Below are 72,089 nucleotides of genomic sequence, written 5' to 3' on the forward strand. Positions count from 1 at the left end.
TGAGTATAAGTGTTTATTTTTTGTGTGTGCAGTGATGGGGCCACACATACCAGGATTGGGGGGTGAGGAGGCCATACATAACAGGATTGGGGGATGAGGGGGCCATGCATACCAGGATTGGAGGATTAGGGGGCCATACATACCAGGATTGGGGGATGAAAAGGCCACACATACCATTATTGACCCCATTTCTGGCGATTGGATATTTCCCTGGATCTCGTGTATCCTGGGCTGCATATTGCTGTATTGCATAGGCTTACGTTATGTGAACAATGGCCAAATAGCTGTTGGCTGAGAACTCATCCTAAAAGATAAAATATGCAATGGAGGTTTCTAATACGGCTTCCAACGAAGATGTGACATCATCCAAATGTGTATAAGAACTAGCGAGTGATAAAGGAGACAATGGCTGGTAGGTAATAAGTCATTACCTGTCTGCCAATATCTTGTTCTGGAAGACTTCAAGATATCATGTATTACATATTACATATTATTCTGAAAGAGCACCATGTAATACCACATGTGTCCTGGAGAGGCCACTACGTCCAGCAAAAAACAGCTGATTGCTGAGGGTGTTCACTGCCAGACCCCCGACTATCAACTGATCGCCTGCAAGTCCTCATTTGGGGACAGGAATTGTTCACACTTGGCATATTTTGTGATTCATGAGGGGAGGACAGTAGCCGGATATAGACATTTTCTATAAAGTCAGATTAAAGGTGTTTTCAGTAATGTTTTTATCTATAATATAAGGCGGCATGCGTGTCTCTGTCCGAAGCCTCGATAGACTGCGCATGCGTGACGCGCAGTCTGGCTCCAGACAGAATCACGCATCCAGCCGTTACAGGTAAGAGGAGTGTATGGCGCTGGAGATCTCCGGCGCCATACTTACATACTTACCTGACTGGGAGAAGCGTTGCTGCGGCGCCTCTCTTCGCTGGAGACCGGGGGCGGAGTGAAGGCGTCGGACCGGGGCGTGCGCATTGCGCTATCCGGCGCCATTTTACTGAAGACACATATACAGTGTGTCTTCAGCAAAATGGCGCTGGACAGCGCGTTGCCCCAGCGCCGCACTCCTCCCCCGGCCTCCGGCAGAAGAGGACGCAGCAGCACTGGAGCACAGAGAAGAAAAGTCAGTATAACACGTAACAGGATTGTGGGGTGAGGGCACCATGCATATATCAGGATAGGGGGGTGAGGGGTACCACACATACCAGGATTGGGGGGTGAGGGGTACCACACATACCAGGATTGGGGGAGAGGGGTACCACACATACTAGGATTGGGGGTGAGGGGTACCACGCATACCAGGATTGGGGGTGAGGGGTACCACGCATACCAGGATTGGGGGGTGAGGGGTACCACGCATACCAGGATTGGGGGGTGAGGGGTACCACGCATACCACGATTGGGGGTGAGGGGTAACACACATACCAGGAGGGGGTGAGGGGTAACACGCATACCAGGATTGCGGGGTGAGGGGACCATGCATACCAGGATTGAGGGTTAGGGGTGCCACGCATACCGGGATTGGGGATGAGGGGTGCCACGCATACCAGGATTGGGGATGAGGAGTGCCACGCATACCGGGATTGGGGATGAGGGGTGCCACGCATACCGGGATTGGGGATGAGGGGTGCCACGCATACCGGGATTAGGGGGTGAGGGGTGCCACGCATACCGGATTGGGGATGAGGGGTGCCACGCATACCAGGATTGGGGGATGAGGGGTGCCACGCATACCAGGATTGGGGGATGAGGGGTGCCACGCATGCCAGGATTGGGGGATGAGGGGTGCCACGCATGCCAGGATTGGGGGATGAGGGGTGCCACGCATACCAGGATTGGGGGATGAGGGGTGCCACACATACCAGGATTGGGGGGTGAGGGGACCACGCACACCAGGATTGAGAGTGAGGGGTTCCATGCATACCGGAATTGGGGATGAGGGGTGCCACGCATACTGGGATTGGGGGGTGAGGGGACCATGCATACCAGGATTGAGGGTGAGGGGTGCCACGCATACCGGGATTGGGGATGAGGGTTGCCACGCATACCGGGATTGGGGATGAGGGGTGCCACGCATACCGGAATTGGGGATGAGGGGTGCCATGCATACCAGGATTGGGGGATGAAGGGTGCCATGCATACCAGGATTGGGGGATGAGGGGTGCCATGCATACCAGGATTGGGGGATGAGGGGTGCCATGCATACCAGGATTGGGGGGTGAGGGGACCATGCATACCAGGATTGAGGGTGAGGGGTGCCACGCATACCGGGATTGGGGATGAGGGGTGCCACGCATACCGGGATGAGGGATGGGGTACCATGCATACCAGGATGAGGGATACCATACACACCAGGATAGTGATGAGGGGTGCCACGCCTACCAGGATAGGGATGAGGGGTGCCACGTATACCAGGAGTGGGGGTGAGGGGTGCCACGCATATCAGGATTGGGGGTGAGGGGTGCCACGCATACCAGGATTGGGGGTGAGGGGTGCCACGCATACCAGGATTGGGGGTGAGGGGTGCCACGCATACCAGGATTGGATGATGGGGACAGGATGGGGGCAGCACAAATACAAGGAGGGGGCAGCACATACCAGCATGGGAGACCATATACTAATGAAAATGCTCGCCACCCGGGCGTAGAACGGCTTCAATAGCTAGTTTAATATATAGGAGGTTACCAATGGTAGAGAAAACACACAGAGCTTTACTTTCTCCTGCTGCTCCAGCTCTGGATCTTCAGCGCTTCCTGTGGTCTATTTTGACAGGCTGCAGGGGTGATGGCTCAACTTCAGCTCACATCATTGCTGCTGCCAATCACTGAGCTTAGAAGCTCTGTCAGCATGGGCCACTGAGCCAAGTGATTGGCTGCAGAGCTGCAGTCATGATGTCACCCTTGAAGCCAGTGACTAAAGATCAGCGGCAGCAGTGAAGTGCTGGAACTGGAGCAGAAGGTAGTAAAGCTTCATCTGTTCTACTTAAGTGACGATTTATAGGATTTATATTTAAGTGATGAAAAAAAATTCAGAAATTTGTAAAAAAAAAATTGCTTATGTCGCCACTTTCCGAGATCCAAAAGCCGTGGCGTTTCCATTTTTCAGGAATGGGGCTGCGTGAAGGCTAATTTTTTGCACTACAAACTGATGGTTATATTGATATCATTTTGGGGTACACTGTGTTCCAAATTATTATGCAAATAATATTTTCTCAGATTTTCCCAAATTACCTATTTGAATTGCAGTCATTGTAATTTTCCAGTCAAATAACTATTAGAGTACAATTGAAAGGTTTTTGTACAAACTGCCTATGATAACAGTATATTTTTAAAAAATAAAACACTCAAACTGCACTCAAAATGCATGTTCCAAATTATTATGCACAGCAGAGTTTTCTACCTTTTAATTTTAATAAATAACAAAAAAATGGTCATTTTTGAAATTATATTAAATGATCATCCAAAACTTGACAAATTCAATGGACGAGAGAGTTCAGAAGCTCCTTTCGAACAAGCGGTCCTATGTGCAAATGTAACATCACCTAGAATAAAGTTTTGAGTTGAAAACTGTTTGATTTCAGTTTGTAATAACCTGCTAATGCTTATAATTTCAAAAATGACCATTTTTTTGTTCTTTATTAAAACGAAAAGGTTGAAAACTCTGCTGTGCATAATAATTTGGAACATGCATTTTGAGTGTTTTATTTTTTTTTAAATATACTGTTATCATAGGCAGTTTGTACAAAAACCTTTCAATTGTACTCTAATAGTTATTTGACTGGAAAATTACAATGACTGCAATTCATATAGGTAATTTGGGAAAATCTGAGAAAATATTATTTGCATAATAATTTGGAACACAGTGTATTTAACATGCTAGTTCTTTAATAGCAACATAATAGGACGGATAGAATGTTGTGCAATTCATGATACATTTGGTATTTGTACGTCAAGGAGGGATGATAGTCTTATGCAAAATCAGATGGGTAAGGGTTGAAAAGGGGGGGTTCTGGTGGGGAGGGTTGGGGGTGTTTTTTTAAATCCTGTAAATATGATATTTTATTATATGTTATATTTTCTGTATCAAACAGTCTGTAAGATTTGTATCAAACCTCTGATGCCGGCACCATTCCAGCGGTATCGGCACGTGCGTTCCCGGGGCTCATGTGAGATTGTTATGTCGTGTGAGCCCAGTAAGTGCCAGAATCACTGTCTCCATGTTCAGAAAAATCGAACATCATGAGGAAATCTGAGAGCAGCTGCAGCCCTGGCTTCCAGTTGATGTTCAATATGTCCGAAGGTGGTGGCAGTGAAGTCAGCACTGACTGGGCGCAAGGCTCATGTGATGTAACAACCCCAGGAATGTGAGTCCCGGCTCCGCTGGAACGGCGCTGGCATGGGAGCTGAGTATGAGTGTTTTTATTTTAGCTAGGCCAAACATGAGGAATGACACGGGTTGTCCTAGTAGTGAACAACCTCTTTAAGATGATACAATTTTTAGTTAAAACATTTTCAACATTCTGGACATGAAAAAGGCTTCTCCCTTGTGTTACTTTTCTAAACTTTATTAAGAGTTTATTTTCAAGGAAAACATTTCCCACATTAAGAATATAACAAAGGCTTCTATCCTGTGTGACTGCCCTGGTGACTAAGAAGAGATGATTTCTTCACAAAACATTTCCCACATTGTGAACATGAAAAAGGCTTCTCCACTGTGTGAGCTCTCTGGTGTATAACAACAGCTGATTTCTGGTTAAAACATTTCCCACATTGTGAACATGAAAAAGGTTTCTCCCCTGTGTGAGTTCTCTGGTGTATAACGACAGCTGATTTCTGGTTAAAACATTTCCCACATTCTGAACATGAAAAAGGCTTCTCCCCTGTGTGAGTTCTCTGATGTCTGATAAAAGTTGATAACTGTGTAAAACATTTTCCACATTCTGAACAAGAAAAAGGCTTCTGCCTTGTGTGAGTTCTCTGGTGTATAACAACAGATGACTTCTGGTTAAAATATTTCCCACATTCTGAACATGAAAAAGGCTTCTCCCCTGTGTGAATTCTCTGATGTCTGATAAAATTAGTCATGTGTGGAAAACATTTCCCACATTCTGAACATGAAAAAGGCTTCTCCCCTGTGTGAATTCTCTGATGTTTGATAAAACTAGTCATGTGTGTAAAACATTTTCCACATTCTGAGCATGAGAAAGGCTTCTCCCCTGTGTGAGTTCTCTGATGTCTGATAAAAGTTGACATCTGTGTAAAACATTTTCCACATTCTGAACATGAAAAAGGCTTCTCCCCTGTGTGAATTCTCTGATGTTTGATAAAACTAGTCATATGTGGAAAACATTTTCCACATTCTGAACATAAAAAAGGCTTCTCCCCTGTGTGAATTCTCTGATGTCTGATAAAACTAGTCATATGTGGAAAACATTTCCCACATTCTGAACAGGAAAAAGGCTTCTCCCCTGTGTGAGTTCTCTGGTGTATAACAACAGCTGATTTCTGGTTAAAACATTTCCCACATTCTGAACAGGAAAAAGGCTTCTCTCCTGTGTGAGTTCTCTGGTGAATAACAAGATTTGATTTCCTGCTAAAATATTTGCCACATTTGGAACAAGAAAATCTATTCTCTATCGTATGAGTTTTTTGATGTATAGGAAAAGACTTTTCGTGGGGAAAACTATTACCACATTCTGTACGTGAAAATGGCGTGTTTGCTTTAGGAGCAGTTTGTTTTTTAGTGCTTATTTTGTGACTATGATTTTCCTTAGTAGTCCGTGATGAATCAGAAGATAGGACCTGTTTCAAAGGATCAGATGACAGATCTTTGCTGTGAAGGGATGATGATATATCTAGAGTAATGGTGTTCCCTTCAATTGTATCCTGTGGAATCTCACGATCGTCTGATTTAAAAATTGAAGATGTCAGCTGTCCCTCTGATCTCCTGGTACAGTCATCTGCTATGATAAAAATAAATTATTATTTTTTAATAAAATATCCTTGAATTTTATATTTTTTAATATTTCTACTTAAACTCTCTGAAAAAATATGAATTATTCAGCAAGACAATGACAGTTCACAGTCTAATAGAAAACCTCATAGGATGAACCTGTTATGTTGGGGAAAATAATACCAATAAAAACTTCCACTCATCCCGCAAAGAACAAGCCCCCACTCAGGCCCATCATCTGTCAGTGGAAAAACTGAGGTTTCCACATCATTAGTGTCTCAAAGGCTCTTGAAGAGCAACATGACTTCCATAAACTAATCCAGCAATATCCCCTCTCCCAAAGTCAAATCTCCCCCTCGCTTCAGAGCCTTTAGGTGTGTCCAAACCACATTTAGCATCCATGTATTTGGCATTACTATAGTGAGAAGAACCCACTTAATTTACAGAGTGTGTCTCCTGGAGCACAATCTGGGCACTATGTGTTGGGTAACAAAATGGCAAATGCACAATTTTCACTCTATAACATCCACTGCGTGCTAATTACTGAAAAGTACCTGTAGAGTCAAAATATTCCCTACTTCTAAAGATTAATTCATTCAGGGTTATAATTTCCAAAATGGAGTCACTTTATGGGGATTTCTACAGCTCTAGTTTTCTGCCTTTTGTCATATTAAGGGCTTCTGCAAATGGTGTGTCCCATCTCCTCTGGGATCTGCTCCTACGACGTCTGCTTCTCTCACCAGGAGCCTTATTCATTCTTCAGGCGGCGCTGGTGATGGAGGAGACGTCAGAAGCTCTGGGCGGCGCAGGCTCTGTCCAGCCACTAAGATTAGGGTGCCTGGGACCTTTAGTACCATCCAGTCTGGCAGCATGGGTGTGTGTGTTGTCCAGCTGGAGTAATCTGCTCCCTGCTTCAGCCAACTGGAAATCACCACACCCTACTAAAGCTGGAAGCATATTGCCGGAAGCTGCCAGATACAGCCTTGTTCTCCTCTGGTTCAGTCCTCTGTGCTCAGCTCCCGGCTTGTGTATTTGTTTCCTGTTGTGACCTCGGCCCGTTTACTGACTACTCTTGTGTCTTCTGATTTTGTATTTTCTCTGCTTTCCAGGTTCTGACCCGGCTACCTGACTATTCTTCTTCACATCTCACACCACAGAACATCAGGTAACACCATGGCTCAAGCCTAGGGGGTCTCTGTGTAAGTCCAGGTACAGAAAAAACGGAGTAGATAGTGCCAAGCCTGTTCATGGTGACCATCTTTTGAGCTGCCAGGTGATCATGAACAGTGCCACCAATACATTGTGTCTGCAAACACAGCAAGATCTGCATTCAAATAGCTAAAGGTCGTTCCTTCCCTTCTTAACTCTGCCATATGCCCAGATAGTAGGATACAACCGTATATAGGGGATTGTTGGATTCAAGAAAAGGTGGAAAATAATTTGAAAGGTCCATTTGTTTCCTATTATCCTTTGTGAAGAATTCCAAAGTTATCACCACATAAAGTGACACACGTCAGATTTAAAAAATGGGGCCTTATTAGGAACACAAAACTGGCTGCAGGAAGGGGTTAAATCAGAGTATTTTGGGAACTAACCACTGTAGTCAAAAACTGACTATAGATAATAACACATCTACTGAAATGATCAAACTCAACAGTCTTCATCAGTAAGTAGTGAGTAACTAGTGGTGAAACCTCTCTGGGGTAATTAGAGTATGGGGCTCGGTGGCTCTTGGGAATCTAAACTATCGTAAGGGCCAATATTTTCTGTCAGATGAGTTTCAAAAAGAAATATTAGACGTTCAAAGAGAACTTTTTATATTAGTGCAGAGTTGAGGTGTCTTAAATTTAGCTTAGATATATCATGTCACAGGTATAATGTTTGTTTTTATGTAGGTTATCGCAATACTAGTCGGTTTTAAAATAAATTGAAAAGTCAGGATAAAGGGAAACTCTGTTGTTATTGTACAGAAATTCACACTTGGCCCTCACTGCACATTTAATGTTGTCGATTCTAAAAGCAAAGTTTGGTCAGAAAGACTGGACCTGGTCTTGTAGGAACCATATGAGGACATTCAGCAGCACAAAAAGGACTTTCAATGCCCAAAGTCATTTGAACAGTTTTGTTTTTGGAAGAGGAGAATGTTTTGATCTAGAGGCAAAATGATGATCACACGATTGTGATATGACCGGACTACACCACCGATAAAGCAGCCACAGCCGGTGACTGAGAAGAATCTGTGACTTCGCTGCATTTAGTGGTCACTACTCACCTGGGTAGTCATATGTAGGAATCTCCTCTTTACACCGCTCATCACCCCTCACATATGTCTCTGTAGTATTAATATGGGTCAGATCTTCACCCTGAAACAAATATTGTAAAAGTCACAGACAGATGGAGAAATCCCATCTATGATCGGCTCTAATCCTGCCATCTCCACCGTTCTCATTACACAAATATAAAACATATAATACTGGTGGATAAAACAAGACTGAGCACAAGACCTTCACAGCCGTCTACACATCATAGGGGAGATCTCATGACACCTTCTCTCCATCTACCTGATGATCCTGAGGAACATTGGGGTCTTCTTGTTTACAGTCCTGGGGAAGAAGAGGACGGGGACATCTCTCTGGTGTTGTCCTCTTACTAGATAGATCTGGAGGAAACATACAGGGACTGAATTCATGGTAACATAGAACACATTTTTTGTAAACCAACCTTAAAATAACGACACGCAACACCAGTTGGAAGAAAATGGCCGTGATGTGTATTTAGGGTAACCAAATGAATTAAATAACTTGAATAATTTATTCACCAATAAAAACTCAATAAAAATTACCAACACATTAATCCAATTCACCCAGAAACTGGGCAATTTTCCCACAAATAAACAACACGACAAAGGGAAATTTTTATTGATACAAGGGAGGGAGGGTGGGGTCTTCGTTCTTTTGACAGGATAATGAGGTAACCACAGAACAGCTGTTCTATTTATACAATAGAAATTCCCGCACTTTCTTAAAACAACCAATCAATGGGTCACAAAAGAGCGCCAAGAATAACTGGCTCAAACTGGATATAACCTGCTCGTGGACACCAGAGACCACAGCATAACCTTTTGACCCCAAAACGCCATACACAGGCGATAATTAAACTGTATTCAAACCATGTACTCATAGAATAAATTCATCCAGTGTCCATGTTCCCATGAGACCCCCCTTTTATTTGGGTATAGGTGGGGCTACCAATCTTTACATACAGATAATTATAGGCAGTGTGTCTGTCTATTACCTGGTGATGTGAGGGGCTGGGGAACCTCCATCATGACATCCTTGTACAGATCTTTGTGTCCTCCTAAATACTCCCACTCCTCCATGGAGAAATAGACAGTGACATCCTGACATCTTATAGGAACCTGACACATACAATGATATCGTCATCCCACCGATCCCTTCATAGTGTTACTGTATAATGTCCCAGCATTCCCAGCAGTGTCACCTCTCCAGTCAGCAGCTCAATCATCTTGTAGGTGAGATCTAGGATCTTCTGGTCATTGATGTCCTCATGTATCAGGAGGTGAGGTGGAGGCCATGTGATTGGGCTCAGGGGTCTTCCCCATCCCTCAGACACAGGGTCCTGACAGCGCTCACTAGAGGTCTTCTTCACTACTGTGTAATCCTGGTTATGGAGAGACACATTAATAAATCTCACTACAGACATTTCCAGAGTCCTCTCCTCTCCAGTTCTGTCCATCTGTTATTCCCATAGATAAGAATGATGTAATGTGACGTCATCAGAATCTCTCACCTCTCCAGTAAGCCGGAAGAGGATCTCTAGGGTGAGGTGCATTATCCTCTTCGCCACCTTGTCTCTGTCCATATCCATCTTTGATGGATCAATAAGGAAAATTCTCTTATATAGAAGATCTTCACTGAGAGGATCCGATATTGTAGGGACCTGAATGAGAAGATGATGAGCTGATGTAACATCATAAAAATCCTGTGTAATAATACAATTACTGGAGATAATAAGGGGAAACATATGAGGAGATTTATTATTTTACAGTATTTAGTTTTCTTCTTTACATCTAGTAATAAAACCTATATATTTTAGGCCACATACAACTAGCAGTTTCTTCCTCGGAGTCTGCAGCTGAATACCTTTCTCACGAGATGGGTATCTGATGGTTTTATGAGATGGCTGTTTGTTCTCGGCCCCGACCCTTTCACAACTCCTGTCTCCTGGTTTAATCGTTAGAGAAACACATAACGAGAACCTGGCTTACACCTCTGGGTTGTCACAGATGCGGCATTGATAAATGTCCACCATGTAAATATGCCGAACACAAGAAATAGATTTAATCACATTAAATAAAACATTTCATTACACAATGTATCACCTGCCGCAGAGAATTTGTAGTATATTGTATTCAGTGTCTGGGATGTAATGTCAGATATGTCGGCTGCTCCTCCTGTAAATAAGGCAGAGAATTAATGAGCACATAGGAGACCCCACTAATCCCGCGGCCATTAACCCTTCCAATCTTTCCACACATTTCCTAAGAGAACACAATGGTGACTGAAAGACATTTCAGTTTTGTGGCATTGAAAGGGTAAATAGTTCAGGTGGAGGGGAGATGGCGGAGGGGCATTGCTGAACCGTGAAGCTTCCTGGACACTGAGGGTAAATCCATCGCACCGGAGGGTATAAAGAGAATATGTAGACGGTTATCACTACTATCTACATTACTGCGCTGGAGCTAGGAGAGGAATAATGGCGTTGTGTGAGGACTTCTCTGGGCTTCTGTCCTTCATCCTGCAGTCGTCTGAATGGATCTAATGTGGACGGGAACCAGCTAAGCCGCATTCTGTCCACAGCTGTTACCTCACTGTTCACACCACACAGAGACCCCAAAAGAGTCTCCGTGCTGAAGGGGTTAATGCCCCCTGCACCCAGTAATGGGGGATCTCCACATACCTCCACCTGCAGAGCCGCCACCACATATATGGCTGTTCTGTGCACACAGGAGCTGTGATGAGGTCACAGGAGGGGAGGAGTCAGGGGTCACATGATCAGGGGCCTCAGTGGATGCACAGTGTGAACTGTGCGGCTCCTGTACAGTGATATCCGGAGTGAAGACGCTACATGGAGACGTCTCCGCAGTCAGTGACATTTCCGGCATTATTTGCCCCTCACTACGGGCACAATTACCCCGCGCCGCCTTTTCTACAGTTTTATGTGTGAATGTAACGTGGGATTTTCCTGCTTGGAGACAAATAGACGACACATGAGGTGATTATCACCAGTTACCAGACGTCTACTATATGGCGGCATATGATTGTGCTATCCACTCCATACCAGGAGCTAAAAGGCCAAAATCTCATATGTTTAACCCCTTCCAGGGAGGGCGGCTTTGAAAGACTATGTTCAGAAGAGTTCGGCTGAGGGTTCGTTCACATCAGCGGATTATAAATCGCTCCGATGTTCATCCCGAATTATTGGACGAGTGTCATGCGAGTGTGAGATCTTTTTCTCGCCTGCATCCATATACAATGCGTTATTAACATCGTCTTTTACTGACTATAATCCTCTATGTAACTTAAAACTGATTACAAAACAAAGAAAACAATCTTATATACAGAGATAGATAGAAGATAGAAAGAAGTTAGAGATATGATAGATAATAGATAGATAGATGTCCTGCAGGTATATAATTTCACAACCCCCTATATGTTATAAATCTGCATCCTTTGGAGCCTTTCATGTGGAACTAAAGGGTGTTTAGCCTTGTTTAACCTAATAAATAATAATAAAAAAAAACGACATGGGGTCCCCCTATATGTTTGTAACCAGCAAAGGTAAAGCAGACAGCTGATATTATCAAGTTGGGAAGGTTTCTGTTTATTGGGCCCTCCCCAGCCTAAAAATACCAGCTCATAGCCACCCTAGAAGTGGCACATCACATAAGATGCACCAATTATGGCTTTTGCCTTTGCTCTTCCCAACTGCCCAGATGCATTGACAATTGGTGTAAAGTATCTTGGGGTTAATGTCAGCTGTGGTTTGTCAAAACTCACAGCTGGCATCAAACCCTGGTGATAGTAATGGAGAGGTGTCTATCAGACAACCCATTACTGACCCAGTAATAAAAAATAAAAAGACCCACGAAAAAATACTTAATTTGAATAAACACTCCCCGACACTTTTTTTTTATTAAACCACCCCCCCCCCACACACACACACAAAAAAAAAGCATTCAGGTCCAACGTAGTCCACCGAATCCGACGATGATGGGCATTTCCACCATATATGTAATACAGACCCGTCTGCACCACCACACCGCCAGCACATACTTAGCATAGTGTAACAATGTTACCATCTGGATAAAATCTTATCGTTTTTCTCATGAGCACGGCCTTTGTGGGAGAGTATGAATGTTTTTTGCCTATATTTCTCTGAAATTAGACTACCCAATTCCTTCTCCCAACCCCAGTAAAGGGTAGAGGGTCATTGCTGGTGTCCATTTGTGTTGCTTTGTGTATGCAAATAGAAGTTTAGTACAAGGACCTACTTGAGTGATTAAGGGTTCAAACGGAGTAAGTTCATCCTTTATACTAGAAATATGTAAGAATTTATAAATGACCTGAGCTGGAAATAAGCCAGGCAGGATAGACTCCTAATTGGAAAGGAGCCACGAAGTTCTATAAAGGAAGGAAAAGAGCCTGATCCCATGAGAACGTGTCTCAATCTAACCCCATCAGATCAGTCCCAGATTAGAAATGAGTTCGTACCTGAAGCAGAGGGAAAATCTGGGTTGCCAAACAAGGGCGTTAATGGACCCAACCTACGTGGTATAGATGAAGAGATTAAGACTTGATCCCATGTTTTCAAAAAGTGTTGATTAGGTATTGGTAATTGTTTAGTTTGTACATGTATTTAGTCAATCCAAGGTAGAGATGTGAGTATCCACGGATAGAAGTCCCCTTCCAGTTTCACCCATTGCTTATGTTCCACAGATGTGAACCAGTCCACTACTCTCATAAGAATTAGTGTTCAGCGAGTATGTTCTATTAACCCTTTCGCCGAGTATGCTCGGGCCGAGCTCCGAGTATTTACAGCTGCTCGGTGATATGTTTAAATCGCTCCCATGTGCATGATTTGCAACTGTTTGACAGTTTTAATACATGTGAGGAATGTCTATTTCTTACACATTCCTCACATGTAATAAAGCTGTCAAACAGTTGCAAATCATGCACACGGGAGCAATTCAACTATATCACCGAGCAGCTGTAAATACTCGGAGCTCGGCCCGAGCATACTCGGACAGAACATACTCGCTCAACACTAATAAGAATCAAAGATTGGTGGTAGTTTTTTTAGATCAGACATCCTAGTACTCACCTTTATTTTTGGAACATCACAATATTTTAAAACGTATCCTAGACTTCGACGTTTCCCATACTACCTAATAGCGTTGTCAAGATAGGAGAAAAAGGTCTGAGGAACGCAGACAGGAATGATCTGGAATATAAAAAGAAGTTTTGGCAAAATGTACATTTTATCACATAAATACAACCAAACCAGGACAAGAGTTTGAATTTATAATTCATTAAATTTTGAAGAGTTTGTTCAAGGACAGTGATATAATTTAAACTATACAGATCATCCATGTTCCCTGGAATTTGTGTACCGAGGTACTTAGCTGTGTCTTTCTGCCACTTAAAGGGAAAGTTAAAAATTAGCTGTTGTCTTATGTTATTGCTTCTGATTTAGAGTAGTTGAGTTTAAAATCGTTTTTGGCCAAATTCTTCGAATTCCTTTAGTATAGAAGGAAATTAGATAATTGGGTTTGAAAACAGAGCACCAAGTCATCTGCGTATAGAGCTAGTTTATAGTGATGTGAGCCTATAGTAACTCCACTAATATCTGGATTTTTTTGTAATGCTACCGCGAAATGTTCCATCACCAATGTGTATAGGAGAGGTGATAAGGGACACTCTTGCTTTGTCTCATTTTTAATAGAAAATGTGTCATATAGAAGGCGTTTACCCTATCGCTTTAGGGTCAGTGTAGAAGGATAGAATTTTAGATAACAGGAAAGAGCCCAACCCATTTTGTAATAAGGTGCTCTTCAAGAAAGTCCAGTGCATTGTGTCAAACACTATTTCAGCGTCCAGAGAAACAAGGCACATTGGGATCCCCTGGTTTTTTTTGCACGTGAAACTAACAACATTTTATCTGTATTATCACAAGCTTCTCTACCCTTAACGAAGCCAACCTGATCATTGCTAACAATTGTAGGTAAGTAGTGGGAGAGCCATGGTGCAATTATATTAGAGAATATTTTGACATCTACACTAATTAATGAAATTGGATGAACATTAGGGCAGGCATTTAGTCCTTTTCCAGGCTTTGATAAAACCATTATATGAGCCTCAAGTGATTGGGGGGCAAAAGGGGAGTCTTCTGAGATATTATTGAACACTAATGGTAATAACAGAGGTGCAAACATGTTATAAAATCTATTATTGAATCCATCTGCCCCAGGGCTCTTCCCGATAGGAGACGCCATTAAAGCTTTGTCTAGTAAATCCTGCTCAGGGGTCTGTAAGGAAGGAACGGCAGTATGATTTGTTAATTTTTGTTTCAAGAAAATTAGGTGGCATGTCGTGGTATTTTCCATGAATATTATGAAGTGAGCTATAACAGCAATGAAATGCGTCAGCTATGTCAGTGGGGTTATGAATTTATAGCAGTAGTGCTCCTTTTGTTTTGGATATATACAGCTCTGGCAAAAATTAAGAGACCACTGCAAAATTTTCAGTTTCTCTGATTTTTCTCTTTATAGGTATATTATAGAGTAAAGTGTACATTGTTGTTTTAGTCTATAAACTACTGACAACACGTCTCCGAAATTCAAAGCTAAAAATTTTGAATTTATTTGCAGCAAATGATAAAGCGTCAAAATACTAAAAAAGAAACACAGTGCTTTCAGACCTCAAATTACTCATGTTTTAAATGTGAAATCAATATTTGGTGGACTAACCATGATTTTTAATCACAGCTTTCATTCCTCTTGCCATGCTTTCCACCAGTCTTGCAATGCTTTCCAACAGAAAACTGTTCAGTGGTCTCTTAATTTTTGCCGGAGCCGTATGTCCTTTGCATCCGTGGATGTAACTTCCTTGTCAATGAGAGACCACATTTATCTGTGAATTCATACGAGTACCTTCACATGCGATCTTGATATTTTCTATACGTTTGATCTATTAAAGACCTTCCCTCCTTTCTTTTTTTTAATCAGATCATTTTTATTTAAAAAAACTAAGAAAGACCAACATTTTGTTTTTCTTATACAAACTTTGTGACAAAAAAAATAAAAAGAAAGAAAAAACAGTAACAATACAACAACCGGTTTACAATGATATAAATCCCAATATCGCTCTATAGTACAATGTTTTGGAACAGTAATTTTACATTTGTACATAAATATCTGAATACTCCCTGACGGCTTTTTTTCCCCTATTGGGACATCAAAAGAAAAAGAATATATCTAAGAAGGGGCAATTGTGTGGACTGAAACAATTATTATTTGCTAACACCTTAGGTATAAGGATATAAATTCCTGGTTTTCTGCAGGTATATGTACAAATGGTCCAGTATAGTATTTCTGAAGCAATACCTGGGGTAATTAACCATTGCTTCCATATGTGTATGGATTTCTTGAGAGCGTTCCTTTTAATATAAGCTCCCCTTTCCAAGCATAGAGTGTTATTTATCCTGGATTTTAGTTCTGTTATCGTTGGGGGAGAATTGTCTATCCAATGTAGTGCCAACAACTATCTGGCTTAGAATGATATTCTTGAGCTATCTATTGCCATATGGGAGTCTAAGTCTACGTCTTCTGCCAGGAGTTCTAGGATACAGATTTTAGGCTCCAACTGAAGTTGTATCCCAAATACAGACAGTACAAGAGCGATCACCCCCTTCCAGTAGTCGCCAATATTTACACATTCCCACGTCATATGCATCAGGTGGGCGCGTCCTTTTGACCACATCTAGGAAATGTGTCATCCATTTGTATTTCAATTTTAAATAAAATTCTTGTAGATTATATATTCTATGAATGAGAAGAATTCGGGTCAATCTTTGTGACTCTGACAATGAAAGTTTCGGTGTCAAATCCAGTATTTCCCCCATTGCTCCTCAGATAAGGGACCCACATCCTCCTCCCATTTTGTCTTAACTATCAAAGGATATTTATCAAAATGTAGGGCCAGTAACTGCCTATAAAAAAGGGATATTAGACCTTTTGTATCCAACGATGTAGTAATGGTATCTATTGGGTGATATCTATAAATCAGTATGGCGTTTATTTTAGTTGTGTACTATATGCAAGACGTATTTGCAGATATTGATAAAACACCCTATGCAGAAGGTTAAAACCTGCCTTTATTTGTTCAAACCTCTTGAATAATCCATCCCTCAAGAGTTGTGACACCAAACATATACCCCTATCCTCCCATTCACTAACATTTTTTAGTTTCTGTAGCTCTGGTAAGTTATAGCTGTGCCATAAAGGATTATAGTTTGTGTACTTTCCAATCCCCAGAATATTTTTACCCCTATCCCACGCCTTATATATTAACTTTAGTGTACGACATTTTAAGTCATTTTCTTGAGGAGGCCCTATATCTAGTACTGAGAATGGAAGCTTTCACTTGGTTCCTTCCATAAGTAGGTGCCCTGAAATTACACAATATTTGCGAGTACCCCATCCATGAAACTACTTTAGATCCCTTCTAGTGTTAAGCAGGTCTACATATACCTAGAAGGAAGCAGATCATTTATGTTGTTTGTCAAGTAGATCAATCTGCTCAAGCAAATGGAAGACTTTAGCTGTTCTCTCCTTTTTTTAGCCTTTATCTATGTTTTATTATTATCCCTCTGAGGACGCATGTAAGTGCTTCCCATTTAAATGGTAAGGCAGTTTCATCATGCTCATATATTTGAAGGAGTCTATACTCAAGAAAGTCTGAGACACAGAGTGAGTCAGTAGATTATCATTTAGGTTCCAACATCTGAAGCCTTGGTGAAGTCAGGTATAGTCAGATTACAATATACAGGAGCATGATCTGACCATACAGCAGTCCCTACCTGAGATGTAGGTTGCCATGTAAGCGATGGCTAATTAAGAAAAGGACTATATGGCTATGCATATTGTGTAAAGGAGAATAATAGGTATAATCCTTTACATCTGGATGTAGTATCCTCCATACATCGCCCGGTTAAGACCAAAGCACAATTAGCAAAGCTTTTGTTTGTGTTTTAGATTGATGACACCAGCCCAGGGACGCGTCTAAAGAAGGATCCAAGACAAAATTAAAGTCGCCTCCAATGATGATAAGGTCCTCCGCAAAATATTTTAGTTTGTTTAAGTATTGACGGCATGTCTTAATTTGGTCACAATTAGGGAGATAGAAGTTTGTCAAAGTCAACATTTTGGAGTAGATGGAGATCTTAATAAACACGAACCTCCTCTCTGTGTCAGACAGTGTTTCTACAATAGTACGCGGCAGTGATCTGTGGCGGCCTATACTCAGCACCTTAGACTTCAAAACTGCATTTTTCTGGGACGCCAAGATGAATAATTTCTATTAGTAAACTGAGGAACAGTATATGATCGCCTCTAAAGTGTGACTCCTGAAGAAAGAGAAAATGTACGTGCTGTTTATGCCTACGAGGAATGGTTATAGCATTTGGGAATGTTTAGCTTGTAAAAAAGAAGACTGAGAGGAGACTTAATAGCGGTCTACAAATATCTCAAGGGCTGTCACATTGTAGAAGGATCATCTTTATTCTCATTTGCACAAGGAAAGACTAGAAGCAATGGGATGAAACTGAATGGAAGGAGACACAGATTAGATATTAGAAAAAACTTTTTGACAGTTAGGGTGATCAATGAGTGGAACAGGCTGCCACGAGAGGTGGTGAGTTCTCCTTCAATGGACGTCTTCAAACAGAGGCTGGATAGACATCTGTCTGAGATGATTTAGAGTATCCGGTTTTGAGCAGGGGGTTGGACCAGATGACCCAGGAGGTCCCTTCCAATTCTACCATTCTATGAAATAAGTTATGTTGTTCCCCATATCAGAATAACCTGTGGCTGGGGGGTAAATGTCCCTGTGAAGCAAGCACTGCTCAGTATGTGGGCTTTGGTGAGAGTACAGGGAGATTTGTGGAGCTGTTTTCTTGTGAGGCCTACCTTAAGAGAGAAGATGGCGCAGGACTTACAGGCTGGAGCTGTCTGACATCATGATGGTTAAGACTGCTTCTTTTTCCACGCTGAGGTGAGGCAGTAATAGCTCCGGAGCAGGAAGATAAGACCTTTCATAAGAAACGCTGCATACCAGACATGCTGACAGAGGTGGAGGACCTCAGATTAACCTCTGATCTCGTCTTTCTTTCCCATATCGAAAGTCATGTTTGAGGCTGTAAATTGCTTATAATTCCCCCAAGAACACGGTCTGAAGAGAGTGCGTTCAGTGTGTGCATTCTCTTGGTGCTATGTCCAGGCCATGTCCTTCCTGTTGATGTACAATACATCTGAAGGTGGCGTTGATTGGCAGCAGGATTATGTGATGTAACAGCCTTACGGAAACGCAAGTTGTGACACCAATGGAATGGCGCCAGAACAGTAAGTGCGTATGAGTGTTTTTATTTTAACAAGGCCAAACATGAGGAATGAGAAGGAGTTGTCCTAGTAGTGGACAACCCCTTTATGAAGATACAATTTTGGGTTAAAAATGTAAAATGCTTCTCCCCTGTGTGATTTCTATGAAGTTTGTTAAGAGTTGATATCCGTGTAAAACATTTCCCACATTAAGAACATGAAAATGGCTTCTCGTCTGTGTGAGTTCTCTGGTGCTTAACCAAATCTGATTTATCTTTAAAGCATTTCCCACATTCTGAACAGGAAAAAGGCTTCTCCCCTGTGTGAATTCTCTTGTGCTTAACCAAATCTGATTTCCAGCTAAAATATTTCCCACATTCTGAACAGAAAAAAGGCTTCTCCCCTGTGTGAGTTCTCCGGTGATTAACCAAATCTGATTTCTGGATAAAACATTTCCCACATTCTGAACAGGAAAAAGGCTGCTCCCCTGTGTGAGTTCTGTTGTGCTTAACCAAAACTGATTTCCGGCTAAAACATTTTCCACATTCTGAACAGGAAAAAGGCTTCTCCCCTGTGTGAGTTCTGTTGTGCTTAACCAAATATGTTTTCCGGCTAAAACATTTTCCACATTCTGAACAGGAAAAGGGCCTCTCCCCTGTGTGAATTCTCTTGTGCTTAACCAAACCTGATTTCTGGCTAAAACATTTTCCACATTCCGAACAGGAAAAAGGCTTCTCCCCTGTGTGAGTCCTCTGGTGATTAACCAAATCTGATTTCTGGCTAAAACATTTCCCACATTCTGAACAGCAAAAAGGCTTCTCCCCTGTGTGAGTTCTCTGATATTTGATTAAACTTGATTTGTCTGTAAAACATTTTCCACTTTCTGAACAAGAAAATGGCTTCTCCTCTGTGTGACTTCTCTGGTGATTAACCAGATTTGATTTCTGGTTAAAAAATTTCCCACACTTGAAACAAAAAAATCTATTCTCTGCTGTGTGAATGCTTTGATGTTTAAGAAAAGACGTTTCAAGGGAAAAACTATTTCCATATTCTGAACATGAAAATGGCTTCTTTGTTTTAGGAGCAATTTCTTTTTTAATGCTCATTTTGTGACTTTGATTTTCCTTAGTAGTCGGTAATGAATCAGAAGACAGGACCTGTTTCAAATGATCAGATGACAGATCTTTGCTGTGAAGGGATGATGGTATATCTGGAGTAATAGCATTCACTTCAATTGTATCCTGTGTGATCTCAAGATCATCTGATTTAAAAATTGAAGATGTCAGCTGTTCCTCTGATCTCCTGGTACAGTCATCTGCCAAGAATAAAACCAATTATTATTCATGAATAACATATCCTTAAAATTTATATTCTTGAATATTTCTAATTAAACTCTACGTAAAAATGTACTTTATGTAAAAGTATCATTATTTACCAAAAAAACACCACAGACAAAAATCTGCCTTACCAACACCAAATCAGATAACAAATGCATTAGCATTTTAGTGTTGGTTGGGTGTACTGGGGTGTCTGTCCATGTGGGGTGCACTTATATATTGCTGGGCAGCCTTCCTGATGTAATAGTATGGGCATCATCACTATCCTAAGCCAGACACTGTGCATCACACCTACCTGTGTGACTGGCGTCCTATGCAAGCTTCATCTGTGCGCATCTTTAATACTAGGCAACCACCCCCTCCATGAATTGGTAGGTTTGTGAGTGGTTGCTCCACCAGTATTTTGCACCTGCGCTGCCCCATCCCCCTTTATCATGGGGGTCTGTGGCATCCTGCTAGTGCATTTGTTATATGATTTGGCGTTGGTAAGGCTGTATCTTTTTCTGTGATTTTTTTAAATTTTGCCTTATGTTAGCTGTCATTATTCATCAAGACAATAACAGTTCACAGTCTAATAGAAAACCTCATAGGATGAACCAGTGGATCGTAGTGTCCACCTGTTTGTTAATTCTGCCTCCCTAATATGGAATAAAAAGCCACCAAACAATGTTATGTAGGCAAAATAATACCAATAAAAACTTCTACTCATCTCACAAAAAACAAGTCCCCACTCAGGTCCATCATCTGTCAATGGAAAACCAGAGGTTTCCACATTATTAGTGGCTCAAAGGCTTTTGAAAAGCAACATGGCTTCCATAAACCAATCCAGCAATATCCGCTCCCCCAAAGTCAGATCTCCCCCTCACTTCTGAGCCTTGCAGTGCGCCCAAACCACATTTAGCATCCATGTATTCGGCATTACTATAGTGAGAAGAACCCAATTAATTCATGGTGTGTGTCCCCTGGAGCACAATCAGGGCACTATGTGTTGGGTAATGAAATTATATATTTGTAATTTTCACTCCCCAACATCCACTGCGTGCTAATTTCCGGAAAGTGCCTGTGGAGTCAAAATAGTCACTACTCCTATAGATTATTTCACTGAGGGTTATAATTTCCAAAATGGTGTCACTGAATGGGGATTTCTACTGCTCTGGTTTTCTGCAATTTGGTCACATTAGGGCTTCTGCAAATGGTGGGTCCCATCTCCTCTGGGATCTGCTCCTGCGACGTCTGCTTCTCTCACCAGAAGCCGCCTTATTCATTCTGCAGGCGGCGCTGGTGATGGAGGAGACGTCAGAACCAGAAGCTCTGGGCGGTGCAGGCTCTGTCCAGCCACTAAGATTAGGGTGCCTGGGACCTGTAGTACCATCCAGTCTGGCAGTATGGGTGTGTGTGCTGTCCAGCTGCAGTAATCTGCTCCCTGCTTCAGCCAATTGGAATGCATCACACCCTACTAAAGCTGGAAGCATATTGCTGGAAGCTGCCAGTTACAGCCTTGTTCTCCTCTGGTTCAGTCCTCTGTGCTCAGCTCCCGGCTTGTGGATTTGATTCCTGTTGTGACCTCGGCCCGTTTACTGACTACTTTTGTGTGATTTTGTATTTTCTCGGACCTCCATGCTTTGACTCTGCTATCTGACTATTCTTCTTGCAATCTCACACCACAGAACATTAGGTAACACTGTGGCCCAAGCTTAGGGGGTCTCTGTCTAAGTCCAAATCCATGTAGATGGGTTAAAGGATGATGAGCAAGGCAAACCCTGGGATCTGGAAAATTGAGTAGATAGCGCTAAGCCTGTTTGTGGTAGCCATCTTTTGAGCTGCCAGGTGACAACGAACAGTGTCCAAAATACATTGTGTCGGCAAACTATCCCAGCAAGATCTGCATTCAAATAGCTAAATGGTGCACCTTCCTTTCTTAACCTGCCATGTGCCCAGACAGTAGTGTACAACCGTATATAGGGGATTGTCAGATTCAAGAGAAGTTGGAAAATAATTTGTAAGGTCCATTTGTTTCCTATTATCCTTTGTGAAGAATTCCAAAATTATCACCACATAAAGTGACACACGTCAGATTTGAAAAATGGGCCCTGATAGGAACACAAAACTGGCTGCAGGAAGAGGCTAAATCAGAGTATTTTGGGCACTAACTACTATAGTCAAAACTGTGAGTAACAATAACACATCTACTGAAATGATCAAACTCAACAGTCTCCATCAGTAAGTAATGAGTAACTAGTTGTGAAACCTCTCTGGGGTAATTAGAGAATGGAGCTCGGTGGCTCTTGGGAATCTAAACTATCATAAGGGCCAATATTTTCTGTCAGATGAGTTTCAAGAAGAAATATTAGACGTTCAAAGAGAACTTTTTATAATAGTGCAGAGATGAGGCGTCTTAAATTTAGCTTAGAGATATATCATGGCACAGGTGTAATGTTTTTTTTGTTTAGTTTATCACAATCTGGTTTGAAGTTAGTCGGTTTTAAAAGAAATTGAAAAGTCTGGATAAAGGGAAACTCTGCTGTTATTGTACAGAAATTCACACTTGGCCCTCACTGCCAATTTAATGTTGCTGATCATAAATGTGAAGTTTGGCCAGAAAGACTGGACCTGGTCTTGTAGGGACCATATGAGCACATTCAGCAGCACAGAAGGCAGAGAAGGTAGATTCATCCAATAAGATATCAGGGTTCTAGGAAGCCAATAGATCATTACCCTCCGCTTTCTCTTACAGGCCCATCATAATATTTTTCTTCAAGTGATTTTCTGGCTTTGTGGTTTACAGATCTGGGCAGGTAACGTCTCCTAATCACACGGAGTAGGTGGATCCTCCAGGTTGTAAGTTCTATGGAAAAGGGTTTCAATGCCCAAAATCATTTGAACAGTTTTGGGTGGAAGAGAATGTTGTGGTCTAGAGGCAAAATGGTGATCACACGATTGTGATACGGCCGGACTACACCACTGATAAAACAGCCACAGCCGGTGACTGAGAAGAATCTGTAACTTCTGTGCATTCAGTGGTTACTACTCACCTGGGTAGTCATATGTGGGAATCTCCTCTTTACACCACTCATCACCCCTTACATATGCCTCTATAGTATTAATATGGGTCAGATCTTCACCCTGAAACAAATATTGTAAAAGTCACATCTATCATCGGCTCTAATCCTGCCATCTCCACCGTTCTCATTACACAAATAGAAAACACATAATACTGGTGGATAAAACAAGACTGAACACAAAACCTTCACAGCCGTCTACACATCATAGGGGAGATCTCATGACACCTTCTCTCCATCTACCTGATGATCCTGAGGAACACTGGGATCTTCTTGTATACAGTCCAGTGGAAGAAGAGGACGTGGACATCTCTCTGGTGTTGTCCTCTTACTGGATAGATCTGGAGGAAACACATACAGGGACTGAATTCATTCTTTACATATAGATAATTATAGTCCGTGTGTATTTAGTCCTGTCTATTACCTGGTGATGTGAGGGGCTGAGGAACCCCCATCATGACGTCTTGGTACAAATCTTTGTGTCCTTCTAAATATTCCCACTCTTCCATGGAGAAATAGACAGTGACATCCTGACATCTTATAGGAACCTGACACATACAATGATACAGTCATCCCTCCGATCCTTTCATTGTGTTACTGTATAATATCCCAGTATTCCCAGCAGTGTCACCTCTCCAGTTAGCAGCTCAATCAACTTGTAGGTGAGTTCTAGGATCTTCTGGTCATTGATGTCCTCATGTATCAAGGCTTGAGATGGAGGCCCTGTGATTGGGCTCAGGGGTCTTTCCCATTTCTCAGACACATGGACCTGACGGCGGTCACTAGAGGTTTTCTTCACTACTGTGTAATCCTGGTTATGGAGAGACACATTAATAAAACTCACTACAGACATTTCCAGAGTCCTCATCTCTCCAGTTTTGTCCATCTGTTATTCCCATAGATAAGAATGATGTAATGTGATGTCATCAGAATCTCTCACCTCTCCAGTAAGCCGGAAGAGGATCTCTAGGGTGAGGTGTAATATCCTCTCTGTCATCTTGTCTCTGTCCAAATCCATCTTTGATGATTTCATAAGGAAAATTCTCTTTAATAGATCTTCACTGAGAGGATCTGATATTGTAGGAACCTGAATGAGAAGATGATGAGCCTATGTAACATCATAAAAATCCTGTGTAAGAATACAATTACTGGAAATAATAAAGGGAAACATATGAGGAGATATATTATTTTACAGTATTTAGTTTTCTGCTTTACATCTAGTAATAAAACCTATATATTTTAGGCCATAGACAACAAGCAGTTTCTTCCTTGGAGTCTGGAGCTGAACACATTTCTCATAGACTCATCTTCCATAAAGCTAATTCTCGTCTTATTTACCGACACTGCAATCGGCATTAGCAATACTGCAGGAGATATTCATTACACGTAACATGAGAAATAACTACTTCATGATGAGGACGACATCTTCATCTTCTACTACGGCTCTAGAAACATATTTAGCCACAGTGCTTCACTGACTACATCTCCACGGGCCGTCTATATGAATGTTTCCCATCTTCCCTGGACTATAATCTTCTATCACATTAGATCTCATGTCTGATTCACACACAGAAGTTTGAGGCTTTGACACATGGTAAGGTTTTTAATATTATACAGAGTAGGACTATCCCGAATGGGTTCACTTTGCCATGGTGGGATAGCTTTCATGCTATTTTTGATCAAAAACAGACCGCCAGGGGGGGAGCCGCCTGAAAAATGCTCGAGTTTCCCATAGACTTACATTGGGCTCGTTGCTCGGGTCGAGCACCCGAGTATTCCAATGTGCTCAACCCGAGCATCGAGCACCCGAGCATTTTAGTGCTCGCCCATCACTAGTTCTGAGTTTAAATCCCTGGTGCAGAAAAAATAAACTTTTGTTTTTTAAATGATACTGGCGAGCACACAAACTTCACTGATGCTTGGCTTTGATATCTGATGACTTTTCTCACACATCAGAATAAGAATCACAATTACTAAGTATTATCATGGTTAATCCCATAAGCCAAGAAAAACCTGTAGGGACACTGAACTTTTTATTATTAATTATTATTACTATTATCCTTTCAAACCAAAACTATGTGACACAGATGCCTTACCATTAAACTGTAGGTTCATTATTTGATTATTTAGGTAGGGATATATAATTATAATAATTACATAGCAAAAGTAAATTGGAAGTTTGCAGCCAGTTCTTGGGTGGTTGGAAAGAAAAATTGACAATGAAGAAATGTTATCATTAGACCCCTTTAAGAAATTATGCAAATGAACAGTCACTTGGAAATAGATATGTAGTAAATTAGTACCTCCCAATTTACTTTGGCTATGTAATTTACCATGCAAATACACAGCGTGTCTGAAACTCTTAACATGTCAGGATGACAATCAGAGTGTCAGATATTAAAAGTAAAACACCCCTGTAGTTTGTGTGCTAAATAGGGATAGTTAAAAAAATAAAAATAATAGTAATAATGTTTCTATTGGGATTTGAACTGTGACACTTTAGTTTCAGAGTCTGATGCCTTACCATTGAGCTATCCAGGCAAGTGATAGTAGCTGGCAGCTTTTCTTGTCTTATGAGATCAACCATGAAAATACTCAGGGTGACTAAAAGTCATTATGATTCTGATGTTTGAAGAAAGTCACACATCAGACTCACACATCAAAATCAAACATCATTTGAATTTGTCTTGCTTGCAGTCTGTGCATAAGTCCCAATGAATTTCAATCAGATTTGCATTGAAAATCATAAAACCAAATGGAACTCCTAGGTTTCTTCAACTGAGTTAATAGCTCAGTGGTTAGTGCACTGGTGTCTGGATACAGAATTTTAGGTTCAAGTCCCAACAGCGAACAGTGACTTTTTTTTTTTATTATTATTACAGTTGTAAAAGTCACTTATCAAAGTCACTTGTCAGAAACACTTGTCAGACAGGGTATTTAGCCTCAAACTGACATCATTATGATGTTTGATTTTGATATCTGATCATGTCCTAAAATGGACACTGTACTCCTGTGACTGTGTTAACCCCTCTAGTTGCTGGATGCTTCTGGAGCACAACACTTCCTGTCTCATGTGCGTGTGTTACTGCTAATAGGTGCTGAATGCTTTTAAAGCAACAGCACTACTTCTGCATGTCACACTCTGCAACAGCACTACTTCTGCATGTCACAACGGGCATTGCAGAAAATGACCTTGGTGGATGACGTTCAGGCCTTCCTAACGGTATTTGAAAGGGTCGCTGAGAGGGAGAAACTTACACCAGAGCAGTGGGCAGAGGTACTGGCGTCATACTTGACGGGGGAGCCCCAGAAGGTGTACTATGTTTTAGCTTTGCAGGACGCCAAAGGGTATGGCAAGCTAAAAACTGAGATTCTCGCACACTTGGGGGTGACAATGACTATCAGGGCGCAGTGAGTTCACCGCTGGGGTAATCACCGGGACAAACCACCTCACTTTCAAATGTTTGACCTGTTGCACCTGGTCCAGAAGTTGCTGGTACCGGATTCCCCTACACCTGCGCAGATGGTAGAGCGGGTGGTGATGGACCGGTTTGTGCACTCCCTGCCAAGGCCCATACAGACTTGGGTTGCCCAGGGTGATCCCTGGAATGCAGATGACCTGGTTGGACTGGTTGAGAGATACCAGGGGATGAAGGTTCCTTGGGAAGGCAGCCCACTCCATACTGGGGTTCCCAACAGGGGCGGAGACTCAAAAGGGGGTGGGCCATCCAAGGTCCAAAGGGGTGGGAGAGGTGGTGCCTAAGGTCCCTACAGGTGATGTTGTTTACTGGAGGTGCCACGGCACAGGCCATATAGCCGCCCATTGTCCGCTGAGCCGATGGACTGCAGCACAGGACGCCATTGTTCATATTATGCTTATCCGACCTGCAGTGTGAAATGTCAACCCAGCGAGGGGCCACAAGCATGTCCTGTGAAGGTGAACGGACAGGAGGTAACGGCACTGCTATAATCCGGGAGTCTGGTGACCCTTATGATGGCCACCCTTCCTCTTCAAATGATCCCGGGGAAAAAAAGTTGGTGTTCGGTGCATTCATGGTGATGCTAAGGACTACCCCATGGCCAGAGAAGACATTGAAATGGCTCACGGTACTGAGTCCCACGAGGTCGGCGTCGTTCAGGACTTGTTGCACCCAATTACTATAGGCTGGGACTTTTGTTTGTTCTGGGATGTGTGGGGGAAGAGTTCTGGGTTCGCTGGCTCAGATAAGAAACCAGTTAACCCTGAGGAGGTATCACCACACCCAGAATCAGACAGGTTTCCCTTTTGTGTCCTTGTTGGGGATAAGGAGGTAGTGTCCCCCGAGTCTGCCATTCCGGAGATAGGGGTGACCAGCGAGAATTTTGGGTTTGCCCAACATAGGGACCTAACTCTGAAGGAAGCTTTTAATAATGTCACTGTTATAAATGGGGTTACACAGGAGCCGGGGGCTGACACAATTTCCCCATTTTATGATGAGTGGGGAGTTGTTGTACCGGGTCAAGAAAGTGAGGGAGGTGCGAGTAGAGCAGTTAATAGTGCCGGGCCCCTATAGACAGAAGGTGTTGGACATGGCCCATTGACATGTCTTGGGGGGATATCTGGGAGCGGAAAAAAAGCAGGAACAGATTGTGCAGAGGTTCTATTGGCCCGGAATCAAGTATTGCAAGTCTTGCCCTACACGCCAGTTAACCGCCCCCACCTCTCACTTTCAAAGTCCCCTTGTGCCTTTGCCCATTATTGTAGAGCATTCAAGAGAATTGATATGGAAATTGGTTGGCCCCTGATTGAATCTGCTCGTGGGCAACATCAATATACACTGCTCAAAAAAATAAACGGAACACTCAAATAACACATCCTAGATCTGAATGAATGAAATATTCTCATTGAATACTTTGTTCTGTACAAAGTTGAATGTGTTGACTACAAAATCACACAAAAATCATCAATGAAATCAAATTTATTAACCAATGGAGGCCTGGATTTGGAGCCACCCCCAAAGTTAAAGTGGAAAAACACACTACAGGCTGCTCCAACTTTGATGTAATGTCCTTAAAACAAGTCAAAATGAGGCTCAGTATTGTGTGTGACCTCCACGTGCCTGTATGACCTCCCTACAATGCCTGGGCATGCTCCTGATGAGGTTGCGGATGGTCTCCTGTGGGATCTCCTTCAGGATGGCACATCAATGCGAGCTTTGGCAAGAAGGTTTGCTGTGTCTGTCAGCGTAGTGTCCAGAGGCTGGAGGCGCTACAAGGAGACAGACCAGTACACCAGGAGACGTGGAGGGGGCTGTAGGAGGGCAACAACCCAGCAGCAGGACCGCTACCTCCTCCTTTGTGCAAGGAGGAACAGGAGGAGCACTGACAGAGCCCTGCAAAATGACCTCCAGCATGCCACAAATGTGCATGTGTCTGCATAAACGGTTAGAAACCGACTCCATGAGGGTGGTATGAGGGCCCGACATCCACAGATGGGGGTTGTGCTCACAGCCCAACACCGTGCGGGACTCTTGGCATTTGCCACAGAACACCAGGATTGGCAAAGTCGCCACTGGCGCCCTGTGCTCTTCAAAGATGAAAGCAGGTTCACACTGAGCACATGTGACAGAGTTTGGAGACGCTGTGGAGAGCGATCTGCTGCCTACGACATCCTTCAGCATGACCGGTTTGGCAATGGGTCAGTAATGGTGTGGGCTGGCATTTCTTTGGAGGGCCACACAGCCCTACATGTGCTCGCCAGAGGTCGCCTGACTGCCATTAGGTACCGAGATGAGATCCTCAGACCCCTTATGAGACCATATGCTGGTGCGGTTGGCCCTGAGTTCCTCCTAATGCAGGACAATGCCAGACCTCATGTGGCTGGAGTGTGTCAGCAGTTCCTGCAAGATGAAGGCATTGAAGCTATGGACTGGCCCGCCCGTTCCCCAGACCTGAATCCGATTGAGCACATCTGGGATATCATGTCTCGCTCCATCCACCAACGTCACATTGCACCACAGACTGTCCAGGAGTTGGAGGATGCTTTAGTCCAGGTCTGGGAGGAGATCCCACAGGAGACCATCCACCGCCTCATCAGGAGCATGCCCAGGCATTGTAGGGAGGTCAAACAGGCACGTGGAGGCCACACACAATACTGAGCCTCATTTTGACTTCTTATAAGGACATTACATCAAAGTTGGATCAGCCTGTAGTGTTTTTCCACTTTAATTTTGGGGGTGACTCCAAATACAGGCCTACATTGGTTAATAAATTTGATTTCCATTGATGATTTTTGTGTGATTTTGTTGTCAGTACATTCAACTTTGTACAGAACAAAGTATTCAATGAGAATATTTCATTCATTCAGATCTAGGATGTGTTATTTGAGTGTTCCCTTTATTTTTTTGAGCAGTGTATATTGGTTATCCTGGACTATGCCACACGCTTTCCTGAAGCAATTCCACTGAGAGACTCCTTCGCAAAGAGTATAGCCTGCGAGTTAGTCCACGTTTTTTCCCCAAACAGGCTCACCAAAGGGAGATACTCACCGACCAGGGAACTCCCTTTATGAGTAAGGTGATGAGGGAGTTATGCAAAGTCCTGCAATTCTCCCAGGTGAGGACTTCAGTATACCATCCTAAGACAGATGGACTTGTCGAAAGGTTTAACAAGACTCTGAAGAGTATGCTGAGGAATGCCATAGAAAGGGCCGCAGAGACTGGGATTGTCTCCTACCGTATCTCTTTTTCTCCATCCGAGAGGTTCCACGGGTCTCTACAGGGTTCTCGCCATTCGAACTCCTGTATGGCTGACATCCGTGGGGTCTCCTGGATGTTGCAAAGGAAACCTAGGAAGCGGAGGTCTCGCCCCACAGGAGCGTCATTGCGCATGTCGCTCTGATACAGGAGAGGATTGAGAAGGTGATGCCCATTATGAAAGAACATCTCCTCCAGGCACAAGAAGCTCATGCCAGAGTCTACAACCGGTCAGCCAGAGTGATCCAATTCAATCCGGGAGACCGAGTGCTCGTGCTAATTCCTACGGTGGAAAGTAAGTTCTTGGCCAACTGGCAAGGGCCGTATGAGGTGGTGGAAAAAGTGGGTGAAGTGAACTACAAGGATCATCAACAGGGACGACGTAAGCCATACCAGATATACCACGTCAACCTCATCAAGCCGTGGCAAGATAGAGAGGCTGTGGAAGCTCCATGCTTGCTGGGCAAGCCAGAAGGTGACGTTGGAGGAGTCGCAATAGCGGAAACGCTACCGAAGGCCCAGAAACAGCAGTGTCGAGAGTTGTTGCAGAAGAACCGGGATCTGTCTACAATAATGTACTGCACCTATGCTACTTCTCATGAGCTAGAAGTCCAATAATGTCCATTCCCTAGTGTGCATGTCCGGAAGTGACGTATTTTACACTGAAACGCTAGATAAACATGGAATCAATGGCGCTATATAAATTAATAATAATAATAAGAATAATAATAATACAAAAAACTGATTGCCGCTGCTTCACTCGTACCTGTGACTGTGCATGCCCGTAGTTATCATTCCACACTGGAGTGCATCTAGGATCATTGTTACGAATGCGCATGCCCAGATGTCTGCGTTCCGTGCCGGAGCGCATATGGTATTGGATTGCATTCCATCAAATGAAAAATCCTCTCTCTGAGATCAGCGTCATGGGAGACTAAAAACAACTATTGCACATCCTCCCATCATGCAATAGGCATGTAGATCTACTTTATCACTACAAAAAATATGGGATGGTGGCCCACAGTATATTCCTAAATGGTCATATTTGACCCCTATTGCATAATTAGAGATTCACAAGGATCACCACACTTGTTAGTTACTAAACAGTATAAGTGGGATATAACTGATAAGAAATAATTCTGAGTAGCAATTGGTAGAGTATAAAATCCAAAAATGTAATCCAGAATGGGGCTGTATTCACACAGGCATAGAAAATTTGCTCATTGAGTTCCTTTGGAGCTTGTGAATCCAGTCTGGAAATCCACTCACTTTCCATTTTGAGGATACATCTATTGTGATCACCTCCTCTCACATTGGGTTTAACCACCTCAATGATGCAAAAGGAGATATTTCCGGTTTCACCTTAATGTACAGTACAGACCAAAAGTTTGGACACACCTTCTCATTTAAAGATTTTTCGTATTTTCATGACTATGAAAATTGTACATTCACACTGAAGGCATCAAAACTATGAATTAACACATGTGGAATTATATACTTAACAAAAAAGTGTGAAACAACTGAAAATATGTCTTATATTCTAGGTTCTTCAAAGTAGACACCTTTTGCTTTGATGACTGCTTTGCACACTCTTGGCATTCTCTTGATGAGCTTCAAGAGGTAGTCACCGGAAATGGTTTTCACTTCACAGGTGTGCCCTGTCAGGTTTAATAAGTGGGATTTCTTGCCTTATAAATGGGGTTGGGACCATCAGTTGTGTTGTGCAGAGGTCAGGTGGATATACAGCTGATAGTCTTACTGAATAGACTGTTAGAATTTGTATTATGGCAAGAAAAAAGCAGCTAAGTAAAGAAAAATGAGTGGCCATCATTACTTTAAGAAATGAAGGTCAGTCAGTGCGAAAAATTGGGCAAACTTTGAATGTGTCCCCAAGTGCAAATGCAAAAACCATCAAGCGCTACAAAGAAACTGGCTCACATGAGGACCGCCCCAGAAAAGGAAGACCAAGAGTCACCTCTGCTTCTGAGGATAAGTTTATCCGAGTCACCAGCCTCAGAAATTGCAGGTTAACAGCAGCTCAGATTAGAGACCAGGTCAATGCTACACAGAGTTCTAGCAGCAGACACATCTCTACAACAACTGTTAAGAGGAGACTTTGTGCAGCAGGCCTTCATGGTAAAATAGCTGCTAGGAAACCACTGCTAAGGACAGGCAACAAGCAGAAAAGACTTGTTTGGGCTAAAGAACACAAGGAATGGACATTAGACCAGTGGAAATCTGTGCTTTGGTCTGATGAGTCCAAATTTGAGATCTTTGGTTCCAACCACCGTGTCTTTGTGCGACGCAGAAAAGGTGAACGGATGGACTCTTCATGCCTGGTTCCCACCGTGAAGCATGGAGGAGGAGGTGTGATGGTGTGGGGGTGCTTTGCTGGTGACACTGTTGGGGATTTATTCAAAATTGAAGGCATACTGAACCAGCATGGCTACCACAGCATCTTGCAGCGGCATGCTATTCCATCTGGTTTGCATTTAGTTGGACCATCATTTATTTTTCAACAGGACAATGACCCCAAACACACCTCCAGGCTGTGTAAGGGCTATTTGACCAAGAACGAGAGTGATGGGGTGCTAAGCCAGATGACCTGGCCTCCACAGTCACCAGACCTAAACCCAATCGAGATGGTTTGGGGTGAGCTGGACCGCAGAGTGAAGGCAAAAGGGCCAACAAGTGCTAAGCATCTCAGGGAACTCCTTCAAGATTGTTGGAAGACCATTTCCGGTGACTACATCTTGAACCTCATCAAGAGAATACCAAGAGTGTGCAAAGCAGTCATCAAAGCAAAAGGTGGCTACTTTGAAGAACCTAGAATATAAGACATATTTTCAGTTGTTTCACACTGTTTTGTTAAGTATATAATTCCACATGTTTTAATGCCTTCAGTGTGAATGTGCAATTTTCATAGTCATGAAAATACAGAAAAATCTTTAAATGAGAAAGTGTGTCCAAACTTTTGGTCTGTACTGTACACTATTCATGTGTCTCACTAATGAGGTGTCCCGGCCATGGCGTATTTCCCCCAAATGCCCCCCCACAATCCTCTTGGTCATGCATACATAATCTAGGGGGCAGTTGCATGTGGCCACATATACAAGTCCTGAGGTTTTACAGTTGGAATAATCCCTCTGGAAAAAGGCTTCAACCGTAGATGAACTCGAGAAAGATTTATATGGTCTCATCCAATTACATGTACAACTTTCTCCACAACTAAAGAAACCACAGATTCTTCTATCTAGCCAAGTCCACTTGGGTGCAGGTTTTTATAGAAACTATGCACTAAACGGTCCCTAATTGACCAACCCTTTATGAAAGTTATTGTGGGAGCAGATCCCACAGCACCCTCAGGTCCGGGTCGACCACAAGTACATACTAGTGTTTTCTGAGGATATTAAAGATATGGTCATTCTGATTGTGACAAGTTCCTATTACTTGTGTTATCCCATATTTTTCTTGCTCTCTTGGTTAGGTATGGAGGAGTGTCTGTCTCTCCTGTTTTTCTGCAAATAATCGTGCGGAATCCAAAATATACTATGGGTACCTTTTTCCTTGAATCTGGTGTTCATGTCTATTGCCTGTATATTAATATCTGTGACATTAGAGCAGTTTCTACTCAACTGTAAAAATTGGCCCTTGGATATTGCTTGTTTTTTTTTTAGTAATTTAATAGTTTATTAGTGCTCATAGGTTAATGGTAGATGAGAGTCCCTAGGGTCCCATCCCGTTCTTTCTTGATTGGTACATCCAGGAAAGGCAACTGGTAATAATTAAACTCTGATATAAATCTAAGGCCCACTCTATGGATATTGAGTTTCCTGACGAATTCAAGAAATTGCTCACTCGTCTCTGACCAGATGATAAAAATGTTGTCAATATATCTATATAATACCCCAATATTTGGATGCCATCACTTATGATCATCCCTGAATATTGTGGTTTCCTCCTATGAGCCCAGGAATAGGATATCATACGAGGGGGCACAGGGGCTCCCCATCGCAGTACCCCTGAGCTGGTGGAAGTACTTCCTGTCAAAAAGAAATATGTTGTGAGTAAGAGTGAGTTTTAGAAGATCCTCCATGAAGTTATTATGTCTGCTACACTCTATTGATCTTGATTTCAAGAAACGACTTACTCCTCTGATACCGTCCTCATGTGGTATATTACTGTACAAAGCCTCAATATCTAGTAAGGCCTGCTCCCCTACATGCATGTATACATGCTCGAGAGTATACAGCGGTGGCCAAAAGTATTGGCACCTCTGCAATTCTGTCAGATAATACTCAGTTTCTTCCTGAAAATGATTGCAATCACACATTCTCTTCATTTAATTTGCTTGCAAGGAAAAAACACAAAAGAGAATGAAGCAAAAATCAAATCATTGATCATTTCACACAAAACTCCAAAAATGGGCCAGACAAAAGTATTGGCACCCTCAGCCTAATACTTGGTTGCACAACCTTTAGCCAAAATAACTGCGAACAACCGCTTCCGGTAACCATCAATGAGTTTCTTACAATGCTCTACTGGAATTGTAGACCATTCTTCTTGGCAAACTGCTCCAGGTCCCTGATATTTGAAGGGTGCCTTCTCCAAACTGCCATTTTGAGATCTCTCCACAGGTGTTCTATGGGATTCAGGTCTGGACTCATTGCTGGCCACCTTAGAAGTCTCCAGTGCTTTCTCTCAAACCATTTTATAGTGCTTTTGGAAGTGTGTTTTGGGTCATTATCCTGCTGGAAGACCCATGACCTCTGAGGTACATTATGCTGCAAAATTTGTTGGTAGTCTTCAGACTTCATAATGCCATGCACACGGTAAGCAGTTCAGTGCCAGAGGCAGCAAAGCAACCCCAAAACACCAGGGAACCTCCGCCATGTTTGACTGTAGGGACTGTGTTCTTTTCTTTGAATGCCTCTCTTTTTTCCTGTACACTCTATGTTGATGCTTTTTCCCCAAAAGCTCTATATTTGTCTCATCTGACCAGAGAACATTCTTCCAAAACGTTTTAGGCTTTCTCAGGTAAGTTTTGGAAAACTCCAGCCTGGCTATTTTATGTCTCGGGGTAAGAAGTGGGGTCTTCCTGGGTATACTACCATACAGTCCCTTTTCATTCAGATGCCGACGGATAGTACGGGTTGACACGGTTGTACCCTCGGACTGCAGGGCAGCTTTAACTTGTTTGAATGTTAGTCGAGGTTCTTTATCCACCATCCGCACAATCTTGCGTTGAAATCTCTCGTCAATTTTTCTTTTCCGTCGACATCTAGGGAGGTTAGCCACGGTGCCATGGGATTTAATCTTCTTGATGACACTGCGCACGGAAGACACAGGAACATTCAGGTCTTTGGAGATGGACTTGTAGCCTTGAGATTGCTCATGCTTCCTCACAATTTGGTTTCTCAAGTCCTCAGACAGTTCTTTGGTCTTCTTTCTTTTCTCCATGCTCAATGTGGTACACACAAGGACAGAGGACAGAGGTTGAGTCAACTTTAATCCATGTTAACTGGCTGCAAGTGTGATTTAGTTATTGCCAACACCTGTTAGGTGCCACAGGTAAGTTACAGGTGCTGTTAATTACACAAATTAGAGAAGCATCACATGATTTTTCAAACAGTGCCAATACTTTTGTCCACCCCCTTTTTAGGTTTGGTGTAGAATTATATCCAATTTGGCTTTAGGACAATTCTTTTTGTGTTTTTTCATTGAAGACAAATTAAATGAAGATAATAATACCCAAGAATTTGTGATTGCAATCATTTTCAGGAAGAAATTGAGTATTATCTGACAGAATTGCAGGGGTGCCAATACTTTTGGCCACCACTGTACATGTAGGGGAGCAGCCAAAGGGAAAACCAATCCCAGGGGGATTATTTCAACTGTAAAACCTCAGGACTTATTCCAACTGCAGGACCTCAGGCGGTACTGTGGAAATATTATACTGTGTGTAGGGGGATGGCGGTAGTGTAGGAATATAATATACACCTGTTTATATGGAATGTGTTCATTCCCTTGTAATCTTCATATATTTCATGTTCATCCCATGTGCAAGATACACAAGAAATCCATAATATCTCTCCATATGTTTGGACCTGTAAGTTTTTATGTTCATTCTTTTTATTTATTCCTGATCTTCATTCTTTTTAGTACGTCCCGGAACATTAAACTGTGTGTGGGGCATCATACATCCTGTATAAGGGGCATAATGGGGGCATTACACTGTGTGGAGGCATCATACATCCTGCATAAGGGGCATAATGGGGGCATTACACTGTGTGGGGGCATCATACATTCTGCATAAGGGGCATAATGGGGGCATTACACTGTGGGGCATCATACATCCTGCATAAGGGGCATAATGGGGGCATTACACTGTGTGGGGGCATCATACATACTGCATAAGGGGCATAATGGGTGCATAACACTGTGTGGGGGCATCATACATACTGCATAAGGGACATAATGGGGGCATTACACTGTGGGGGCATCATACATACTGCATAAGGGGCATAATGGGTGCATAACACTGTGTGGGGGCATCATACATACTGCATAAGGGACATAATGGGGGCATTACACTGGGGGGCATCATACATACTGCATAAGGGGCATAATGAGGGCATTACACTGTGTGGGGGCATCATACATACTGCATAAGGGGCATAATGGGGGCATTACACTGGGGGGCATCATACATACTGCATAAGGGGCATAATGGGGGCATTACACGGTGTGGGGGCATCAAACATACTGCATAAGGGGCATAATGGGTGCATAACACTGTGTGGGGGCATCATACATACTGCATAAGGGGCATAATGGGTGCATAACACTGTGTGGGGGCATCATACATACTGCATAAGGGACATAATGGGGGCATTACACTGGGGGGCATCATACATACTGCATAAGGGGCATAATGAGGGCATTACACTGTGGGGGCATCATACATACTGCATAAGGGGCATAATGGGGGCATTACAGTGTGTGGGGCATCATACATTGTGCATAAGGGGCATAATGGGGGGCATTACACACCCTGCATAAGGGGCATAATGGGGGCATTACACTGTGTGGGGGCATCATACATACTGTATAAGGAGCATAATGGGGGGCATTACACTGTGTGGGGGCATCATACATCCTGCATAAGGGACATAATGGGGAAATTACACTGTGTGGGGGCATAATACATACTGTATAAGGGGCATAATGGGGGCATTACACTGTGTGGGGGCATCATACATACTGTATAAGGGGCATAATGGGGGCATTACACTGTGTAGGGGCATCATACATCCTGCATAAGGGGCATAATGGGGAAATTACACTGTGTGGGGAATCATACATCCTGCATAAGGGGCATAATGGGGGCATTACACTGTGTGGGGGCATCATACATACAGCATAAGGGGCATAATGGGGGCATTACACTGTGTGGGGGCATCATACATCCTGCATAAGGGACATAATGGGGAAATTACACTGTGTGGGGGCATCATACATCCTGCATAAGGGGAATAATGGGGGCATTACACTGTGTGGGGGCATCATACATCCTGCATAAGGAGCATAATGGGGGCATTACACTGTGTGGGGGCATCATACATCCTGCATAAGGGGCATAATGGGGGCATTACACTGTGGGGAATCATACATTGTGCATAAGGGGCGTGTGTGGGGCATCATACACCCTGCATAAGGGGCATAAAAGAGTCTCCGTGCTGAAGGGGTTAATGCCCCCTGCGCCCAGTAATGGGGTCTCCACATATATGGCTGCTCTGTGCGCACAGGAGCTGTGATGAGGTCACAGGAGGGGAGGAGCCAGGGGTCACATGATCAGGGGCCTCAGTGGATGCAGGACTCTGCTGTGCTGGTTGTCATGGTGCTGGATGAGCTGAAGTTTATGTGTGGGGTCAGGAGGGGTTTACAGTGTGGATGTAGCAGAGCCGTGTGTGTACGACGCGTACGGAGCAGAGCCGCGTGTGTACGAGGTGTACGGAGCAGAGCCGCGTGTGTACGAGGTGTACGGAGCAGAGCCGCGTGTGTAAGAGGTGTACGGAGCAGAGCCGTGTGTGTACGAGGTGTACGGAGCAGAGTCGTGTGTGTACGAGGTGTACGGAGCAGAGCCGCGTGTGTACGAAGTGTACGGAGCGGAGCCGCGTGTGTACGAGGTGTACGGAGCAGAGCCGCGTGTGTACGAGGCGTACGGAGCAGAGCCGCGCGTGTACAAGGTGTGCGGAGCCATGTGTTTGAGGTGTATGGAGCGGAGCCGTGTGTACGGAGCGGAGCCGCGTGTGTACAAGGTGTGAGGAGCTGCCCACTTACTAAAGACTATGATACTTTTCCATCACTGTTAAAAATATAACGCTTACATTGGAGTAAGAGTACATTGAGGATAGGAAGGAAATCAATATTGAATTATGTGGATAAAACAAAAGCTTGTTTAAGGTTCATTCAAAAGTGGTTACAAAAATAAGGAAAAATAGTTCATAGCACACAAAAGAAGTATCTATAATATAACGGGGGATGCGTCCCTCTGTCTGAAGCCTCAATAGACTGCGCATGCGTGATGCACAGTCTGGCTCCAGACAGAAGCAGGCATCCAGCCGTTACAGGTAAGAGGAGTGTATGGCGCCGGAGATCGCGGTATGCGTAGACACTGAATGCATACCGCGATCTCCGGCGCCATACTTGCATACTTACCTGACCGGGAGGAGCATTGCCGCGGCGCCTCTCTTTGCCGAAGACCAGGGCAGGAGTGAGTTGTCGGATCGGCGTATGCGCATAGCGCTATCCGGCGCCATTTTACTGAAGACACATTTACAGTGTGTCTTCAGCAAAATGGCGCCGGATACTGCTGTGCTCCGGTGCCGCACTCCTCCCCCGGCCTCCGGCAGAACAGGACACAGCAGCGCTGGAGTACGGATAAGAAAGGTGAGTATAAGTGTTTATTTTTTTTGTATGTGTGTACAGTGTGAAAGTGATGAGGGGGCCACACATACCAGGATTGTGGGGTGAGGGAACCATGTATATACCAGGATTGTTAGGTGAGGGAACCATGCATATACCAGGATTGGGGGGTGAGGGGTACCACACATACCAGGATTGGGGGGATGAGGGGGTACCACACATACCAGGATTGGGGGGGATGAGGGGGTACCACACATACCAGGATTGGGGGGGATGAGGGGTACCACACATACCAGGATTGGGGGGGGTGAGGGGTACCACACATACCAGGATTGGGGTGGATGAGGGGTACCACACATACAAGGATTGGGGGGGGGTGAGGGGTACCACACATACCAGGATTGGGGGGATGAGGGGTACCACACATACCAGGATTGGGGGGGTGAGGAGTACCACACATACCAGGATTGGGGGATGAGGGGTGCCACGCATACCGGGGTTGGGGATGAGGGGTGCCACGCATACCGGGATTGGGGATGAGGGGTGCCACGCATACCGGGATTGGGGATGAGGGGTGCCACGCATACCGGGATTGGGGATGAGGGGTGCCACGCATACCAGGATGAGGGATACCATACATACCAGGATAGGGATGAAGGATGGGGTGCCATGCATACCAGGATAGGGATGAGGGATGGGGTACCATGCATACTGGGATTGGGGTTGAGGGGTCCCATGCATACCAGGATTGGGGGGTGAGGGGTGCCATGCATACCAGGATTGGGGGGTGAGGGGTGCCATGCATACCAGGATTGGGGTTGAGGAATATCATGCATACCAGGTTTCTGGGATGAGGCCATACATACCAGAATTGGGATGAGAGGTGCCATGCATACCAGGACAGGGATGAGGGGTGCCATGCATACCGGGATTGGGGATGAGGGGTGCCATGCATACCGGGATTGGGGTTGAGGGGTGCCATGCATACCGGGATTGGGGATGAGGGATGCCATGCATACAGGGATTGGGGATGAGGGGTGCCATGCATACCGGGATTGGAGATGAGGGGTACCATGCATACCGGGATTGGGGATGAGGGGTGCCATGCATACCAGGATTGGGGGTGAGGGGTGCCATGCATACCAGGATGGGGATGAGGGGTGCCATGCATACCAGGATAGGATGGTGGGGACAGGATGGGGGCAGCACAAATACCAGGAGGGGGGCAGCACATACCAGCATGGGAGACCATATACCAATAAAAATGCTCGCCACCTGGGCGTAGAATGGGTTCAATAGCTAGTTAGGTTATAAGAGAGAAAGCAACATTCATAAGTTCTTAAGTATATTGCATGAGATGGTCCGTGGTGGAGATTCTCAAGGTATGAGACATCTGCCCATTCATTTCTGGCTCTACTTATATACCATCTCAGATAACAACAAAGGTTTGCCATAAATCACACTTAATGAAAACAAAAGGGGGGTGGGCAGTACCCTGTGAAAATGAACAGGATGCTGTCCACGTGCAAGCTGAGCAAAAGAACTTGTTGAAAAGATTGGAGTACAACACAGAAAATTTACTTGCATATAAATAACAATGTTTTATTTTATAAAACACACAATGTAGATAGAATAAATACAAGGAGATAGTGCCGGATGGTGTAATACATCATGGTAGGAAAAGTATACAATTTATGAATTCATAATACTGAGAGACAGCCCAATTGCACAATGCCCTTACAGATCACACTAATAATCTTAAGTTATAAAACCACCGACATCAGGGTTATAGGCTAAAGTAAAAATGCGTGCAAAAGGTGCCCCAGAATATTAATTTGTTAATATGGTCCACCCTCCCCTACAGCCACCACAAGGATGACAGTGATGAAACACAATGAAGAAAAAGGGGGGGGGGGCCATCACCTATGGCTCATGCAGGCCCCCATGTCATAAACTTAGTGGTGGCATAAGGAGAGGTAACCTGGTGACCTACCTATGAAGCACCACTCATCAACGGAAGAGCATAGAAGTGAGGACAGGAATGCCATCTCGCCTCATAGACATACAATGGAGATTATTTTTCCAGTTTCATAACCCAATATCTTGACTTTCTGGTATATTATAAACTTCTACCATGTTAGAACAAAACTAGTAACTCATGGTATATGCCTTTTGACTACATGCACATTTACCTTGTGTTGGCATATTTAAACATATGGCTAGTGACGTTTAAAGGATCATTAGTTATCTCCAAATAACCCATATAGACCAGAGTCCTATAGGTTTGACGTACAGAACAGGTGTCTCTGCCAAGGTCCCAGAATAACTGCAATCTTTCTCTAGAATATTTGAAAGTAAGGCTCGAACCAGAACTTTAAAGCTTATGTATATACTTTTATCATTAGATATTAATATTTTACAGTCCCCCCTGATTATGATTTAAGACATATCATAATCAATCCTAAACTCATTCTCTCACCATTTGTATCACATTCATTCTTTATTCTGATAACCTTGTATCAACACCTGTATTGAATGTCATCTGAGTTCCCAAAAGCTTCTAAATTAAAAATAAAAATTCACTAAAAAAGGTTATATATATTTTTTTAACATTTCTCTTAAAATATTATCTTCCTTTTTCATTTCAGTCTTTATCTTTTTATATATTTTCTTAATTTTACACATAAAAATCTGATAAAAAATGCACAGCAAGATCAAAATAAATATGATTACAATTGGATAATACATTTCCTGCTGCCATTTTTGCTGAAGACTGTGACCAACTAGTTACTGATCTTCCTAGATTTTTCCACCAAGATGAGCCTGACATAGTTGTCCACTCATGTTCAATATCATTTAAATTGCCTTGTTCATGTCTGAATACAATTTCAGCTTCTTTTAATTGTTTTGTTAGCAAATTTAACAAACCTTTGTCTTTTTTATCTCATTTGTCCACATATCCCAAGGGAAATTATTTATTTGTGACAAACTGAACTGTATTGGAAGGTTTTCAGATTTCTTGTCCCTATTGATGTAATATTAATACTTCCTTCCTTCTTGTAGATATTTTTCACATTTCCCTCCATACAATATAAACCTATTGTCAGACTTTCAGCATGTACACAAGATGAGAAGAATGCAGAAACAACTTCTTTTTCAGACATAACTTGGAAACAAATTTTTGTTCGAGCTTATTGGGGTCAACAAGTGATGTATCGTGTGCACATTCTCAACTCTGGCATGACATGAGGTATGATTATGGAAACACGAGTTATAAATGACTTTATCCTGTCCAGGTAGACACATTACCTTAGAAATAAAATGTAAGCATGACGATATGTCTAATTGTTCATTGTTTGTACCATCAAATGCTAAATCTGTGTACTGTAATAGATAATATAGTAATTGTGTATTACTAACAGGAATGCCCAGAACAGTTAGGGGAACCATGGTTTCTTCTCTTCCTGATATTGGGATTAGCCATGTTCCTACACAAATGTTCGGTTCACATCCTAACCACTTATTTACCCACAAATCTGTGTGATTTAACGCAAAATTATATTCTGTAGGCAAATTTCTCATTATTCCTAAAGGAGTAATTCCACTTTGCAATGCCTGTGCAATCATTTTCAGATTGGTGGAATATTCAATCTAAACTTCTAGACATGCTCTGGCCACTTGGGATTCCTGTTCACTTTCTATTAAAGCTAAAGTAGCATCTTGTAGATGTGACACTGAAGATCCCAACACAGCAGCAGTGTTCAAAACCATCTTCTCAAGGAGTTGATGCAAACTTTTCAAAATTTTTACCCCTTTGCCTCCAATATACCCAATATTTTCTAAATCTGATTTAAGTGTATGTATGTCCATAATGTTAAACTCACCACTGTTCCTAATCCCCCCAAATTACCTTCTAATAGCCCCCTCTTACTTCTAACCTGTGTTGATGTTCTTTTCCCAAACCATTGTTCTATTCCCATCTCCATGTTGATGAGATGTGATTGACATTGGGGATATCTGGGTGAGATTTTCCAACTAGACATGTTAAAAGTCCAGACCATAGTCATCAACACTCCATCTCTTAATAGAGGTTTAGATTGGAATTGATTGATTTGGAAAGGAGTAGATGGTTGAAGCCTTGTCTGTGTACATACATTATCTAATCCTGACAAAAAATTTACATCTTTACATTGTTTGTAATTATTTTTAGTTAAAACACAACATTAATAAAGTCCAGAATCTTTAAGAGATGGATTATCTAGAGAAAAAAAAAAATTCTTATCCAACCATCTCATATTCCCGTATTGACTTCTATGTATAACATTTGTTGGACCATTTGAAAAACTTCCCAAAAATAATTTGTTTCTGGTCCATGTTAACACTCGGGAGGTAACGCTAACCTTGTGTTGCATTTTAATAAAAGAGGAGACATATTTTCATGACTATGTATTGCTTGTGGTGCAACCCTTACTTCTGGAGCGATAGTATTTGTTACTGTAAAAACTACATATACCTGTACTTGTACTGATTCTCTGGTTCTCTGGAAGTTCCATGTTTTTACCCAATCTTCATCTCCTTCTGTAATAGAAAGTAATGAAGGATCCAAAATTTTCCCAAAAAGTTGTGTCTTTAACACAATCTCTGTTTCGGATGTTCTAACTGTCCCTTTTGCGAGCATATCATTAGTAATATCACCCGACCACACAGCTTTCTCTTCACCTCTTATCCCTATATTCCAGTATAACACATCTGTAGGATTGCATTCCCATGTGCCTGTCTTATTATTATGTATATAATCTCCTTGTAACTGTGTAAATGTAGACTTAGGTCCTATGGCAGCATGTAATATTAAGTGTCGTGTATAAAGTGTAGCTCAATACAGCATTTTACACCATAACCCATGCAAATGTTTCCAGTAATATCTACTGAATCGTCCGGTATGTCTTCATCTATTTGATTTTGTATACTTGATCCTCTTGGTTTCCGTGAATGTAAAGTTCCTTTGATATGTCCATTCACTTCACTAGTATTTGTTCCATGATATAAAATGTCTTCTGCGTAGAACACAATTGAAATAGTACAAAGTAGCTGAAATTTGGTTCCCATCAGATAGTAGCTTTTCCTGGGAAACTTTTTCTTTTCTTGAAGGATTGGTGTTGAATCCCTTCCATCAAGGACATGGTATTCCGCATTCCAGCTCTTATTGGAATCCATTTCTTCCTGAAAGAAATGCAGTATCATTATTTTGCAATATACAATTTGCATTGATCAACATGTACCCACAATTTTTGTTGTCTGCTGGTATTTTTAACCACGTTGGATGCTGGTTGCACTAGGATCATAACTTGTCCCATGGTGTCGATTATTTCAAAGGGACCTTCCCAGTTACTTTCTCAAGGTCCACTCTTCCTGAAAGTTTTTATCATGACTAGAGCCCCTTTTTTGAATTTGGATTCATATGGTGGCTCCATCCTCTGCATTCTTGATGCAGCATGTGGAAGAATGGTTTTCAAGTTTTCCTGCAACAATTGCAACCATTTGGACCTTGCAGCAGCATCTTTTTGAGGTGTGGACAAAAATGGTTCATGTGGGAAAATCAATGGCATTTTCCTTCCTGTCATTAGTTCAAAAGGAGTAAACTGACTTGTGGAGGAAGTTGTTCCTCTAACACTCAACAGTACAAAAGGTACTGCATCCACCCAAGTATTACCTTTGTCCAATAACATTTTGGCAAATCTGGATTTTTTGTCCTATTCATCCTTTCTACAATACCAGCAGACTGTAGATGGTAAGGTACATGAAACTGTTGTTGTACCCCTAGAATAGTACAAGCTGCTCGCATGATCTTTCCTGTGAAGTGACTTCCTCGATCAGAGGTAATCATTCTTGGGATCCCCCAAGTACAAAAGACATGATTAACTAATGCTCTAGCTGTAGACAAAGCATCATCTTTCCTGACAGGTAAAATTTTAAGCCATTTAGAAAAAACATCTACTACCACGAATGCATACCTGAGACCATTTTTACCTGATGGTAATGGACCAAGGTAGTCGATTTGTAATGCAGACCATGGACCATCTGCAGGTGCGGTTCGCAGTAGTGGTGGTTTCTGTCCTTTTGGTCTTGGATTAATTTGGGCACAAATGAGACATGATTGAACAATACTTTACACAGTCTCTTCCATCTTTTCTCAGTAAAATTTCTCTTTGAGAATGCCTAACAATTTCTGTTGACCCAAATGACCCAAGCTTTCATGATTATATCTCATGAACTCATCCTGTAAATGTTTTGGTACAACAGGACGCAAGTCCCTGTTTAAGTCATGACACAAAACCCCATTTTCACAAACAAAGGGAGGTTTTGGATCAACCCGGGAAGCAACAAGAGTTGAATCTTTTTCTTGTTCTTCCGCAAAAGAAGGGATATGCGTGTCTGTTCTTTGAACTGCTGAAACCTCGAGATGTTCAGGCTCAAACACTTCTTCTGTCAGGGCTGCCTCTTTGGCTAACATATCTGCGGTTGCATTTCCGACAGATAATTCATCATCAGACTTTTTATGGGCAGGAACTTTGACAATAACAAAACCATTAGGGTTTTTTGAAGCTATCTCAAAAATTGTTTTCAGTGTGTCACTATGTACAAGAGTCTTGTTAGAAGAATCTACATAGCCTCTTTTTTCCCAAACTGGCAGGTAATCTGTCAATGATCTCACAACATAGGAGCTATCACTGTAGATTACAATGGGACACTGATCCTCAGCCTCATTCAGCTGTAGCACCATTCTTACCGCTTCTAGCTCTGCTCTCTGGGCTGAAAAATGATTCAGTAACTTGTGTTTTACCACCTGTCCTCTTGTGGGATAAAAAATGGCATATCCTGTATAATAGTGCCCATCTGAATAGAATCTGGACCCATCTACAAAGACTGCTTCATCAGTTACCTCTGCCTTCCGTCTGAAAAGTGATGGAATAGGACTGGAGACAATCATGAGTTTGCCCTTCATATTGCATCAACTGAGGAAGAACTTTGGCTTTATAATCTACATCAATTTGATTGGGAGACAGTGACAGAAACCAATGGGCAAATCTCTGATGTGACACATCTGGGATATTTTTCTCAATGAGAAGTTTTAGTGTAGAATGAGGAGTTTGCAGAATGATTTTGTTGAAACCAACAATGTGTTCAGTTGCTTTGACTGCAAAGTAGACACCTACCAAGTGTCTCGCACAAGTTTCAAAACCTCTTTCAATAGGTGAGAGAAGCTTAGAAAAATAGCCCAAAATTCTCCACTCTTCTCCCTGCAATTGTAACAGAACAGCAGACACCACTGTCTCTGATGGGTGAACTTGTAGAGCAAATGGAGCTGAAGGATCTACTGTGGACAAAGCAGGTGCATTCTGTAAATTCATTTTCATTTGTTCAAATGAGGTTTGTTGTTCAACACCCCAAGGACCAAAATAATCATTATTTTCACTTTTCAAAAGATCGTACAAAGGCCTGGCCTTTTCAGCAAAATTCTCAATGAAATCCCTAGAATAGTTTACAAGACCCAAAAAATGTCACAATGCCTTGTGTGTGGTTGGGATTGGGAGAGAAGCGATCGCCTCTATTCTTTCCTGCAATGGCGGTCTTTTTCCAGGATTCAACAACACTCCCAGAAACCCGACATCGGTCTGCATCAATTTGACCTTTTTAGTGTTAAATTTCAACCCTGCGTCATACAACAGTTCAAACAATTCTGCCAAAAGAGAAACATGTGACTCCTTATCCTCAGTAGACAACAGAATATCATCCACATATAGCAGTATGCAATCAGGCCTAGAAAATCTGGATAATACCTTTACCAACGCCTGATGAAAAACACTAGGTGACAAATGTGCTCCTTGATGTAACCTGCAAAACAAATATTGCTCATCCAAGAAAGTAAATGCAAACTTGTACTGACAGCTCTTTTCAAGAGGTATACTGAAAAAAACATTAATGATGTCTAGTACAGAGAAATATTTTGCCTTTGCATTTAGCCTTGCCATCATGTCATGAGTATCTGCAACAATGGGAGCAACATTGGGAGTATGTTTATTAAACATCCGCAAATCCAATATCATTCGATATGTACCATCAGATTTCAATACACACCATAAAGGATTGTTACTTACAGAGTTAGCCTTACGTATGACACCTTGAGCTAGCAATTCCTGTATGATCTTATACATAGAACCAATTGAATCTGGAGGCAATTTATACTGACGCTGTGGAGGAGGTTCACGTCCTCCTACATTCACAACAAAATCCTTCATTGTACCCACCTCATTTCTAAATTGAGCCCAAAGAGAAGGGAAACATTGTACAATTTCAGTCAGTACTTCATCACCACCAGTTTCAGGCCACAAATGATATGATGACACAACATCATTCAAGCAAATACTTCCAACATGGCTATATTCACTAGGGTCAATGACTACAGGTTTACATCCATTAGAATCTTTCCAGATCACTTGATTCCCTAGATCAATTACCCATCCGAATTTCTGCATAAAATCATGCCAAGTATATTCTCAGAATCACGACAATACCAAATGTCAATTCCTGTTTTGAAAGAACCTGGTATTTCCAACATAATATTGGGAACGAGCTTTGCTTTTGTTTTTCCTTTTCCGCTGAATCCGATAATATTACAACTTGGAGATTCTGGTTTTACCATCAAATTAAGGTTAGTAACACTTAATTGTGCCCCTGTATCAATAAAAAACATAGACCTTTGTTCTGCAAAAATCACATTAAGAAATGGTCTTCCACAGTCATCCAATGTAACTCGAGTCAAAAATTCCAATGAAAGGGGTGTAGGAGCATTCTTTGCTAGTCAGAGAGATGGAGATGGGAGCAGACCAGTGTCCTTTTTAAACGCACTGTCCCTGGAATCTGACTCCTTCACTGTCATCTCTCTGATCTGTCTGATTAATGGAGCTTATTGTGAGGGGATGTGGGAGAATGGAAAGGAGGGGCGGAAGGTTTGATGGATGATTTTGGTAAGAGTCTGTTTTCCCTTCCAAGCTTACCTGTTCCCGGTGTACCTACCTCTGATTCTGCTCTCAAAAATTTCCTTCACTGCCGCTTCAAGTGTCCAGGTATACCACAAAAATAACAATTAATATTGCTCCTCTGTGTGATATTTTTACCTATATGTTCAGTGTAATCTCTGTTCCTAGATGTTAATGTGGGTTTAGGGTTTGGTTGAGTTTTCTTTGATGTCAGTTGTCTATCTTTTTCCTCATGAACTACAGCTATTTTTGCCTTCACCTCGTTCTGCTTCATGGATCTCCTAATTTTGTCGATAAAAGTCGTTGCCTCCTGCAATGATGTCAGAGCACTCGCCAATTGCACTGAAACAGGATCTAGGTACTTGAATATTGTTACATACAATTTGATCATCGCTGTTGGTTCCTCATTAGGCCCAACAGGCATCACCATTCTATAGGCCTGTTCAAATTTGACCAAAAAAGCAAACGGGTCATCATGGATACTCGCACTCAATTGATGCAAAATGTCAAGAGAGGGCGAGTCTCCTGTGCTACATAATAGCAATTGTCTAAGTCTGTCTTCTTTTGTACTATGTGTCAGTTCATTATCATCATTTAGTCTGGGTGTGGTCTGTAATGTTTTTGCCATATGTGAGGGTAACAAAACTCTGAATGTCTTGTTTTTTAGTTTATTATTAAGATTGAATTCATCTGTATTGGATTAAAAAATATCTGCATTATCAAAATTATCCATCTTCTCATTGTACTTTGGAAAGTCTTTTACAATTTTCATTAATTGATCGTGTATTTTAAGACTGATTCGTGCTCCTCTGTCATGTAATTTTTTCCTTTCTAATTCATTTCCCTGTAAAGCTTCTACTGAAACATCTGGATCTTGTGTGTCTGGTACAAATGATGTGGAGGCACTATCTTCACTTTTACTATTTAATCTTGTATGAACAGAAACCTTTTTTGTGTCTTGGTGTAATTTGGACAATAACTCTGTCCGAGTATCAATTTGATCCAATTGTTCAATATGTTCTGCCAAAATCAAACAATTAGGATAATCAAAGTAATCCCCGTCAGCGTCTTGTGTCTCAGTATGACTGGTCTCCTGTGTGTCCACCTGTTTGTCAGTATGACTGATGTCCTGTGTGATAATCCATGCTTTCTATGTGTCAGTTTTTTCAAAGACTAATTTAGGCTATGTGCCCACGATGCAGAAATGCTCCAGGTTTTTTCCTGAGCGTTTCTGCATCTCCCTGGCAGAAAAAACACATGCGGATTGTACATGCGGATTGTACATGTGTTTTTCCTGCCAGGGACAAGCGGATGTGAAGCGTTCTTCACTTGCATTTCCGCATGCGTGTTGAAAAGCACTTTCCAAGCAATTTTAGCATCACTTGGAAAGTGCTTGTCAACTTGCTCACACCTATATAAACCCATGCAACCGGCATGGATTTATATAGTGTGACCTTAAAGAATGGTTAAAAAAAAAAATAAAAAATCTATACTTACCTTCCGATGGCCCCCGGGATCTTGTTTCGCTCGGTCCTGGCTGCCGGCAGATCGCGGTACACTGCACTGAAGGACCTGCCGTCACATGACTATGACGTCAGCGCAGGTCCTCCAGTCCACCGCGATCTGCCAGCATGGGAGGACGAGCGCAGCAGGGGCTGTCAGAAGGTAAATATAACATTTATTTTTTATTTTATTCCTTTTTTTACAGGTTCTATGGTACCCGGGTCCGGAGGAGAGTTTCCTGTCCTCCACACCCGGGTACCATCCGCACATTGAAACGCGTGGAATGCGCATCTACATATGCAGTGATGCGTTATCCATGCGTTTCAATGCAAGTCAATCGCGGCGAAAACGCAGCGCTTCTGCAAAATAATTGGTAGTGCTGCGTTTTTTTCCACAATGATAACCCGCAGCGGAAATTTCCGCAGCATGTGCACGGCACATGCGGATTATCATTGGGGAACATGGCAGGCCTTCTACCAAGCGTTTTTTAAGCATTTCTGCAGTGTTTTTGTCGCTGTGGAAACCCTTAAAAAATACATCGTGGGCACACAGCCTTATTGTACACACAGACCATATGCATCACATTTTGAAGCTTTCTCTGTAACTTTTTTTTACAGAGAGAAACCTTTTATCAATACTAAGATTCTCTACTTCACACTGGCTATACAAATAGACCATAATTGTGCATCTGTATGACTATGAACAAACTTAAACTGTATGTTACTTTTCTTAGAATAGTCATGAATAACATCCATTTCTCACCTATGGAATGGCTTTTCCTCTCCTGGATTGATTCAACCGTCAATGGATGGTCCTTTGTGGCTTTTCTGTGTTCCGCAAACCTCCACGTGGTTGTATGCTTTGGAGACCAACTCCTCACCGTCCTGTAGATTCCATCTGATCCTTGTGAATATGTGGAATTCCTGAGACTTGGACAACAGGTTTGTTTTTTTTGCCTGACCCCGCTCTGTCCACTTCTATGGAAGCAGTGGTGTAATGCCTGACCCCGTTCTGTTCAATTCTATGGAAGCAGTGGTGTAATGTCTGACCTCGCTCCATCCACTTCTATGGGAGCAGTGGTGTAATGCGTGAACCCGCTCCGTCCACTTCTATGGTAGCAGTGGTGTCATGAGTGACCCTGCTCCGTCCACTTCTATGGTAGCAGTGCTGTCATCAGTGACCCTGCTCCGTCCACTTCTATGGTAGCAGTGATGTCATGTGTGACCCCGCTCCGTCCACTTCTATTTGAGCAGTGATGTCATGTGTGACCCCTCTCCATCCACTTCTACGGGAGCAGTGGTGTAAGGTGTGACCCTGCTCCATACATTAGAAACTGTGTATGTAATCCCATCCTGTATGATACACTCTGCTGAGCTCAATATTTAATCCCATAATGTGATACACTACACTTAGTCCTGTATCTAATCACAGCATGTGTTACTCTAAGCGTATATAATCGTGCATGTGATACAGTTCACATATCTAACCCCAGTTTATGATACAGCGAGCAGCACCATCTATCAGGATCAGCTCTGCCGGCCGTCCTCAGTGACACTGCACTTGTCAGTATCGCTGGCGGTCAAAATGTGCGATACTCCCCAGACCGGTGTATCTAATCCCGTCATAGTGTGCGATATTCCCCGAACCGATGTATCTAATCCCGTCATCGTGTGCGATACGCTCCGGACTGGTGTATCTAATCCCATCATGTGATACACTACACATATCTAGATATAGGGCTCAATGTAGTGTATCATGTGCTGTGAATAATCCCAGTGTGTGTAACACGCCACGTATTGTTATGGTAAATATTTATACTTTGCTTTGATTATTATTTTAGACAATTAAATCTACCTATATATTTTTGATAATTTAATATTAGTCTTATAAGTGTTACTCATAAAAGCGATAACACGGCATTGTATGAAATATAGTGCTGTCTTCGAGATAAGCTTTCCTTAGTTTTTAAAAGTATAGTAAATTGGACAGAGCTGCTTTCAAGGACGACTGTTTCCAATTAAAATACTTTCTTTCTTAGGCAATGTTAGCCACCCCTTTCTTCTGGGGGTGTAATAAAGTACTTGCTGCTTGGGTTCTGACTGCAGACAAGAATTGTACACTCAGACACTGGCTGTGTGTTATTTTCTTTCTCCGATGCATCGTGTTTATTTATTTAATTTGAACCAAAAATGGCAGAAGATAATTATCTCAATCCAAATTTTTGGAAGGGCTACCAGGACAGTATCTAACCCCAGCTTATGATACAGAGAGCAGCACTAACAGAATCGGCGCTGCCGGCCGTCCTCGGTGACACTGTACTTGTCAATATCACTGGCAGTCACCAACAAAATGGCTCCACACTGTGATCCTAAGCTTCATCCTCTCTTATCCTGTTACAAACACCCAGAAAGGGAGGAGAGGAGCGACATCACACACAGGAGAGCAGACCCAGCCCACATTTACTGCAGTCGTAATGTGAGATAGTTGTACACTAGGTTTTCATGGCAAATTTCCGCAGCTGCTCCCCTTAGTGTTTAAAAGTGGAAATACCAAACCTTGTTAAATTATTTTTCATATTTAATTTCATTAAAAACAAATGATATTTAAAAAAAATCAAAACATTAATACTTTACATTTTTTTAATTGTTTACATTTTTTTATGGCACCTTCCCTTTAATCATCTAATTACTGTAGTTACTATTGACAGCAGCATCTAAGGAGTTAAACGGTCATGGTCGGTTCCAACACGGATTGTGGCCAATGCAGCAAGTTGTCAGCTATAGTGTACAGCTGGATTGTCACCTGTCGGAGGACGCTAGTCTCTTATATCTCAGGTCAGTAAAGACGAAATGGTGGTCATTAAGGGGTTAATTATGTTTTTGTACAATTTGTCAATAACATATATAGTTTCTCCCAATCTGAGTTATTTTTGATGGTCAACAAAATTGATTTTCCAGTAATTAATTTTTCACACTCTTGGTATGAGAATGACTTCTCCCGCTGTGGGATTTTTGACGTTTAAAGGGGTTGTCCAAGTAGTGGACAAACATTCCACATGTTTGATCCTGTTAAAATAAAAACAATTATTGACAGGAGAATTTCACTTTTTACCAAGTGAGATAGGAGATCATCCTGAAGTCCGCAGTAAAAATCTATTTTGTTTATTAACAAGGAGACAAGTGAGATACTCAGCAGGCCGTCTGACGCTAATTCATTCCGATCAAGCTTATACAGGCAATGCAAAATATACACAATCAGATATGACAGGCAGCTAAAACCAATACTCGCTGCCGACTATAGATAATATTCTAAGCATACTGTGTTTCAAAAGATACGGTTACAGCTTCTACACATACAGTGGTGTGAAAATGTTTGCCCCTTCCTGATTTCTTATTCTTTTGCATGTTTGTCAAACTTTAATGTTTCAGATCACCAAACAAATTTAAATATTACACAAAGAAAACACAAGTAACCACAAAATGCAGTTTTTAAATGAAGGTCTTTATTATTTAGGGGAAAAAAAATCCAAACTTACAGGGCCCTGTGTGTAAAAGTGATTGCCCCCTAAACCTAATAACTGGTTGGGCCACCCTTCGCAGCAACAACTGCAATCAAGCGTTTGCAGTTTGGCAATGAGTCTTTTACAATGCTCTAGGGGAATTTTGGCCACTCATCTTTGCTAAATTTTTGTAATTCAGCCACATTGGAGGGTTTCTGAGCATGAACCGCCTATTTAAGGTCATGCCACAGCATCTCAATCAGATTAAAGTCAGGACTTTGACTAGGCCACTCCAAAGTCTTAATTTTGTTTTTCTTAAGCCATTCAGAGGTAGGTGGATTTGCTGGTGTGTTTTGGATCATTGTCCTGATGCATAACCCAAATGTGCTTCAGCTTGAGGTCACAAACAGATGGCCGGACATTCTCCTTCAGGATTTTTTGGTAGACAGCAGAATTAATGGTTCCATTTACCACAGCAAGTCTTCCAGGTCCTGAAGCAGCAAAACAGCCCCAGACCATCACACTACCACCACATTTTACTGTGGGTATGATGCTCCTTTTCTGAAATGCTGTGTTACTACTACACCAGATGTAACGGGACATTCACCTTTCAAAAAGTTCAACTTTTGTCTCGTCAGTCCACAGTGTATTCTCCCAAAAGTCTTTGGAGATCATCAAGATGTTTTCAGACAAAACTGAGAAGAGCATTTATGTTCTTATTGCTTAGCAATGGTTTTAGCCTTTGAACTCTGCCATGCAGGCCATTTTTGCCCAGTCTCTTTCTTATGGTGTAGTCTTGAACACTGACCTTAACTGAGGCAAGTGAGGTCTGCAGTTCTTTTGATGTTGTTGTGGGGTCTTTTCTGACCTCTTGGATGAGTCGCCGCTGCGTTCTTAGGGTAATTTTGGTCGGCCAGCCACTCCTGGGAAGGTTCACCACTGTTCCATGCTTTTGCCATTTGTGGATAATGGCTCTCACTGTGGTTCGCTGGAGTCCTAAAGCTTTAGAAATGGCTTTATAACCTTTTCCAGATTGATCGATCTCAATTACTTTTTTCTCATTTGTTCTTGAATTTATTTTGATCGCGGCATGATGTCTAGCTTTTGAGGATCTTTTGGTCTACCTCACTTTGTCAAGCAAGTCCTATTAAAGTATTTTCTTGATTGAGAACAGGTGTGGCAGCAATCAGGCCTGAGTGTGGCTAGGGAAATTTAACTCAGGTTCCCAAAGATGTTATAAACCACAGTTAATTTAGGTTTTAAGTGGGGTGTGTGTGTGTGTGTGTGTGTGTGTGTGTGTGTGTGTGTGTGTGTGTTTGTGTGTGTGTGTATGAGTATGAGTGGGGCCTTTTTTACACAGGGCCCTGGAGATTTCTTTTTCCCTTAATAATAAAATACCTTCATTTAAAAACTGCATTTTGTGTTTACTTGTGTTATCTTTGTCTAATATTTAAATCTGATGATCTGAAACATTTAGGTGTGACAAATATGCAAAAGAATAAGAAATCAGGACGGGGCAAACACTTTGTTTTACACCACTGTATCTCAGAATGTTAGATGCTTCTGACCGCAAAGAGCATGACTGAAAAGTAGACCTGTTATGATCTTTTGATAAACCTATATTTCTATAACTAAGGATTCAAATCTCTATTAATGAACACACTGAATATATACATAATGGATAAACAATATACTTATTACAAAAATTATTATAAGAATTATACAAACCCCCTATACTTGTGCCGTTCCATCGGTGTCAGCACTTGTGTTCCCGGGGCTCAGGACAGGCTGTTTCGCCATGTGAGCCCAATCAGCGCTGGCGTCACATTTAACGAGGCCAAACATGAGGAATGACAAAGCATTGTCCAAGTAGAGGACAACCCCTTTAAGAATCGAGAGCAGAAAAAAATCCAGCTTCAATGATCCTCTAAAAACATTGGTTTATTGAGTAAATATAAAAAACCTGAGATAACAGCATGGATGTTACGACCCCTAGAGGGGGAAATATTTTCTAGCAGACACGTTTCAGACAGTAAGGTCTTTAGTCATTGAAGCTGGATTTTTTTCTGCTCTCGATTCGCATTCCTGCTGGTTTCCTGAGCTTTGGATTCCTCAATGGGTGAGCTGACTTATTTTGTTTTTTTTCTTAGTAACCCCTTTAAGAAGATACAATTTTCGCTTAAAACATTTCCAAAATTCTGAACATGAAAAAGGCTTTTCCCCTCTGTGGCTTCTCTGATGTTTATTAAGAATTGATTTCCATGTAAAACATTTCCCACATTAAGAACATGAAAAAGGCTTCTCCTCTGTGTGAGTTCTTTGGTGACTCAAAAGAGATGATTTCTTCACAAAACATTTCCCACATTCTGAACAGGAAAAAGGTTTCTCCCCTGTGTGGGTTCTCTGGTGATTAACCATAACCGATTTATGGTTAAAACATTTCCCACATTCTGAACATGAAAAAGGTTTCTCCCCTGTGTGAGTTCTCTGGTGATTAAAAAGCCCCGATTTCTGATTAAAACATTTCCCACATTCTGAACAGGAAAAAGGCTTCTCTCCTGTGTGGATTCTCTGGTGCTTAACCAAATCGGATTTATGGTTGAAACATTTCCCACATTCTGGACATGAAAAAGGCTTCTCTCCTGTGTGGATTCTCTGGTGCTTAACCAAATCTGATTTTAGGTTAAAACATTTCCCACATTCTGAACAGGAAAAAGGCTTCTCTCCTGTGTGGATTCTCTGGTGCTTAACCAAATCTGATTTATGGTTGAAACATTTCCCACATTCTGGACATGAAAAAGGCTTCTCCCCTGTGTGGATTCTCTGGTGCTTAACCAAATCTGATTTTAGGCTAAAACATTTTCCACATTCTGAACAGGAAAAAGGCTTCTCTCCTGTGTGGATTCTCTGGTGATTAACCATAATCGATTTATGGTTGAAACATTTCCCACATTCTGGACATGAAAAAGGCTTCTCCCCTGTGTGGGTTCTCTGATGTCTATAAAGCCCCGATTTCTGGTTAAAACATTTTCCACATTCTGAACAGGAAAAAGGCTTCTCCCCTGTGTGAGTTCTCTGGTGCATAACTAAAGCTGATCTTTGGTTAAAACATTTCCCACATTCTGAACAGGAAAAAGGCTTCTCCCCTGTGTGAGTTCGCTGGTGCATAACTAAAGCTGATTTATCTTTAAAACATTTCTCACATTCTGAACAGGAAAAAGGCTTCTCCCCTGCATGAGTTCTCTGGTGACTAATCAAACCTGATTTCTGGCTAAAACATTTCCCACATTCTGAACAGGAAAAAGGCTTCTCCCCTGTGTGAGTTCTCTGGTGCTTAACCAAATCTGATTTATCTTTAAAACATTTCCCACATTCTGAACAGGAAAAAGGCTTCTCCCCTGCGTGAGTTCTCTGGTGATTAATCAAACCTGATTTCTGGCTAAAACATTTCCCACATTCTGAACAGGAAAAAGGCTTCTCCCCTGTGTGAGTTCTCTGGTGATTAATCAAAACTGATTTATGGTTAAAACATTTCCCACATTCCGAACATGAAAAAGGCTTCTCCCCTGTGTGGGTTCTCTGGTGCATAACTAAAGTTGATTTTTGGTTAAAACATTTCCCACATTCCGAACATGAAAAAGGCTTCTCCCCTGTGTGAGTTCTCTGGTGCCTCACAAGATCTGAGCTGTGATTTTTTTCTTGTTTAAGAAGAGTATTTCTATACTCTGAACGTGAAAATGACTTCTTTGCTTTAGGAGCAGTTTGTTTTTTAATGCTTATTTTGTAACTTTGATTTTCCTTAGTAGTTGCTAATGAATCAGAAGACGGGACCTGTTTCAAAGGATTAGATGATTGATCTTTGCTGTGAAGGGATGATGGTATATCTGGAGTAATGGCATTCATTTCAATTGCATCTTGTTGGATCTCAATCTCATGTGATTTAAAAATTGAAGATGTCAGTTGTCCTTCTGATCTCCAGGTACAGTCATCTGCCAAGAATAAAATTAAGTATTATTTTTGAATAAAATATTCTTACATTTTTTTAACATTTTTACTTAAAGTGTCTGTAAAAATGGCAAGCTACGTAAAAAAAAAAAAAAAAAAAAAAAGAATTATTCACCAAGTCAATTACAGTTCACAGTCTAAAAGACTGTGCCCAAACCACATTTAGCATTCATGTATTTGGCATTACTATAGTGAGAAGAACCCACTTAATTTATCTGGGCACTGTGTGTTGGGTAATAAAATGGCATTTTTGCAATTTTTACTCTCCAACATCCACTGTTTTCTAATTTCCGGAAAGTGCCTGTGGAGTCAAAATAGTCACTACTCCTATAGATTAATTCCCAAGATGGAGTCACTTTATGGGGATTTCTACTGCTCTGGTTTTCTTTCATTTTGTCATATCAAGGTTTCTGCAAATGGTGTGTCCCATTTTCTCTGGGATCTGCTCCTGCAACGTCTAATTCTGTCACCAGGAGCCTTATTCATTCTGCAGGCGGCGCTGGTGATTGAGGAGACGTCAGAACCAGAGGCTACTGGGCGGAGCAGGCTCTGTCCAGCCATTAAGATTAGGGTTGCTGGGACCTGTAGTACCATCCAGTCTGGCAGTATGGGTGTGTGTGCTGTCCAGCTGGAGTAATCTACTTCAGCCATTTGGAAAGCACCGCACCCTACTAAAGCTGGAAGCATATTGCCGGAAGCTGACAGATACAGCCTTGTTCTCCTCTGGTTCAGTCCTCTGTGCTCAGCTCCCGGCTTGTGTATTTGTTTCCTGTTGTGACCCCGGCCCGTTTACTGACTACTCGTTTCTTCTGATTTTGTATTTTCTCTGCCCTCCTGGTTCTGACCCGAATACCTGACTATTCTTCCCATCTGACACAACAGAACAGCAGGTAACACAGTGGCCCAAGCCTAGGGGTCTCTGTGTAAGTCCAGATCCATGTAGAGGGGTTAAAGAGAATCTGCCACCCCCTGGGAGATTTGAGACCTATAATATGGGCATACAGGTTATAGAAAAGTAGATCTATACATGCTTGTATGGCCCATACTAGAGGTCTGCTTGCAGTGAAATGGAGTTTTATGAAATCCGTTTTCAAATGCTTGGCGTCCCCCGGACGCCAAGAAGTCCCCGCCTATCTGCTTATTTAGCATATTCCCCACCTCTCCTGCACGTCACAGGGACCTGTGACGTGCACTGGTCTAACTCATTTCCCGCGCATGTGCAATGCGACGCTCACATCAGGAGCGCTTTGTTTCCTCCCGGCCTGTTTGTCTCTGCACTGCTCCGCAGTGTTCTGGTGCGCAGGCTCCCCGATGCAGCCTCCCCGGTGCACCAGAACACTGCGGAGCAGTGCAGAGACAAACAGGCCGGGAGGAAACAAAGCGCTCCCGATGTGAGCATCGCAACGCGCATGAGTGGGAAGTGAGTGACAAGAGCGCACATCACAGGGTCCTGTGACGTGCAGGGGAGGGGGAGGAACATGCTAAATAAGCAGATAGGCAGGAATTTCGGGGCTAACTAAAGAGATAGGCGGGGATTTCTTGGTGTCCGGGGGATGCCAAGCATGTGAAGACAGATTTTATAAAACTCAATTTCACTGCAAGCAGACCTCTACTATGGGCCATACAGGTATGTATAGATTTACTTTTCTATAACCTGTATGCCCATATTAGAGGTCTCACATCTCCCAGGGGACGAGAGCTTTCCTTTAAAGAAGTTAAAGGGGTGATGGGCAAAACTGTGACTATAGACCATAACACATCTACTGAAGAACTGAAGAAATCAAGCTGAACAGGCTTCTTTATAAAAAAAAATGAGTAAATAGTGGTGAAACCTCTCGGGGGTAATTAGAGTATGTGGTTCTTGGCAATCTAAATTATCGCTAAGTGCCAATATTTTCAGATCAGATGAGTTTCAAGAAGAAATATTAGACATTTTAAATGAACTTTTTATAATAGTGCAGAGCTGAGGTGTCTTATATTTAGACCTCGGGCATTGGGAAGACGTAATGGAGACCTTTATTTGAAAGACTACAGATTAAAGAATTAGAGAGTCACATAAGTGAAGCAGGCCGATCCCACCACAATCAAACTATCATACAGAATGAACCTGGAAAAAAATACATAAAAAATATGTTACATCCTCAACAAGAACATATGTATGAGGGGAGAACTCCAACATTAAAGCGGACTTACACTTATTTATGGTGGACCATTGGAGCTACTATGAGTTCTGACCAGGAGAGTAGAGAAAGTATTAGTGCCCCCATTTCAGGAGAGATTGTGCAGTAATCTGAATTCCTTAGGATTGAAAACATAATGGAATTTATGACGTGAAGTGAACCCAACATACCAGGGCTCGAGCCATGCCAACACATCTCCTGCAGGTGTATATATTACAGTATATTACAGCTATCAGCCTCGCACAGCTTAGAGATACAGGTGCTTCTCAATAAATTAGAATATCATCAAAAAGTTAATTTATTTCAGATCTTAAAAAAAGTGAAACTCATATTATATAGTCATTACAAACAGAGTGATCTATTTCAAGCGCTTATTTCTGTTAATGTTGATGATTATGGCTTACAGTCAATGAAAACACAAAAGTTATTATTTCAATAAATTAGAATAATTAACAAAAAACACCTGCAAAGGATTCCTATGCGTTTAAAAAGGTCCCTTAGTCTGTTTCAGTAGGCTCTACAATCATGAGGAAGACTGCTGACTTGACAGATGTCTAGAAGGCAGTCACTTACACACTCCACAAGGAGGGTAAGCCACAAAAGGTCATTGCTAAAGATGCTGGCTGTTCACAGAGTGCTGTATCCAAGCATATTAATGGAAAGTTGAGTGGAAGGAAGAAGTGTGGTAGAAAAAGGTGCACAAGCAACCGGGTTAACTGCGGCCTTGAAAGGATTGTTAAGAAAAGGCCATTCAAAAATTTGGGGGGAGATTCACAAGAAGTGGACTGCTGCTGGAGTCATTGCTTCAAGAGCGTCAACACACATAGACTTATCCAGGACATGTGTTACAAGTGTCGCATTCCTTGTGTCAAGCCAGTCATGACCAACAGACAACGCCAGAAGCGTCTTACCTGGGCCAAGGAGAAAAAGACCTGGTCTGTTGCTTAGTGGTCCAAGGTGTTGTTTTCAGATTAAAGTAAATTTTGCATTTCATTTGGAAATAGAGGTCCCAGAGTCTTGAGGAAGAGTGGAGAGGCACACAATCCAAGCTGCTTGACGTCTAGTGTGAAGTTTCCACAATCCGTGATGGTTTGGGGAGCCATGTCATCTGCTGGTGTAGGTCCACTGTTTTATCAACACCAAAGTCAGCGCAGCCGTCTACCATGACATTTTGCAGCACTTTATGCTTCCCTCTGCCGACAAGTTTTTTGGAGATGGAAATTTCATTCTCCAGCAGGACTTGGCACCTGTCCACACTGCCAAAAGTACCAATACCTGGTTTAAAAAGAACAGTATCAATGTGCTTGATTGGCCAGCAACTCGCCTGACCTTAACCCAATAGAGAATCTATGGGGTATTGTCAAGAGGAGGAGGAGAGACACCAGACCCAACAATGCAGACGAGGTGAAGGCTGTTATCAAAGCAACCTGGGCTTCCATAACACCTCAGCAGTGCCACAGGCTGATCGCCTCCATGCCACATTGCCGCATTGATGCAGTAATTGATGCAAAAGGAGCCCCGACCAAGTATTGAGTGCATTTACTAAACATACATTTCGGTAGGACATCATTTCGGATTTTAAAATATTTTTTCAAGCTGTTATAAAGTATTCTAATTTACTGAGATAATGACTTTTGTGTTTTCATTGGCTGTAAGCTATAATCAACATTAACAGAAATAAACACTTGAAATAGATCACTCTGTTTGTAATGGCTCTATATAATATGTGAGTTTCACTTTTTTGAAGAACTGAAATAAATTAACTTTTTGATGATATTCTAATTTATTGAGAAGCACCTGTATATCATGGCACAGGTGTAATGTTTTTTGCATAGTTAATTGCGATCCTGTATGAAGTTAGTCGGTTTTAAAAGAAATTGAAAAATCAGGACAAAAGGGAAACTCTGTTGTTATTGTACAGAAATTCACACTTGGCCTCACTGCACATTTAATGTTGTCGATCATAAAAGTGAAGTTTGGTCATTAAAACTGGACCTGGTCTTGTAGGGACCATATGAGCACATTCAGCAGCACAGAAGGGAGAGAAGGTAGATTCATCCAATAAGATATCAGGGTTCTAGGAAGCCAACACCATCATTACCCTCCGCTTTCACTTACAGGCCCATCATAATATTTTCTTCAAGTGATTTTCTAAACTGTCTGTACATTCTACGTAGATTGTCATCTGGTTTTGTAGTTTACAGATCTGAGGAGGTAATGGTCAGCGTCTTCTAATCACAGGGAGTAGGTGGATCCTCCAAGTTATAAGTTCTATAGAAAAGGGCTTTCAATGGCCAAAATCATTTGAACAGTTTTTGGTGGAGGAGAATGTTGTAGTCTAGAGGTAAAATGGTGATCACACGGTTGTGATACAGCCGGACTACACAACCGATAAAGCAGCCACAGCCGGTGACTTATAAGAATCTGTAACTTCTCTGCATTTAGTGGTTACTACTCACCTGGGAGGTCATCTGTAGGAATCATCTCTTTACACCGCTCATCACCCCTCACATATGTCTCTGTAGTATTAATGTGGGTCAGATCTTCAACCTGAAACAAATATTGTAAAAGTCACAGACAGATGGAGAAGTCCCATCTATGATCAGCTCTAATCCTGCCATCTCCACCGTTTTCATTACACAAGTGTAAAACATATAATACTGGTGGATAAAACAAGACTGAGCACAAGACCTTCACAGCCATCTACACATCATAGGGGAGATCTCATGACACCTTCTCTCCATCTACCTTATGATCCTGAGGAACATTGGGATCTTCTTGTTTACAGTCCTGTGGAAGAAGAGGACGGGGACATCTCTCTGGTGTTGTCCTCTTACTGGATAAAACTGGAGGAAACACATATAGGGACTGAATTCATTCTTTACATACAGATAATTATAGGCCGTGTGTATTTAGTCCTGTCTATTACCTGGTGATGTGAGGGGCTGGGGAACATTCATCATGACGTCCTTGTACAGATCTTTGTGTCCTTCTAAATACTCCCACTCCTCCATGGAGAAATAGACTGCAACATCCTGATACCTTATAGGAACCTGACATATACAATGATACCGTCATCCCCCCGATCCCTTCATAGCGTTACTGTATAATGTCCCAGCATTCCCAGCAGTGTCACCTCTCCAGTCAGCAGCTCAATCATCTTGTAAGTGAGTTCTAGGATCTTCTGGTCATTGATGTCCTCATGTATGAAGGGGTGAGATGGAGGCCCCGTGATTGGGCTCAGGGGTCTTCCCCATCCCTCAGACACAGGGTCCTGACAGCGCTCACTAGAGGTCTTCTTCACTACTGTGTAATCCTGGTTATGGAGAGACACATTAATAAATCTCACTACAGACATTTCCAGAGTCCTCACCTCTCCAGTTCTGTCCATCTGTTATTCCCATAGATAAGAATGATGCAATGTGACGTCATCAGAATCTCTCACCTCTCCAGTAACCCGGAAGAGGATCTCTAGGGTGAGGTGTAATATCCTCTCCGCCATCTTGTCTCTGTCCATTTCCATCTTTGATGGATAAATCAGGAAAATTCACTTGTATAGAAGATCTTTACTGAGAGGATCCGATATTGTAGAGACCTGAATGAGAAGAAGATGAGCCGATGTAATATCATAAAAATCCTGTGTAATAATACAATTACTAGAGATAATCAGGGAAAACATGAGGAGATTTATAATTTTACAGTATTTAGTTTTCTTCTTTACATCTAGAAATAAAACCTATATACACTGCTCAAAAAAATAAAGGGAACACTCAAATAACACATCCTAGATCTGAATGAATTAAATATTCTCATTGAATACTTTGTTCTGTACAAAGCTGAATGTGCGGACAACAAAATCACACAAAAATCATCAACGGAAATCAAATTTATTAACCAATGGAGGCCTGGATTTGGAGTCACCACCAAAATGAAAGTGGAAAAACACACTACAGGCTAATCCAACTTTGATGTAATGTCCTTAAAACAAGTCAAAATGAGGTTCAGTATTGTGTGTGGCCACGTGCCTGTATGATCTCCCTACAATGCCTGGGCATGCTCCGGATGAGGTTGCGGATGATCTCCTGTGGGATCTCCTCTCAGACCTGGACTAAAGCATCCGCCAACTTCTGGACAGTCTGTGGTGCAACGTGACCTTGGTGGATGGAGCGAGACAGGATGCCTTCATCTTCCAGGAACTGCTGACACACTCCAGCCACATGAGGTCTGGCATTGTCCTGCATTAGGAGGAACCCAGGGCCAACCGCACCAGCATATGGTCTCGCAAGGGGTCTGAGGATCTCACCTTGGTACCTAATGGCAGTCTGGCTACATGGAGAGCTGTGTGGGCCTCCAAAGAAATGCCACACCACACCATTACTGACCCACTGCCATAGGTCATGCTGAAGGATGTTGCAGGCAGCAGATCGCTCTCCACGGCATCTCCAGACTCTGTTACATCTCTCACATGTGCTCAGTGTGAACCTGCTTGCATCTGTGAAGCGCACAGGGCACCAGTGGCGACTTTGCCAATCCTGGTGTTCTGTGGCAAATGCCAAGCGTTCTGCACGGTGTTGGGACGTCGGGCTCTCATACCACCCTCATGGAGTCGGTTTCTTATGGATTGTGCAGACACTTGCACATTTGTGGCCTGCTAGAGGTCATTTTGCAGGGCTCTGGCAGTGCTTCTCCTGTTCCTCCTTGCACAAAGGCGGAGGTAGCGGTCCTGCTGCTGGGTTGTTGTCCTCATACGGCCCCCTCCACGTCTCCTTGTGTACTGGCCTGTCTCCTGGTAGTGCCTCCAGCCTCTGGACACTACGCTGACAGACACAGCAAACCTTCTTGCCACAGCTCGCATTGATGTGCCATCCTGGATGAGCTGCACTACCTGAGCAACTTCTGTGGGTTGTAGAGTCCGTCTCATGCTACCACGAGTATGAAAGCACAACGAACATTCAAAAGTGACCAAAACATCAGCCAGAAAGCATTGGTGCTGAGATGTGGTCTGTGGTTCCCATCTGCAGAACCACTCCTTTATTGAGGGTGTCTTGATAATTGCCAATAATTTCCATCTATTGTCTATTCCATTTGCACAACAGCATGTGAAATTGATTGTCAATCAGTGTTGCTTCCTAAGTGGACAGTTTGATTTCACAGAAGTTTGATTTACTTGGAGTTATATTCTGTTGTTTAAGTGTTCCCTTTATTTTTTTGAGCAGTGTATTTTAGGCCACAGACAACAAGCAGTTTCTTCTTCAGAGTCTGCAGCTGAACACGTTTCTCATAGACTCATCTTCCATAATGCTAATTGTCGTCTCATTTACGGACACTGGAATCGGCATTAGTAATACTACAGGAGATATTCATTACACATGACATGAGAAATAACTACTTCATGATCAGGACGGCATCTTCATTTTCTACTATGGCTCTAGAAACATATTGGGCCAGAATCCGTCACCGACTACATCTCCACCGGTCGTCTATATGAATGTTTCCCTTCTTCCCCGGACTGTAATCTTGTATCATATTAGATCTCATGTCTGATTCACACACAGAAGTTTGAGGCTTTTATAAAAGCTTTTTTGTTCACACAAACACCTCGGACAGAAATTATTTGATACGAAAGTCTTCATGTACACTGTTTTATGGTGTTTATTTCTGGCCTTAGTCTTTCCTATGTTACAAGAAAGACACCAGATAAGAGCAGAAATAGTAAAAACATGCAAAAAGCACAAGACAAGTTTAAGGGCAATGGTACCAAATACTAATGAAATGTATGTAATGTTTTAACTTTGCAGTAAGTAATAAAAATGCCTTAAAACATTCTCTCTCATCTGGCAAATATTAAAAATTATGGTAAATTATGGTAATCCTATTTGACCTAAAACTGGAAAGGTTTATTCTGATTTCATGTCAGATATTGAGAGAAACATGCATATGTGTCTTTATATAGTGTATGTAAACTTCTGGTTTCAACTGTACATCAAGAGAATGTCAAGAGTGTGCAAAGCAGTCATCAAAGCAAAAGGTAGCTACTTTGAAGAACCTAGAATATAAGACATATTTTCAGTTGTTTCACACTTTTTTGTTAAGTATATAATTCCACATGTGTTAATTCATAGTTTTGATGCCTTCAGTGTGAATGTACAATTTTCAAAGTCACGAAAATACAGAAAAATCTTTAAATGACAAGGTGTGTCCAAACTTTTGGTGGGTACTGTATCTATAAATATATACTGTATATCTGGTGGAGTCATATCTCCCGACTCTGCAGACCGCATGCCGCAGCTGTACTTGGCAGGCACGGACCAGATGGTATGGAGATTAATGAGGGAAAAGTCCAAAGGCAAACTTTTCCACACTTAACAAGAACTTGATGAGAAGTATATACATCAGATAGCAGGCACAACACTTTATGAATGCTTCTTCTGCATTAATAATAAAAAAGTGGAATAAAAAAGTGCAAAAATGCATATATAATATATGACGTATTGGCCGATATTTTGGGCAAAATACTCAAGCTCGTAACCCGCGTCAAGGGTCCTCATGCTTATGAGTCCCTACTCTAAACATAAAAAACAAAGCCACAATAAGAAGAATTAATTTTTTTTTTCTTTTTTTCTTCAATTGTGGGGGAATTTTAATTCTTCTTATTGTGGCTTTGTTTTTTTACCAAAAAAGAAAAAAGTTATGGCTGTAGGAAGAAAGGGAGCAGAAAACGAAAATGCAATAATGGAAAATGGCCCGGTCATGAAGGGGTTAACACTACCAAAATTACAAGCTCAATGGCTTGTTGTGGATGTACTGTATATAAACAGATGTAAACAATGAATGATTGATACAGTCACTACCTTACCCAATCCCTACCTAAACTAAGCTGATGCTGCCTAGAAGAGGAGGTTGGCACCCTAAGGAACGACAATTGTGTCCCTCAGAAGCCCTATAGAACGTATAATTAGCAAATATATACACACACACACACACACACTATATTATACAGATTATACAGTGGGGAAAAAAAGTATTTTGTCAGCCAGCAATTGTGCAAGTTCTCAAACTTAAAAAGATGAGAGAGGCCTGTAATTGACATCATAGGTAGACCTCAACTATGAGAGACAAAATTTGACAACAAATCCTGAAAATCACATTGTCTGATTTGGAAAGAATTTTTTTTCATATTTTGGTGGAAAATAAGTACTCAATACTTTGTTATATATCCTTTCTTGGCAATGACAGAGGTCAAACGTTTTCTGTAAGTCTTCACAAGGTTGGCACACACTGTTGCTGGTATGTTGGCCCATTCCTCCATGCACATCTCCTCTAGAGCAGTGATGTTTTGGGGCTGTCGCTGGGCAACATGGACTTTCAACTCCCTCCAAAGGTTTTCTATAGTGTTTAGATCTGAAGACTGGCTAGGCCAGTCCAGGACCATGAAATGTTTCTTGCAAAGCCACTCCTTCGTTGCCCTGGCGTTGTGCTTGGGATCATTGTCATGCTGAAAGACCCAGCCACGTTTCATCTCCAATGACCTTGTTGATGGAAGGAGGTTTGCATTCGAAATTTCACGATACATGGCCCCATTCATTCTTTCATCTACACGGATCAGTCGTCCTGGTCCCTTGGCAGATAAACAGCCCCAAAGCATGATGTTGCCACCCCCATGCTTCACAGTAGGTATGGTGTTCTTTGGATGCATCTCAGCATTCTTTCCCCTCCAAACACGATGAATTGTGCTTCTACCAAACAGTGCTACTTTGGTTTCATCTGACCATTCTCCCAATACTCTTTTGGATCATCCAAATGCTCTCTAGCAAACTTCAGAAGAGTCTGGACATGTAATGGCTTAAGCAGGGGGACATGTCTGGCACTGCAGAATCTGAGTCCCTGGTGGTGTAGTGTGTTACTGAAGGTAGCCTGTGTAACGTTGGTCCCAGCTCTCTGCAGGTCATTCACTAGGTCCCCCCGTGTGGTTCTGGGATTTTTGTTCACCGTTCTTGAGATCATTTTGACCTACGGGGTGAGATCTCGTGTGGAGCCCCAGATTGAGGGAGATTATCAGTGGTCTTGTAGGTCTTCTATTTTCTAATTATTGCTCCCACAGTTGATTTCTTCACACCAAGCTGCTTGCCTATTGCAGATTCAGTCTTCCCAGCCTGGTGCGAGACTACAATTTTGTTTCTGGAGTCCTTCGACAGGTCTTTGGTCTTCACCACAGTGGAGTTTGGAGTGTGACTGTTTGAGGTTGTGGACAGGTGTCTTTTATACTGATAACAAGTTCAAACAGGTGCCAGTACTACAGGTATGAGTGGAGGACAGAGGAGCCTCTTAAAGAAGTTACAGGTCTGTGAGAGCCAGAAATCTTGCTTGTTTGTAATTGACCGAATACTTATTTTCCACCAAAATTTGAAAAAAAAATTTATTTCCAAATCAGACAATGTGATTTTCAGGATTTGTTTTCTCATTTTGTCGCTCATAGTTGAGGTCTACCTATGATGTCAAATACAGGTCTCTCTCATATTTTTAAGTGGGAGAACTTGCACAATTGGTGGCTGACTAAATACTTTTTTTTTATATATATATATATATATATATATATATATATACATATATATACACACATACACACACACACAGTGGGTATGGAACATAGTAACAGTTTATAAGGCCATCCAGTTCAGCCTATTTCTTGTGCACTGCAGCTATTCCACAGCGTTGATCCAGGGGAAGGCAAAAAAAAGCCCATGCGGTATAGGCCAATTTACATCATTGAGGAAAAATTCACTTCCCGACTCCAATCTGGCAGTCAGATTAAATCCCTGGATTAATTAACTAAGCATAAGATGTAATTTTATTGTTCTCAAGAAAGGCGTCCAGGCCTCTCTTGAACTCATTAAGTGAGTTGGACATCACCACGGCTCTGACCGTAAAGAATCCCCTTCTATGCTGGTGCAGGAACCTCCTTTCCTCCAGATGCATAGTGTGCCACCTCGTCTTTGTCACCATCCTTGGTATAAACAGGTCATGGGAGATATCTCTGTACTGCCCCCTGATGTTTTTATACATGTTTATGAGGTCTCCCCTAATCCTTCTCTTTTCCAACGTAAATAGGCCTAATTTTGACAACCTCTCTGGGTATTCTAGTCCCTCCATTCCCTTTATTACCTTAGTCGCCCTCCTTTGTACCCTCTCTAGCTCCAATATGTCTTTCCTGAGCACCGGAGCCCAGAACTGTGCACAATATTCTAAGAGCGGCCTTACCAGCGCTTTATACAGAGGAAGAACAATGTTCTCATCATATGCACCTATTCCTCTTCTGATGCATGCCATGACTCTATTTGCCTTCGCAGCTGCTGCCTGACACTGGGCACTCCAATTTAATTTGCTGTTAACCAAGACGCCCAGGTCCTTCTCCATGTCAGATTTCCCCAACGGTTTCCCATTTAATATGTATGGGTGACTGCTGTTGTTCTTTCCCATGTGCATGACGTTACATTTATCGGCATTGAACCCCATTTGCCATTTTTTGGCCCAACTCCCCAATTTATCTAAATCCTCCTGTAGCTGTGCCCTATCCTCATCTGTATTAACTACTTTACAAAGTTTAGTATCATCTGCAAATATTGCTATTTTACTATGCAACCCTTCCACCAGATCATTAATAAATATATTAAATAATATAGGGCCCAAGACAGACCCTCGAGGCACCCCGCTAGTAACCCTGACATACCCTGAGCTTACTCCATTGATAACCACCCTCTGCTTTCTATCACTCAGCCAGCTATTTACCCACTTGCACACATTATCCCCCGGACAAAGCATTCTCATTTTATATACCAACCTTTTGTGTGGCACGGTATCAAACACTTTGGAGAAGTCAAGGTAAGTATTCAGACCCCTTTATTCTTTTCACTCTTTGTGAAATTTCTGAGTAAAGCAGAAATTCTTTTGTAACCTTGGCCAGATCTGTGCCTTGCCACAATTCTGCCTCTGAGCTGCTTGGGCAGTTCCTTTTGAGCTCATGATTCTCATTTGGTCTGACATGCACTGTGAGCTGTGAGGTCTTATATTGACAGGTGTGTGCTTTTCTGAATTAAGTCCTATCAGTTTAATTAATCACAGCTGGAATCCAATGAAGGAGTAGAACCATCTCAAGGAGGATCACAAGGAAATTGACAGCATGTGACTTAAATATGAGTGTCTGAGCAAAGGGTCTGAATACTCATGACCATGTGATATTTCAGTTTTTCATTTTTAATACATTTTCAAAAATGTCTACATTTCTGTTTTTTTTCAGTCAAGATGGGGTGCAGAGTGGACTTTAATGAGAAAAAACTGAACTTTTTAGAATTTACCAAATGGCTGCAATGAAACAAAGAGTGAAAAATTTAAAGGGGTCTGAATACTTTCCGTACCCACTCCACAGAAGGGCGAAAAATCCAGCACGAAATCCAGGTAATGTGATAAAAGTTAAAACTCCATTTATTGTGAAAAAGTTAAAACAAGACAATGGGACTTACGAGTCACAATAACATGTTTCGAACTCAGATGTTCTTAGTCATAGTGTGACCCATATCCAAAGAAAACCAAAGTCAAATTTTTAGGATTTTATCCTATTCAGTCCAGATCTGATTCAATGGATATTTTTCAGGATGTTGTGCAGCAAATGTAAAAGGTGCTGCACTCATTTCCGAATATGGGGACTGTCAAGTGAAATGTGACCAATAAAGAACGGATTGCCCTTCAAGAATTAAAATGTATGAAAGATCTTGTCATAAGAATGTCAGACAAGGGAGGAGTAGTAGTATTAACCCTTTAACACCAACGCCTTCGTGATCAGGCCAATTTTTGGTCAATCTGACCACTGTCACTTTATGAGGTAATTACTCTGGAATGCTTCAGCGGATCCCACTGATTCTGAGACTGTTTTTTTCGTGACATATTGTATGTCATGATTGTGGTAAAATTTATTCGATATGACTTGCGTTACTTTGTGAAAAAAATCGGAAATTTGGCATGGCAAAAATTTTGAAAATGTTGCAATTTTCAAACTTTGAATTTTTATGCCCTTAAATCAGAAAGATATGTGACAAAATAGTTAATAACATTTCTAACATGTCTACTTTACATGAGCACAATTTTGGAACCAAATTTTTTTCGCTAGGAAGTTATAGGGGTTAAAAGTTGACCATTGATTTCTCATTTATCCAACAAAATTTTCAAAACCAAATTTTAGGGACCACATTTTATTTGAAGTGACTTTGAGGGGCCTTTATGACAGAAAATAATCCAAAGTGACACCATTCTAAAAACTGCACCCCTCAAGGGGCTCAAAACCACATTCCATAAGTTTATTAACCCTTCAGGTGATTCGCAGGAATTTTTGGAATATGGAAGTAAACAATGAACATTTAACTTTTTTTTCACAAAAATGTTACTTTAGATCAAATTTTTTTTTTTTTTCGCAAGGGTAACAGGAAAAAATGAACTACAAAATGTGTTGTGCAGTTTCTCCTGAGCACGCTGATACACCATATGTGAGGGAAAACTACTGTAGGGGTCCACGGCAGGGCTCGGAAGGGAAGGAGCACCATTTGACTTTTTGAATGTAAAATTTGCTTAAATAACTAGTGGACGCCATCTCGTGTTTGGGGAGCCTCTGATGTGCTTAAACAGTGGAAACCCCCCACAAGTTACACCATTTTGGAAACCAGACCACTCAGGGAACTTATCTAGATGTGTGGTGAGCACCTTAAACCCCCAGGTGCTTCACAGAAGTTTATAACATTAAGCCGTAAAAATAAAACTTTCACATTTTTCCCACAAAAATGTTTTTCAGCCCCCAATTTTACATTTTCATAAGGGTAACAGGAGTAATTGCACCATGCAGTTTGTTGTGCAATTCCTCCTGAGTAAGCCGATACCCCATATGGGGAGGAAAACTACTGCTTTAGCGCACGGCAGGGCTTGGAAGAGGTTGCAGACACCATGTCACATTTGAAGAGTCGCTGACATACCAAAACAGCAGAAACCCCCACAAGTGACACCATTTTGTAAACTACACCTCTCAAGAAATTCATCTACGGGAGTAGGGAGTATTTTTTAAAACTCAGGCGATACACAAACTTGTATAACATTGGGCTGAGTAAATGAAATATTACTATTTTTTCCATTCAAGTGTTGCTTTGACCCCAAGTTTGCAGTTTTCAAAAGGGGTAATAAGAGAAAATGTTAAACAGCTTCTCTTAAGTACATTAATACCCCATAAGTGGTCGAAAACTACTTTGCAGGCACAATGCAAAGCTCATAAGGGAAGGAGCGCCATGTTACAGTGCAGATTTTACTGTTGTGGTTTGCAGGTGATATGACCCACTGGGAGAGCCCCTGAGGTCCCAGAACAGAAGAAACCCCCCCATAAATTACTCCATTTTACAAACGACACCTCTCAATGAATTCATGAATTCATCTAGGGGTGCAGTGATCATATTTACATCACATGTGACAGAAATTTATACCATTTGGCAGTGAGGAAAAAATAATTACATTTTTACCACAAAAAAATAGTTTTAGCCTCAGATTTTACATTTTCACAGAGGGGAATGGGTAAAAATGGTGCCAAAATGTGTCACACAATTTCTTCTAAACGTGGCAATACCCCATATGTGGCTGTACAGTACCGCCTAGCCATACGGCAAGACTCAGGAGGGAGGGAGCGCTATTTGACTCCTGGAGAACAAATTATTGTAGAATAGTTTGAGGACTCTATACAGAGCCCCTAAGTGCTAGAAGAGCAGAATCCCCCCTCAAGTGACCCCATTTTGGAAATTATACCCCTTTGGAAATTTACATACAGGTGTAGTGACAATTTTCACTTCATGCGTGTTTTCCAGAAACATGCAGCAGTGGATGTTGCTGAGTGAAAATTTCAAACTGCCGTTGTAGTGACTAGTACGTTGTAGAGACCAGTACGTTGTGCCCAGCTCATGCTTCTGTAGACATGCACCTGTAAATTAGGCGGGCTCTCATCGCTACAGGAATGCCAGACATGTGGACCCCAAATATAGTTTAGGCACATTGTGGGGCTCAGAAGGGAGGGGAGCATTTGGACTTGGGAGCACAGGATTTGCTGAATTTCTTTTGGGGGGCAAGGGCCATTTTGCTTTTCCACAGCC

The 72,089-nt window shown here is 42.1% G+C and overlaps 1 protein-coding gene, 1 long non-coding RNA gene and 1 pseudogene across 2 annotated transcripts in view; all 3 read right to left on the minus strand.

Annotated features, from left to right (window-relative positions):
• Positions 1-4,584: 4,584 nt before the first annotated feature.
• On the minus strand, positions 4,585-48,007 carry LOC141182692 (uncharacterized; annotated as a pseudogene).
• Positions 10,162-11,008, minus strand: LOC141182583 (uncharacterized). Its single transcript, XR_012257927.1, has 3 exons — positions 10,942-11,008; positions 10,364-10,435; positions 10,162-10,205 (listed from the first exon to the last, which is right to left on the minus strand). It is a non-coding gene; the product is annotated as an uncharacterized lncRNA (long non-coding RNA).
• Positions 48,008-54,154: 6,147 nt separating the features above from the next.
• The window catches only part of LOC141182582 (uncharacterized), a 22,902-nt gene continuing 4,967 nt past the window's right edge, over positions 54,155-72,089 (minus strand). Inside the window, exons 2-7 of the mRNA XM_073660735.1 lie at positions 62,366-62,515; positions 62,057-62,236; positions 61,850-61,973; positions 61,669-61,766; positions 61,380-61,470; positions 54,155-56,724 (exon numbers count right to left, since the gene is read on the minus strand). Of these exons, the coding sequence (XP_073516836.1) occupies positions 55,016-56,724; positions 61,380-61,470; positions 61,669-61,766; positions 61,850-61,973; positions 62,057-62,236; positions 62,366-62,443 (2,280 nt within the window). The 5' untranslated portion in view covers positions 62,444-62,515 and the 3' untranslated portion in view covers positions 54,155-55,015. The remainder of the gene's footprint in view (positions 56,725-61,379; positions 61,471-61,668; positions 61,767-61,849; positions 61,974-62,056; positions 62,237-62,365; positions 62,516-72,089) is intronic.

Source organism: Phyllobates terribilis, unplaced genomic scaffold (genome assembly GCF_046119375.1).
Source record: "Phyllobates terribilis strain yellow unplaced genomic scaffold, ASM4611937v1 Scaffold_35__1_contigs__length_13245226, whole genome shotgun sequence".
In the NCBI taxonomy this organism is placed as follows: domain Eukaryota; kingdom Metazoa; phylum Chordata; class Amphibia; order Anura; family Dendrobatidae; genus Phyllobates; species Phyllobates terribilis.